Source organism: Ciconia boyciana, chromosome 28 (assembly GCF_034638445.1).
Source record: "Ciconia boyciana chromosome 28, ASM3463844v1, whole genome shotgun sequence".
Lineage (NCBI taxonomy): Eukaryota > Metazoa > Chordata > Aves > Ciconiiformes > Ciconiidae > Ciconia > Ciconia boyciana.
In genome coordinates this window covers 171,039-234,000 of record NC_132961.1, presented here as the reverse complement: position 1 = coordinate 234,000, position 62,962 = coordinate 171,039, and the positions used below count along the sequence as shown (strand labels likewise).

Genomic DNA, 62,962 nt, shown 5'->3' with positions numbered 1-62,962 from the left:
CTTCCCATGCTGCTGCAATAGTTTTTTGCTCCCCGTACCTCCTTTCTCCATCTCGCTCTGAGCAGCACCCTGTCCCCATCTTTTAGGTCCTCCCCCTCTCTGGCCTGTCGGTATTTTTGCTGTCTCTCTCTCTCTCTGTCTTCCTCCCTGTCCCTCTTGGTCAAGGTCTTCCTTCTCGGCCCTGTAGCACATCGCAAGTCTATTTCTTTCTCTGTCTCTCTTTATCCTGCTCCCTGTCTCTCATTTTGAATTCCTCCCTCTTTGTCCTGTTGCCCGTCAGTATTTTTCCTGTCTCCATCTCACTCTGTCTTATTCCCTGTCCCTGTTTTTCTAAGTCTTCCCTCTCTGCCCTGCAGCCCATCGCTATATGTTTCTTTACCTGTCTCACTTTGCCTGGCTCCTTGTCCCTCTTTCTTCATTCCTCCCTCTCTGCCACATCACCCATTGCTTCTTTCCTTTCTCCCTCCCTCTCTGTCCCCATTTTTAAACTCTCCTTCTCTGCCCAGTAGCCTGCCACAGTGTTTTTTTCTTTCTCCCTCTCTCTCTACCCAACTCCCTAATTTTTAATGCTTCCCTCTGTCTCTGGAAGCCCATCATGACTTTCCCCCTTCTCAGTCTCTCTGTCCGGCTCCCTGTCCCTACTTAGTTTTTTTAATTCCTCCCTCTCTGCCCTGTACGTGTCGCTCTTTAAATTTTCATTCCCCGTCATCTTCTCTGTAGATTGCTCCCAGTCCCGGTTTTTTAATTCCTCCCTCTCTGTCCTGTGGCCTATTGTGATTTGTCCTTTGTCTCTCCTTTTTTCAGCTCCTGGTCCCTATTTTTCAGTTTCTCCCTCTCGGCCCTGGAGCACAATGCCCTGGAGCACAATTATCTGTCTTTCCTCTTCTCTCTCTGTCCAGCTCCCTGTCCCTAGTTCTTAATTCTTCCCTCTCTGCCCTGTGGCCTGTCGCTATCTTTCCGTTCTCTGGCCCACTCCCTGTCCTGAGTCCTTCATCGCTCCCTCTCTGCCCTGTAGCTTGTTGCAGGTTTGTTGGGGTTTTTTTTCCTTTCTCCATCGCTCTCTGTCCAGCTCCCTGCCACTATTTTTTATTTCCTCCCTATCCGTCTTGTAGCCCATCGCTGTTTTTTCTCCCCCCTTTCTCCATGTCCAGCTCCCAGTCCCTGTTCTTTAATTCCTCCCTCTTCTCTGTAGCCCACTGCTATTTTTTTCCATTCTACACCGTGTTCTGTCTGGTCCCCTGGCCCTATTTATCAATTCCTCCCTCTCTGCCCTGTGGCTCGTTGCTTTTCCCCATTTTATTTCTGCCTCTCTCTCTGTCTGGCTCCCCATCCCTGTTTTTTTCATCCCTCCCTCTCTGCCCTGTAGCCTGTTGCTTTTGTGCTTTCTCCATCTCACTGTCTCTGGCTCCCCGATGACACTGTTTTAGAATTTCCCCCCTCTTCTTTCTGTATGCATTGCTATGCTTTTTGCTCTCCAGCTCTCTTTTCCATCTCCCTGTCCCTATTTCTTAATTCTTCCCTCTCTGCCCTGCAGCGGGTAGCTATGGGAGTTGTTTGGTGGTGTTCTCCCTGCCGCCCCTTCCCTCCAGCGTTCGCTGTTCTGGCTCCCTGTCCCTGTTGTTTCATTCCTCCCTCTCTGACCTGTTCTTGTTGCTTTTTTGTCTTTCTCCATCTCTCTTGGTCCGTCTTCCTGCCCCTATTCTTCTTTCCTCCCTCTCTGTCATGCTGTCCATCCCAGCTTTTTCCTGCATCTCCATCCTGCTGCCTGTCCTTCTCTATCAATCTCTGTCCTGCTCCCTCTCCCTCTTTCACAGAATCACAGAATCGTATAGGTTGGAAAAGACCTTTAAGATCATCGAGTCCAACCGTAAACCTAACACTACCAAGACCACCACTATACCATGTCCCTAAGCATTTCTGTTACCTCTCTTCCTCTCTCCCTGCTGCTTCTTTCTCCACCTCTATTGGGCTCCCTGTACCCGTCCTTCTCTCACTGTCCTGTTCCCTGCCTCATGCTTTCTCGCTACACCCCACTGTCCAGCTGGCTGCCACTTTTCTCCTCTCCTCTAGCATCCTGCGCCCTGCTCCTCGTTTTTGGGGGCCTCCACCTCTGCCCAGCAGCCCATCGCTCCAGGAGCCAGCTGACCGACCATCTGTTCCCTGCCAAACTGACGACGGTGGCTGCAGGAACAACTGCCGAGGTGCCCCAGGAGCAGGGGGAGTGTCAGGGCCCCCGAGCCCCAGAGCAGACTCGCTCCGGGGACTTGTTACGTGCGTGACTGAATAAACACTTGCTGTCTCCTTTGCCCTCCCCGCTGTGTTTGCACTCCGTTTGCACCAGGCCAGGGGCTGTGAGGGAGCCCAGGGGAGGAGGTGATGCACTGCGGGGGTCGGGTGATGGCCCCCTGTTCCTGCTGGCCTCCTGCTGTGGGTCGGGGCTGGAGGAGCCCCAGGGGCGGGAGGCGAGGCCGATGGTGACAGCCCATCCCTGTCACGGGATGGCTGCCGGTTGAGGGGCTGGTGCTGCCCTGCCCAGGTGGCCACAGAGGGGCCGGTGTGACAGAAAGGAGGGGCAGAGCGGTTGCCGAGCGTTGCCAGGCTGCGGCTGCACCAAGGGAGAAGGTGAGCGGGTCCCCGGGAAAGCCCCGAGGAGGGCAGCGGTGCCTGTGGGGGGGGGGCTGGGCCGGTGGGGTCCATGTCGGAGGCATGGAGTGGCGGTGGTGGGAGGGCGAAAGAGTGCTGTGCCAGCGGCGAGGGCTGGCAGGGGCGTGGGGGGGCCAGGCCGTGTTGGAGCTGGGTGGCGGGGGCTGCCTGGAGATGGAGCAGGGTTGGGGGGGCTCGGCAGGGATTCCAGGTGCATCAGCTTGGAGGGGGGGGTGGGCAGTGGGGAACGGTGTCCCCGCAGGGGCAGAGAGCAGGGAAGGCAGCCTGTCACGGCATGCCGGGAGCTGTAGTACTGGGGCACGGGGCTGCTGGCCGGCCATGTTGGTTCCACGGAGCATGCCGGGAGCTGTAGTCTTCTGGCCCTCGGCTGCCGGGCGGCCATGCTGTGTTTGCCAATGCATGCCAGGAGCTGTAGTTTTTGCAGACTGGGCTGTCGGGTGGCTGCATCGCTCCTGGGCGCGTGGGGCACGGCATAGTCCCTGCTGCCGCCACGGCCCCCGCAGCGCGGCACGAGGTGTAGTTTTGTTGCCAGTTCCACGTGGGTTTCTGGGGGCTTCCCGCTGCAGTAGCTCCCCAACCAGCCATGCGGTCGCACCTCAACAGCGCATGCGTGGTGGTGCACCGCCCAGCGTCCGCATAGCAGTGCTGCAGCTCGCATACTGTGTTATGCACATGAAGGGGGACCACATGGTGCTGGGCCACCACCTCCTCTCCCCCCTCCCCGCGGGAGCCCGTGCCACGGGGCACATGATGCAGGAAGGCGTGAGAGAAGACACAGCATGAGGTACAAATACAGTAATCGGCTGGCCTAACGTCAATTTCTGAGACTCTTCAATCAAAGTCGCAGTCGCCGCTGCGACTCAAACAAGCAGGCTGGCCTTTACTGACCTCATCTCATTGCTTTGAAAAATATCCCACCGGTATTTTCCAGGTCCACAGTTCTTGTGTCAAAACTCCTCATACCACTTGCTGGCGTTCATGTACGTATATTTGGAAGGGTTTCCTCAAGTTCAGGAGTCCCAAAGCAGAAGCCCCTTTGAGTTTCCTTTTAATTTCGTCAGAACTCTTCCTACATTCAGGTGTCCATTCCAGAACCCCCTCAGGTCCTTTCACAGCAGCATGCAATGGTTTGGCAATTACTCCACAATTGGGAATCCATAAGCGACACCATCCAGCCACTCCCAGAAATCCTCTTAAATGCTTCTTTGATGTAGGTACAGCAGTTCTACAAATTGCCTCTTTTCTCTCAGTACTTAATTCTCTCTCTCCTTTGGTGATTTCAAACCCCATATATTGGACCTTTTATTTCCAAATCTGAGCCTTTTTCGTTAGAAGCCCGATACCCTGCCAAGCCCAGAAAGTTAAGCAAACTGATGGTGGCCTCCAGACATACCTCCTAACTGTCAGAACCAATTAGCAAATCATCAACATATTGCCACAAGGTTACAGCATCATGATCATTTTGCCATAGTTCCCATTCTTTGGCTAGTACCTGACCAAACAAGGTAGGGCTGTTCTTGAATCCTTGCGGAAGGACAGTCCAGCAGAGCTGTGTCTTTCATCCTGTAGTTGGATTCTCCCATTCAAAGGTGAAGATGGTCTGGCTCTGCTCATCCACAGGTATACAGAAGAAGGCGTCCTTTAAATCTAATACTGTGAAATAAGTATTACTGTTAGGGATTGTAGTAGGGAGGGTATATGGGTTTGGAACCACAGGGTGGACATCTACTGTCCTTGCATTAATTTCTCCTAAGTCCTGTACCAGTCCAGATTCAGAAGAACGGGGCTTCTTTACAGGTAGGATGGGAGTATTAAATTCCAATTGACACTCCCATAACAATCCATGTTCTAAAAAGGAGCTTTTTATAGGTTCTAATCCTTTTCAGGACTCCAGCTTAATGGGGTATTGTTTCTTTCTTACCGGTTGAGCTCCTGGTTTCAGTTCAGTCTTTATCAGGGTCACATTCTTAGCTCGTCCGGATGTCTTTGATGCCCATACCAGAGGTGTGACCGCATTCAGTACTTCCTCTGGAACATTCATTTCTTCATTAGGATCTTTCTCGGTTAACAAACATATCTGGGCTTTCCAGGCAGTCTCTGGAGGAATATGCAACTGAACAGAGTCTTCAGAAAACGTTAGTTGTGCATTCAGTTTACAAAGTAAATCCAGTCCAAGCAATGGTAAGGGGCATTCTGGCATCTAAAGGAATTCATGAGTTCATGTAGTATTTCCAATGGAACATTCCATAGGTTGCAAAAACGGCCTTACAGTCTTTTTCCCTGTTGCACCAACAATGCTTCTTTTAGTTCTACTTAAGGGTCCCCTACAACTACTTACTACAGAATGTTTGGCTGCACTGCCAATTAAAAAATCTATTATTTCTTTCCCCAGCTTGACTGGAACCAGAGGATCAGCTGGGGAAACTTTATACACCTTAGATGCGATTGACAATAACTCTGAGATTGTCATTCCACCTGCACCCTCTAACTTGTGTAATTTCTTTCTTATATCTGCTGCCGCTTGACCAATAAACAGCATATTAAATAACTTGGAATTGCTATCATCTTCCGGATCCAGATCTGTCCACTTTCGCGCTACTTCACACAGTCACTCACAGAAGGCTGATGGGGTTTCCTTATCCCCCTGCCTTACTTCATAGAGTTTAGATCAATTCTTAGGCTTTTGCACTCCATGTTGAATCCCATACAAAATTAACTTTTCATATTCCTTTACCCTCTGGAATCCCTCACTTGTGTTTGGATCCCACTCTGGATCCTCTTTTGGGACGTACATATTGGTATTAGGCACCACCCCCCCACCCCCACGCCCCCGTTGCTGGATCAGTCCCTCTCTAGCCTTCTCTAAAATCAATCTATCTCCTCTCCTCAGGGGTAAAAAAATATTCTAGGAGAGCCTCTACATGTCCCCAGTTAGGATTATGAGCCATCATTACAGTTTTAACAGTACTACACATTCCTTCTGGATTGTTTCAATTCAATACAACAAGATTTTTCCTTTTTCTCTTTTAACACATATATTCCAATCTCATGTTTAGAATCCACTAAACCACATTTCTTCCACATATCCCAATCATTTCTTAACCAAAAAAACATATCCACATATTGTATTTCATCCCGTTTTGCAGTTCCCTGACAAAACAACATTAAGTGCAATCTAGTCTTGTATTTCAAGGATCCATTCTCAGGCCATTTTTCACCATCTTCCAATGGATATTGTGGCCACCATTGACTACAATATCGTTTTAGCTTACCCCCCAAATTTATTCCAATTCTTCAGGATGCATCCTAGAGCAGAGCAAAGAGGTGCCTCCTGGGAAGCAGCAGCACCCATATCGGTACTGAAAAACCCAGCATTTCTACACAAACCAGAACGAGGGGCATCTCCCTTCATTACTCAGAACAGAACAGAACAGAAGAGCGTGTAGAAATAAACAGAACTATGTTGCTGCCGCGTATCTTCCCTGATGTGTCTTATGCAGAGCCCAGAACAGAACAGATGGTGCCTGCTTCCCGAGAGATCTTGCCCTTTACCCCCCTTTTCTCATATCCCCCTCCCAAATACCTCTTTTCAGTAGCGTTGCACTGTTGTGTTGCTTAGTGCCCGACTGCAGGAGAGGAGCTGAAGGAGTCCCCGATCAAGAGGTCGGTGCGCGCTGGAGTCCACTCAGGTCTCTTCTCCCCATCGGATGGGGCAAGGCGACTGGGCAAGGCTGTCAGCTCAGTCCCATCTGGGTCGCCAAAAACTGTTATCCCACGAGTGTGAGGTCATTTACCCGGTGTGTGAGACGCCAATATACATACAGGGCAGAAGTATTTTATTTCATGTCTGCGCAGAGGTGGGTGCTAGGTGGTAGCTCCACAAAGCTAGCACAAAGTTCAGTCACGCAGGTACGGTATTTATACAGTCTAGTTATGCTTATGCATAAGTAATTACACAAAGCAGTTTTCTATTGGTCTACATTTCTCTTATTTCAACTTAAAGCTACAGTGCTGCTTTAATATTCTGTGCACGCTCAGAAGTGAAGGGTCTCTGCTTGGGCTGGGGTCTCCAGCTCGAGGGGTGTGACTTTTAGTATTATAATGAGGATAGTTTGCGTGAGGGTGCCTCTTATCACACTTGTACTAGTTGTTTCAGATGGTTCCCAAAACATCTTAATTAGCTTACATATTTCTCCAGGATGTGTTTTTCTCCCAAGGACAGTGATTCTTGTTTAGACGTTCCACTTTCCAGCCTGAATCCCCCTTATGAGCTTTACGTAAGCCTTGGCCTTCCACCAGCTCCTGTTAGACTACACTGTTAGACTACACTATCACACTCCTTTCCTTGCCAGCCGTCCAGAAAGACAGTCTGCGCAACATGTACAAGATGCTGACTTGGCCAGTGTCCTGGTTTCAGCTGGGATAGAGTTAATTTTCTTCCTAGTAGCTGGTACAGTGCTGTGTTTTGGATTTAGCATGAGAATAATGTTGATAACACACTGATTTTTTAGTTGTTGCTATGTAATATTTACACTGGTCAAGGACTTTTCAGCTTCCCATGCTCTGCCAGGTGCACAAGAAGCTGGGAGGGGGCACAGCCAAGATAGTTGACCCAAACTGGCCAAAGGGCTATTCCATACCGTATGACGTCATGCTCAGTATATAAACGGCGGGGAGTTGGCTGGGGGGCAGCAATCACTGCTCGGGGACTGGCTGGGCATCAGTCAGCAGGTGGTGAGCAGTTGCATTATATGGTTTTTTTTTCCTGGGTTTGTTCCTCTCTCTCTCTCTTTTATTGTTTTCCTTTTCATTACAATTTTTTTTGTTGTTCAATTATTAAACTGTTCTTACCTCAACCCACAAGTTTTCTTACTTTTGCCCTTCCGATTCTCTACCCCATCCCACCGGGGTGGGGACAGTGAGCGAGCGGCTGTGTGGTGCTTAATTGCCGTCTGAAGCTAAACCACGACACCACTGTTCACGTTGCTGCCCCTGTGCACTCGTACCTCTAACATATATTCTTAAGAGAAAGGCTGTATCCCTGGCTTTCAAGGGAATTATAAAGTCAGGGACAAGGAGTGACAGCTGTGTCACTGGCAAGTCACCCCTTCTGACACTAGAGGATTGACACATTAATGCTCTGGAAGCATTAATGCAAATCCTCGGAGCTCTTCCTCGCTCCCTCCATTTCTTTGTCTCTCCCTGCCTCCCCTCCCCCACCTCTTCATTCACAATCAGCCCCACATTAATAAATGAGTTTCAAGGCTGGTATGAAACTTTCTGAGCAGATCAAAATCCAAACCCACTTTTGCCCATAATATTCTACCACTCCTCCCACTTACCTAGTCCTTTCCCAGCTTCTGCTCTTTCGCTTGCTTTTCTCCAAAACAGAGGCATGTCACTTCCTAGAGAGGGGAAAAAACACACCAAACACACCTTTTCCCCCTCCTCTGTTCTTACTCAGGGTTTACACCTCAGGCTTGAATGCCCAGGTTCTGCAGCTGCTCTAAACCCTTGCGCAGATCCAACACCGCCTGAACTGCATTACTGCCCCCCAGGTCGCTAATTGCCTGCAGGCAATTTAGTGAGCATGGACTGAAACTCCCAGCCTCCAGCAGCCACCTTCAGATGGACCATCATTTAACCAGACCTCAAACACTGGAGGATCCCTGTGCTTTCACACTAGATACCAAACCTGGGAAATTCCTCTAACACGACAATAACAAACAAACACAAATCTCCTGGGCTGTGAGAGCTACAGCATGATCCCAGCATCAAGCTGCCCTTCCATATTGGCATTACAGCTTCTAGTCTGCCCAGCATCTGTACAAACGTGTGCAGCACTACCTACAGAGGTGACCATTTCAATGTAAGAGACAACTCCTGTGCACAAAGATCATGCAGGAAAAAAAAAGTTACTAGGCACCGTACAGAGGCCGAGGCAAAATGTGACTGCTAAGATTCAACCTCTGCCTAGAAGCTACATAAGAACAAACTGCTTTGGTGAACATCAGAAAACATGCATGGCTTTCTCAAACTCTTCATCGCCCCACCTGAGAGTCGAGGAACAGATCACAAGCTCCTAAAAGCTCTTTCACAGGCACAGCCCTGAAAAAAAACCAACCCTGCTTCTCCAGCACCACAAACGGACACAGGAACTCCCCACCTCCTCGCTGAGCCATCTCCTGTCTTTTTGGAAGCTGTTAGCTGACAGGTAAACGGCAGGAAGTTGCACGTCAAGTGAAAACACTTCGTAAAAAGTTGTGAAAGAGTAATGTGTTCAGTTCAAAAAGAGGACTGGACAATGCCATGTACAAAACACCACCCTATGCACAGGGAAGCTCTACAAGTCAGACGTGGTACCCAATAATGACAAACAACGGCTCTTCACATCACTTTTCTGTATGTTCAGGTTAGTTCTTTTAGTCAGACACAGAAAGCAAAGTGATCTCTTCTTCTTCTGTTGAAGTAATCAATCGTTTAAGTAGCTATTGCTAAACATTTCTGAAGCAACCCCAAAAAGTTAAAGCAGGTACTTTTATCCTTACAAGATGCTTATCATGGAAGCATTGAGCTTATCATCTCATATGAAAGTCTCTTCTCTACTCTCAAGGGACCCATTTTCTCTGCTCCCAAGGAAACCTCTAAAGCTCTTGATGACTTTTCAGAGAAAGGAACACATAGTTCAGTGCTCAGGGCTATGAATGGAGAACATTTACAAAACACTGTAAAGGCACATAAAGCAAAGAGCAAGCATTAATGGGAAAACCTGGGAGCAGAATGAGAAGCACCACACAAGTCAAACTCTCCCAAGCACTTAGGCTTCCATCACGCCCTGAGGCTGATGATGGCAGTTGGGTGGCTTTCCTCCCCCAGGTGGAAACACCTCTCGCTACACTGTGCGCAGGCCAAGGAAGGAAAAGGCAATACACCCCAACATCTAAAGGCACGCAACTCCAAGCAAAGGTCATTTTTTGTTTGTTTCTTTAGATAAACTGCCTGGCCAGTTACAACACCTGCTTATACTGACTTCACCCATCCTTACCCACATAAACTTGTGACATGCTGAGTCAGTGTGGAGAGTCAGGTGGACTTTGACGCCCACACTGCTCCCACGGGACTGGTTTTTTAACCTATTGACATTTATCCGTCACTTTGAAGCTGCCCAAGGGTCAGCATGCCCTTGCTACTGGAGGTTCTTGCTCTGTGTAGGCACTAAGGAAGACATTTCTGGTGATGTATTATTTCAAATGGGTAAAGCACAGCAGAACATACTGTTGATGAGCTGCTGAGCATCATCCCCCAGGCATATCAGGAACAAGGGCAAAGCTTGTATATTTAAGATGCGTTTGAGTTACATCACCATTAACATACACCACTACCAGACATTTCTCTAGACTGAAGGCTGACAGCAGCGTACAAGGAGAGTCCTTTCTGGACATCTCACTCCTGGGTAGAAATCCTAGAGACTTCCTTTAATGACGGAAATCGAAAGAGCTTCAATGAGCTTTTAAATTAAGCACGGCAAATAAAAAGCAAACAAACAAACAAAAAATGACAGGTAAATCCCTGAGGCACTAATGAGGAACAAAAGGTCTCCCCTTGAGTCCACTCCCCCTCACTAAACAGACAAGTGGCTTCAAAAGAGATTCCTGCAAAGAAACCACGGATGGAAGATAACCCTGGTAAGTCCAGCACAACTGACCAGCATGGAAACGGCAGTGTTGACCCTTCTCCTGCTCCTCCTATGAGCTCTTTGCCAGCCATGTGAAGGTGCAAAATCAAGGATGAACGAATCAGATCTGAGAAGTTGGCCCCCCAAAATTCAAAACGATCAAGAAGTCTATTTGAAATATGGGTTCTCATCCACTGTTGTGGATGATGAACCTCGCCCTAAGCACATGTCATGCCTCAGGATAGGAGGTAAGGACTGTATGAAGTCACCACCGCAAGCAGACATTCAAAACTCAAGCATCCACAGCAGGCAGGCAAACCTCTACCCTTTTTTCAGCGGTTTCAAGTCACACGATACTCAGTCCAGGACTGTACAAAACATCACTAAACAACAGTAGCAGCCTCTTTGCAGGTTTCTTACTCAAAAGCAAAAACCAAAAAGCCAGGTACCCTTGGGGAAACCCTGGTCCTTCTGTGTGGCTGGGGTCTTCCTATGGCTCTTCCTCAAGGCAGCAGAAATGACCATGAATTTGGGAGTCCACACAAATTCAGAAGTACACTTAGTCCTCCGGCAGTCATTACCTATGGGCCAGAAGTCCCCCGACACCCCAGAAGTGCCCGTTAGTTGTCTGGCAGTCATTCTCCACAAACTCCAAGTCCTCCACACCTAACCACCTACCTACTGACTCAGTGGAAGTGAGTTGGACTGCAACAGAAGTGACACTGCCTGGCCTGTCACACATATTAGACCACAAATGGTGGTTACAAGACAGAAAATGCAACACAAACTACCAGAAGAACAAAACAACAACCAGAAGACACATCATACAAAAACCAAAGGCCACTACCCAAACCCTAAAAAAGCAAACAAACTAAAAAAGGACTCTCCAAAAAAACCCCACCCGGAACACAAGATAAGCCAAAAATAACCTAATCCCAGGAACCCAGGGCCAACAAACCCAGATCCTGTCTGTAACAATAACATGCTTTAATCCAAACTCACTTAAACTCTGGCATCTAATAACCCTAGCATCCCATAACCCTAGCACACTGTAGCCCTAAGATATCAAAACACTGAACATAAACTCCTTGGAGATCTCTGCCAGGGCCTTCAGGTGGCCCCCCATCTCAGGCATCACAACTTTGAAATGGGAGTGGGACAGAGCCACCAGGACATCACCAGCAGCCATCCTCACATCATCCACCACACCCTGAAAAAGTGCCTGGGTTAAACACTCCCAGGGAGAAGCCTGAGGCACTCAGAACCTTGTAACTGGCCAGCCATGACCACGGGGCTTCAGCTCATCATTTCTGTGTCAGAGCCACCAGGCTGATGACCCCGTCCTCCCTGCGAGACCCCTCGGGGCAGCCGAGCCCAGCGCCGGGTGGCTGGATACTGCCTTTGCTCTATGGGGAGCCGCCTCCTGGGAGCAGGATCTCTCACGGGGGCACTGGGAAATCCTCCTCAGGCCTGGATGCCTGAGAAACACCTCTGCGCTGCTCCGTATCTCACCAAAAAACAGGGGCAGAGGAAGGCTGCTTTGGTGGCCTCCAAGAGAACCTCTTCACCTGGGCTCCTCTGTGGCCACTAGGCACCTTTGCTGTCAGGTGGGTCTCAGCACCGCTCTGCCAACAGCTGTCACCTCCCTGCAGGATGCTCTCCAGCGCATGGTACGTCTCCACTGGGTCTCCCTGGGGACAAAGATTGGAAGGGAGGGATTGGGTTTGCTTTGCCCCCATTCCCAGGGTGCCACAAGAGAGACCTGCCGCCCCCAAATCAGCTGTGTGACGTGGACACCACGTAGGAGCTGCCGACATGGGTCAGGAGGAACAGGCCAGATGTTCTGCTGTGCCCCCAGCGCTGGCAGAAAGCAGAGCTGGGGGCACAACGGGGAGAAGCCCAGGGCAGCCAACAGCCAGCGGTGGAGCCCGGCAGGGTGCAGCAGCCACAGAAATGCCTGGCTCCTTGAGCCTCAGCCCTGAGGCTGCAGCGTGGGGCCAGCACTGGCTGGGGCTCCGCTGGGAAAAACCATGTAGGGGTGACCCTGACACCCTGCACACGTACCTGGCACTGGGATTCCATAGCCTGTCCCTTTGCCCATTGCTGCCACAGGATCCAAAAAGTGCCACCAGCGCTGGCATGGTCCTGATCCATCTCTCGACAGATGACTCTTCAACCAGCAGGCCTAAAAAGAGGAAAAATTGCCCACAATTAAGCTGTGCTCAAGTGTTTGCAGGCAGCACATTTTCTGAGCTGCCTGGTGGTGCCGTTCCTGGGGAGCGCTCAAGAAACAGTGCGGCTGCCTGTACTTGCAGGCAGGCGGTGCAGTGTGTGCAGCGGGAGTGAGCGATGGTTTGTTTGTGAGGCTGTTGAATAGGTTCAGGCTTTAAATGCGCCCAAGCTGGTATGCCTGGTTCCTTCTTCCTTGCAAGTGGTATTTAGAGCTTAAATGGTATTTCTTTTAAAAGCAAAACCAACAGGCAAACAAACAAAAAACAGCTGGGCAATTTCCACCCCCCACCGCAGCTGAGCTTTTTTTCCTCAGTCCTGGCCAGTGTGCAAGGCGATGCTCGTCACCAATATTAGGCTGCAGGATTGGGCCCAGGGCAGAGGGCTTTTAGGCAGCACATTCCTCGAGGCTCCTGGTAGTGCAGTTCCTGGGGAGTGCTCAAGAACTATGGGCAGTTGCCCATAATTGCAATTTTTGGTCTCTCCCCATCACTCTCTCTCTGGCTTCCCATTTTTTAATTCCTCCCTCTCTGTCTTTAGCCCATCATTAATTTTTATTTTGTCTTTGTCCGGCTCCCGGTCTGTATTTTCTAATTCTTCTCTGTCTCTCCTATATCCCCTTGCTGTTTTTTTCTTTCTCCACAGTGCTCTCTCCTGCTCCTTGTCCTTCTGTTTTTTCTGTCACTGTGTCCTGCTTCCTGGCTTTATTTTTTCTCTCTGTCCTGCAGCCTGTCCCCTCTTTCCTGTTCCCCTCATCCCCTGCTCAGCTGGCTGTGCCTTCTCTCTTCACTCTGGGCCTCCGTCCTGCTCCCCATCCCCTTTTGCTCTTCCTCCATCTCCATCCTGGAGGCCATCGCTGTCTGTCCTTCTCCGCCTCCTTGTCCCGATCCACATCCCGCTGTTTCTCAGTCTCTCTGCATTGCTTCCCGTCCTTCTCTTGCTCTCCCACTCTCTGTCCCTGCCTCTCCCTTCCTCTCTCCCCTCCCTTTTCCCTCTCACCTTTTCCCCTCTGTCCCTCTGTCCTGCTCCCTGTCCCATTGCTCTGTCACTCCACTCTCCCGGTGCCTTTTCTGTCTCTCTGCCCCCCTGCCCCGCTCCCTCACGCTGCCTGTGTTGGTCCTCCTCTGTCCTCCTTCCTGCCCCTCTTCTTCTCCCTCTGTCCCTCTGCCCTGCTGCTTAGCACGAGTTTTCTTCCTGGCCCCCCCTGGCCTCCTTCCCCTCCATCTCTTTCCCGCACCATCCCTCTGCCCGCTCCTCACCAGTACTTTTCCTTTCTCCACTCCCTGACCAGCTCCCCCCTGCTCTCCCTGCCCCTCTGTCCTGCTCCCATCCCTCTGTCCATCTCCCATCCCTCTCCGGCCACCCCACCGCCCTGCCCTACCTCCCTCTGCTGCCCTGTCCCTCACTCCCCCTCCTCCCTGCTCCACCAGAGCTCAGGGGCCTGGGCCGGGCCAGGGCCGGGGCAGCCCCGGGCGGGTGGCCCCGGGGCCTGCGGGGGCGGGACCGGCCGTGGGATGGTGTCCCCGCAGGGGCAGACAGCAGGAAGGAGCGCCCCGTGGCATGCCGGGAGCTGTAGTCCTGGGGCAGGGGGCCTCTGCGCGGCCATGTTGGTGCTGGGAGGTGCAGCCTCTGCTCCAGCTGTGGCCCAGCTGAGGCAGCGCTGGGGCCAGCCGTGAGGCGAGGACAGGCAAGCGAGTGGAGGCAGAGAAGGGAAAGGGAGGGAAGGACAGACAGACAAAGAAGTGCCTGAGCTGAAAAATTTGCATGGCACTGCAGAGAGCAGGAGCTGCGGTGAGTCCCAGGCCCTTGGGGCCATGTCACCCCTCTTCTGCATCTCAGTCCCTCCCTGCCCCCCGTCCCTCTGTGTCATATTTTTTGCTTCCCCCTACCTCTCATCTTCTATTATTGTGTTCTGCTCCCCGTCCCTCTCTTTTCTCCAAGTCCCTCTTTTCTCTGTCGCTCTACCCGGCCCTGTGTTTTGCTTGCTGTCCCTCTCCCCTGCTCCCTGTCCCTCTTTTTTTCTTCCTCTGTCTCTGTCCTGCAGCACATTGCTGTTGTTTTCTTCTCTGTCTCTTTGTCCTGATCTGCATCCCTCTCTGTTTTTCACAGTCTCTCTGGCCTGTTCCCTGTCCTTCTTTGTCTCTCTCTGCCTGTATGTCCCGCTCCCTGTCCTTGTCTTCCCCTCTCCCTCCTGCCTTCTGCTCTCTTTGTTTCTCTCTCTATCGCCCTGTCCTGCTCACTGCCACTGTGTTTTTTCATTCTGTAATTCTCATCCCACTGTCCCTGTCCTTCTTCCTGTCCATCTCTCCTCTCTCTGTCTCTCTCTGCTGCTCCCTGACCCTTCCCCTCCCCACTCCCTCCATCTCTCTGCAGGCCTCCTGATACCTCTCTTTCTTTCTCCATCCCTCTGTGCTGCTCACTGTCCCTGTTCTTCTCTTTGTCTTTATCGTTACTCTTGTTTGTCGCTCTGTCCTGCTCCCTGCCCCTACTCTTTTTTACTCCCTCTCCATCCTGCTGCCCACCCCAAAAGTTTTTGCAATCTCTAGCCTGCCCCCAGTCCTTATTTCTCTCTCTCTCCCCTGATCCCTCTCCCTCTTTGTGCCTCTCTTCCTCTTTCCCTGTGGCATCTCTCTTCACGTCTGTCCTGCTCCCTGCCCCTTTTTTCCTCTCACTGTCCCTCTGTCCTGCTTCCTGTCCCCATCTTCTCTGTCTTTATTTCTCTGTCCCGCTGCCTGTCCCATTGTTTCTTGCTATACCCCTCTGTCCAGCTGGCTCTCCCCTTTATTTGTCCTCTCTTCCTCCTTGCCATCTTCTCAGCCCTCTTTTCCTCGGTCTCTGTCCTCCAGCCCATTGCTGGGGTTTTTTTCCCCTCTTCTTGGTCTCTTTGTCAGGATCTGACCCTCTCTTTAGTTCTCAGTCCCTTTGTTCTGCTCCCTGTCCTTCTTTTTCCTCTCTCCATCTGTATGGCCAGCGCCCTGTCCCTGTCCTCCTCTGTCCCCCCTTCCTTCTTCCTCGGCTTCCCTCCCCGTCTCTCTGTCCTGCTCTTGTCCCCGCTTTTTCTTCCTTCATCTCTCTGCAGGTCTCCTCATGCCTGTTTCTCTTGATGTGTCCCTCTCTCTAGCCTTTTCCCTGCACCTTTCTTTCTCGGCTCCTCCTTCTTCTTCCTTGTCATATTTTTCTCTTTCTAGTCCTCTGTCCTTCTCCCCATCAGCTTAAACTGAATGAGCAGTTGTCCCTGTGCTCTGGCATTTCCTTAGCATTGCCCTAGGGAAGATCTGTGTTTTGAGGGCTAGGGATCATTTAGGAGCTGGTGTCCTTATGTAGACAGTGGAGCTAGGTGGAGTTAAAGCAGAGGTTGTTCTCAGCTGGTGCTCTGTGCATCTTGTTGAAAGAGCAGGCTGTGGGCCTTATTTTGAAGGAAGGTTTCTTGTTCTGCGCTTATTGCTCCTCAGGAGGCTGTACAGGAGTGGTGCTGGGGTCTGGAGGGATGGATGGGACCTGCTGTGATTCCTAGTAAATGTGAACTTGAACTTACCTAGACTGGAATGAAACCAGCCTGACTGCATATGGTTTTCTTCCCAGCTCCAGTTCCAACCTATGTGCTCAGCGCTAATGAACAAGAGAGCCCGAGCTGCAAATTAGCTGAGAACATCACTCACTCAGGTAAGGGGGCAGGTGGTCTGTGATAAGGGATGTGGACTTGCCTGATGGTGTTTTCATGAACGGTCTCTGGTCTTGCCACTTCAAAGCGCTTCTTTTTTCCAGAAATTTTAAGATGGCATTTCTTATTCTGGGGCTCCGACTGGAGTTGGACTTAATGTTGAATGGCTGATATAATGGGCTCCGTCAAATGTGAGAGAGAACCCTGCTTTTTTGTTGCTGTTTTCTAACACTGTCTGAACTTTGGTAGGCAAAAGGAAGGGTGGTTGAAAGAGCCTGTTTTTTGAGAGTAATGTATTCCTGTATGCCTGTCTGTGCCTGTGTGCCTGTCTTTGTATGGTGAAGGTTTCCTCCCTGCAGTATGGTTTTGCTGGGCTGTGAGGGTGTGTTGGAGTAGCAAAGGTAAGAAGTGTTGTCTTTAAAGGTAATGAAGCTGTCGCAAAAGTAGCGGGAAAAGAGCTTTTGGTATTGATTGATTTCTGGGAAGCAAGGCAGCAATGAGGAAAGAAAACTGGGGCTTGTCTAAACGGCTCCTTGACCGTAGGCAGGGTTTGAGCCTTTGCGCTAGAACAAGTCTTTACTCCAGTGTACAAACACAGAGGATGAGCTCTCCGTAAGGAAAGTTTCAGTAGAAGTAAGGCTGAATTTGCTAAATTGGGTCTGTTGCCTTTAGGTTAGGGTTAGGGTAAGGCTGAAAGAATGAAGCAGCCTCTAAAGAAGTGAAAGGCTTCTCGAGGTCCATCCAAGTGTGGGGAGTGAAGGAGAAGAAGAGAGGAAGGTCAGCTCATGGGCCACGTTGAGCACTGTCTAGCCACCCCACAGCAGAGGGCATTCCCCATCTCCCAAGTTGAGGCATGCATACATGATGGAAACCTCTCCTTTGTGCAGGGGCCTTCAGCCACATTCCCAGGTGTGCTGGTTTTGGCTGGGATAGAGTTAATTTTCTTTATAGTAGCTAGTGTGGGGCTATGTTTGGCTTTGTGCTGAAAACAGTGTTGATAACACGGTGATGTTTTAGTTGTTGCTGAGTAATGTTTACACTAATCAAGGACTTTTCATCTTCCCATGCTCTGCCAGGTGCACAAGATGTTGGGAGGGGGCACAGCCAAGATAATTGATCCAAAGTGACCAAAGGGCTATTCCGTATCATATGATGTCATGCTCAGTATAGAAAGCTGGGGAAGAAGAAGGAAGGGGGGAGACATTAGGAGTGATGGTGTTTGTCTTCCCGGGTAACCGCTACCTGTGATGGAGCCCTGCTTTCCTGGAGATGGCTGAACACCTGCCTGCCAATGGGAAGTACCGAATGAATTCTTTGCTTTGCTCTGCTTGCGTGCGCGGCTTTTGCTTTCCCTGTTAAACTGTCTTTATCTCAACCCATGAGTTTTCTCACTTTTACTCTTCTAATTCTCTCTCCCATCCCACTGCGGGGGGAGCGAGCGAGCGGCTGTGTGGAGCTTAGTTGCCGTCCGGGGTTAAACCACGACACCAGGGCAGACCTACTCCTCCTCCACCCACAGACATCAACGGCTTTCCGTTTCTGGGCTCTCACATGGTTGTAAGGATTTGCTAAAGCCCTCAACCATCACCTTGCTTCTCGCCGAGTTCCCTCCGCCCTCTCTCACATCCATACACTACCTAATCACTAACAGAGAAGCTAAGAAGCTCTCAAGGTTTTCCAGCTCTTCCTCAGGGGATGACCGTGTTTCTCCAGTCACCATTCATGCACCCTAAAAACACCAGTTGAGGAAGCACATCTTGGTGAGGAGAGGACCTCCCCAAGGCACCTCTGTGCTCTTTGAGGTCTAAGCGCTTGCACAAAGCTCCAGGAGGGGTTCATTTGGTGCCCACCTTTGTATTGCAGATGGATGGTCTGCAGCGGACAGGGAATGAGACAGAACTGCTACCAGAAATGGCATGGGAGGGGAGGTCCACTGCTCAGGGAAAGAAGGATGAGGGGTGGACGTTCAGGGTTACGGTGTTTCTCTTCCCAAGTCATCATGATGCATGATGAAGCTCTGCTTTCCTGGAAATGGCCAAGCATCTGCCTGCCGATGGGAAGCACTATATAGGTCACTTTGGGAGATCTCTGTGGTGCCATCAGTTGGCACGTTCGGCTGCTAACCGAAAGACTGGTGGTTCGAGCCCACCCCGGGACAGGTTCCCCTTTCCCTGCCCATGGCAGGGGGGGTGGAACTTAATGACCTTTAAGGTCCCTTCCAAGCCAAACCGCTCTATGGGCCTATAAAAAGAGGAGGCTATTCAGTCCCCTCAGCAAAAGCAGAGGAAGGAAAGCAAACGGATATGAATTCCTTATTCTGCTTTGCTTGTGCACGCAGCTTTGCTTCACTTATTAAACTGTCTTTGTCTTGACCCATGAGTTTTTCTCACTTTGCCCTTCCAATGCTCTCCCCCATCCCACTCCAGGGGAGTGAGCGAGCAGCTGGGTGGGGGCTTAGCTGCCACTTGGAGTCAACCCACCGTGTCATTTGCCTTATTTCTACTTTCACTAAATCCAGTGACAGCAGCATGCTCTAAAATAATTTCTTCTTCTTCATGATGATGATGGTAAACTTTATTTCTTTAATGTTATTCCTTTCATTTGTTCTTCCTTGACAAGACAGTTACAATTTCTCAGTATTACATTCTGGCGTGGAGTTTTTCGAAGAATACTTCTTCTGTCCTTTCTAAACTGTTACCATTTAATGGCCACACCTCTCAGACAGTATTGCCCCTAAATCATTTCTGCTCTCTATCTTTTATTCCCATTTCCACTGTGCTTGTGTATGTGTGTGTGTGAGGAGTTGTTTATCCTGATTATCGCATCCCTGACCAGCTCTTCCTTGTTTGCCAGTACCGGATCCAGGTGAGCATCCAGGGCCCTTGTTGGCCCACTGGGCAGCTGTGTTAAGAAGTTGTCCCAAGAGCCTCCAGACTGTTTGCACCTTGTTTTGCCTGGTCTGTCAATGCCAGAGCAATTACAGTCCCCCACAGGAACTGGCTCGTTGGCCTGGACACTTCCTTGGGTTGCTGACAGAAGACTTTTCCTGCTTCCTCACCCTCACTGAGTGGTTCATAACTGCCACCACGATGTCATTGTTACTGGCTCCTCTAATCCTCAGTGAGAGAAGCTAACCCATCCTGGAAGAGCTCCAGGCATCTGAGCTGCCCCTTCATGCTGGGGGCATCCCCCATCCTCACCTTCCCTGCCACTCTCTGTGGCAGAGCCTGTATCTCTCCACTGCAGCACCCCACGTGAGCAAGCTGTCCCACCACATCTCATTTCATCCAAAACCATTGCAGTGCAGTGAGGCTCCAGCTCCTCCTGGCTGTTCTCCAGCTCCTCCTGGCTGTTCTCCAGCTCCTCCTGGCTGTGCATGTTTGGGCTGCAGCATCTCAGCCGTGGCACTGGGGCTGAGCACAGACTCGTTATGGGCAAAGATGGCAATAGGTACCTAGGACCCCATTCTGCTTCACATGCTGGAGTGTTTGACAGATGTTAATGTAACAAGGAAAGGAGGTGCCCACAGACTGCCCTGCAGTCTCCAAGGCCAGAGAAACATGGCTGGGCAATGACATCTTGTCCAGAGAGGTGTTTGGTGACTCTGCAGAAACTCTGCAGGGCTGTGGGGCTTGCAAGACAAACTCCAGGAAGGACAGGGTGCTGCAGAGAAAGTCTTTGGGGCTGGACAGCCTTTGGTCCATCCACACTGTGGACATGACCATCATCATCTTCCCTCTCCATAGCATCAGGCAGGTGAGTAGAGGTTCAGAGAGAGGAGAATGGTCAAGGGTGGAGAACACAAGTACAGGGCTGAGCACCCTGGCGTGACCCGCCTCCCAGTCCTATGGCACCACCAAGGGAGGGACCTTGCATCTGTGCCATGGTATTGGTGTTCGGGTGATGGCACAGAGGCCCCAGACCCCTTTGGGAGGCCCTGGGCTGTCTGCCCCCCACCAGCTCCAACAGGGCATGGCTTTCCCAGATGTCCTGTGTTTGCCTGCTGAGTGCTGTTGTATTTGGCACTCCAGGCACCTGGAACAGCACTGGAGGCTCTTTTTAAAGCAATTTAATACATGAAAATAAATAAGGTGTCTTCAGTGCAGGCATTAGGTGTCTTAAGCTGTCATAAGGTGTCATTAGGTGTCATTAGGTGTCATAAGGTGTCTTCAGTTCAGGGCTGCAGCCTCTCCGTGCCATCCTCTCTCCCCAGGCCAGCACAACAGCCCTGCCTCTGGGGGTCCTCAGGCTGCTCCTGCTGCCCCAGCGACAGAGCAGCCTGCCCCAAGCTGGTGCAGCTGGAAAGGGGTTTTCATTTCCCATTCAGTCCTGCTCCGCTGAGGATGGATCTTAGACAAAGATGTCGCTGCAGGTTCATTTGTTTTGCTAAAATACATAGAGACCCTGGCCCCTCACTTACACAAAGTCTCTGGATCACACAAGGCAGCTGGATACATCGGTAGGAGGGGAAGAATAATGACATTTCCTTGTAGACAGCATCATCACAAGAGGAAAAAAGATTTAAAAAAAAAAAAACACCAAAAAACCAACAAAACAAAGGAAAGACAAGCTTGGCCTGTCACGACACACACAGGGAGCCACTTGCAGAGGAAGGTTGGCAGTCTAGGGTTGCTGAAATAAATCCAACCAGTTTCCTCAGGGCATCCTTGAGCTCCTTGTTCCTCATGCCATAGAAGAGGGGGTTCACTGTCCGGAGCACCCCTGCACACAAAAGTGCCACGACCAGATTCAAGATGGTGAAGAGATTGAGAGGGGCTTCAGGTTGCAAAACATGGCAGTGCTGGGAAATAGAGATACCACGGTGAGGTGAGTCGAGGGAGGCACGTGGAAAAGGCTTTGTGCCATCCCTGCTCAGAGGGGATCCTCAGCACAGCCCTGAAGATCTGCACATAGGACAGCCCCTAATGAAAATAAAAGAGCCCCCAAATAGAAAAGCACTAAACACAAGAAGCCCAGCTTCCCTGAGATAAGAGTTGGAGCAGGAGAGCTTGAGGATCTGGGCAAGTTCACAGAAGATCTGGTCCACAGCATTGCCTTGGCAGAGTGGAAGTGAAAACGTATTGGCAGTGTGCAGCATGGCGTTGAGAAAACCACTGCCCCAGGCAGCTGCTGCCATTTTGACACAAGCTCTGTCCTCTCATTCCCTGCCCATGTCTCTGCTGCCTGGAGCTTCCCTGCCTGAGTTGTTTTGATATCCCTGGGTCTCCCCCCTGCCATCGCTCACAGACCCCATCCCACCCGCTGTGTGCTCAGCTCTGCCCTGCAGACACCTCCTGGCAGCAGGGCACTGCCCAGGGGCATCTCGGTGCATGCAAGGGTGAAGGAGCAGCTCAGACAAGCCCTAACGAGAGCTGGGGTCTCAGTGCCTTCTCCAGAAGAGAGAAAAAAATTCCCATCGCCAACTGCCCACCCAGACAAGCAAGAGGAGAAAACTCTAAGCACAGACACCTCCTCTTTCAGGTAACCCCCACCTTGACCTTCCTCTTAAAACTCCCCTCCAAAATGTCCTGGGGGCGACGCGGAGCTGTGAGCGGCCCTGAGCCACGCAGCACCCTCTCGGCAGCAGAAGGACCCTGCCCTGCTGGGGGTGGCTCCTTCCACCCACAGCTTCTCCCCACAGCGCTGTGAGGAGCTCCCCGGGCAGGCTGAGTGCTGACCCTGGCAGGCGGCAGAGTCCCTGCCCCAGCACACAGCCCCCTGGGGTGCAGGGACCCTGCTCTGAAGGACAGCCCCGGGCACGCCTGGCTGCACACGTGGCTTCACAGCCCCGCAGCCATCCCTGGACAAAGGATGGCTGTGATGCCCTGTCCCTCTGAGGGTGCAGCAGGGAACCACTGCTCACAAGTACATTCTCCTTGGAACTGGAGAAACTGAGGGTTGTTCTGACAGATGCTTTGATGTGCCATCTTTTGGAGACCCCTCCAGGATACTCACATGCACTGCCCTGCAGCCAGAGTCCTACCATATAAAGACTTGTGAAGATTGCTCCCACACTGAGAGCTCAGCCGTTGTCTACTCACTTCTCTCTGCCTTGCTCGTCTCCCCTCAGTGCCTGCAGGCAACGCCCTCAGCCCTGCTGCACTTTTCAGACGAGCTGCTCCTGGGCAGAGCTGTCTCTCTGCAGCGCTGCCCGCTTCCCACGAGCTCCCTCCATCCCAGGAGCCCAGCGCAGCTCAGCAGCAGAGGACCAGCCCAAGACATCACTTTCTCTGCCCCTTCTGGGCTCCCTGGAGATGTCCCAGGGGCTCCAGGGCTGACAGATCAGGGTCAGATCAGGCAGCACGGCCACCTCTGGGGAACATACTTTTTAGCACCCATTATTCCTCTGTAAAGAGTGGAGAGAGACTGATTTTAGAAGCATGGTTTGTCCTATCAGTGCATGGACGTCTACAAGAGGTGTAAATGTTCCCCCCTGGAAAGCACTATAGCTGTCCCAGAACAAAAAGGACACGCAGGCAGTGACAGGGAGGTGTTGGTTGACCCTGTGCCAGGCAGGGATTCAGCTGAAGCAATGCAGGCATCTCATACCCAGCTGGAAGCCCTCGGGATGAAGCGGGATTCAGCTCCCGCCATGTACCCCAGGGACCCACAGTGCTAAGGGATGCCAAGACTAGCCACCACTTCTAGTTGTTCCAGCCGAGGACCACTCCTGCTGTGCTGCTGAAGCCCAGTACAGACCAGTAACACCCAGTACAGTCCTGCCTGGCTGCTGGAGCCCAGCCTGGTGCCTGGGGATCTGGAGTCTTTGCCCAGGCTGAGGGATCCAGCTGCCACTTTCCCGCCTGCAGGTGTAACTTGTAGTGAAGCTGAGCACGCATCCCAGAGATGCGCACACACGGACACAGACACACACATGCGGAGGACCCTGATGCAGCCAGTCACACAGACTGCCACAGACGAGGTGCTGCCGGCAACAGCACCCACATGAAGGACTCACATAAAACACAGAGACAGTCACGTCTTCGGCTGGCAGAGACAGGAGGTCACTAGTGCAGGCGAACACACAACACTCTCTATGTTCACAAGCACACGCATGGTCGTGGAACCTGAGTACTGGCACAGCTTCTCTGTCCCCCTGGTACCTCTGCCTGGATCCCGGCCCTCTGACCCACCCTACAGGTCCCCTACTCACCGACTGCTCCATCTTGGTGTTCCCTGCAAATGCTTGTCCCACAGGCACCCCACACTCGCCCATCTCCCCAGGTGCCAGCATGGACCCTCTGCCCGGCTGATAGCCCAGCCCGGACCCGAGGCCCCCCTAGCCACCAGCTGGTCCAGCTTGAAGTTTGCTGGTGAACACACATGCACACCCCATGCACACCAGGTTTGGGGAAGATACAGACACTCACAGAGCCTCTCACTTGCCTCACTCATGCCCGTCCCCCCCAGTAGGTGGTCTTCAGGACACACACCGTTCCCGCCCCGGTGCCTGGTGGCCGAGACCCCACTCGCTCCAGCAGCTGCACTGAGACCCCCCACTCACTCCACCAGCTGCACTGGGACCCACGACAGTACCTGGCACCACAAGCCCAGGGCTGCCTACACCCCTCGGTTGACTCCAGCAGCTGGCACCCAGTCCACCCACATAGGCACATAGGCCTTTCAGTTCCCATACACACAGGACAGAGAGTGAGATTACGCAGAGAGATCGTTAAGAAAAGGTTTAATAAGAAGATATAAGAAGACAGGACAGACATCATGCGTCTGCTTCTACCAATCACTTGTCTCTGGAGAGACTCTGGTGTCATCAGGTCGTCTGTCGTCTGAAACTTCTTCAGCAAGATTAGAGGGGACGAATCCTCTCGTGCTATCGGTCAGCTATCCCACATACCAACCCTCTTCATCCACATCTCCAAAGATGTAAACATATTGTCCAGCAACTAGAGGAAGCTCTAGTTCAGGCCGCTCATTGGGACCATGGAAAGGATCATAGCTGTATCGAGCTATGAATGCTCGAAGCTCTGCTGGTTCTTTTCTCATAGCCTCCAGGAGGATGGACTCCTTGCCTGCTCCCAGGTTCGCCTGATGCGGCCTGGAAATGATACACTTGGGACTTTCTCTTTCCAGCCGTTCAAGTTCCTGAAATAGTTGCTGGCCTTGTTCCTTTAGCTTCTGATACCGATCATCCAGTTCAATCACCTGGGCTTGAAACAGTTGCAGGGCTTCTTTGTGTTCCCTGTGTACTTCTGTCTGAGCCCCTGCAAACACTCGCCTTCCTCTTCTTTCCTCTGGAGCGCTAACTTTGTCCCCTCATCTTCCTTCTCCAGCTGTTGACTTCATTCCGCCATTTCTCTCACGGCTTTCAGTTCGCCCTCTGCCTCTTCCAGCTGGGTTTGCAGACAGACATTTGTTTGGATGGCAGAATCTCGCTCCTCTGCCACTCGCGCTAGTGAGTCTAGTGAGCTAGACATCCCAAGCAGCAGTATCTCAGTAAACCCCCTCTGAACCCTTCCTTCCCCACCCCCTGCCTCACCTCAGCAAAGAAAGCTGTAGCTCTCACCCGCAGCTTAACTGAGCAGGAATCCAGCCATGGCAAGAGGTTCTTCACCAGACGGGGGGAGAGGAGCCCAGCGTGGCGCAGGACGCTGCGCAGGCGACACAAGCGAGGGACACACAGTTACCCAGGAAGGCCACAGGCCGGGTCTCCAAAATTCACTTGCTCCGATGCAGACACTATTCTATAGCTCAGGACGGCTTCCCAGGCATGCTGGAAGGGGCCCAGCAGCCATTTCCCTGGGCACAGCTCCGTAGGAGGTGGCCAGATGCATCCCTGGGGCTCTTACCTGCTCAGGAGATACACCCCCTCAAGGTGAGCCAGGGGGTCTTCCAGGTGAGCCCACACTGCCCGATTCACGAGCAGCCGCATCCATTTCTGCGACATGCATTTGCCTAGCACCAACTCTATAGCGGAAAGGAAAATCCTGGCAGAAGAAACAAAACACAGAATAAACAAACACAAATGAAACAAAACAAATCAAAATAAACACAACACAACACAAACCCAAAGAAATCTCAAATCACGGCAGGTTAGGGAAGACTTATCTTTAGCAGAGCTAAATACCCCTGAAATGATGCTTCATAGCCTTCAAGACTGCAGCTAGTGACACTGGCATTTTCGTCATGCTCCAAAGCCACTGAAGCAGAAGAAAACCACACCCCTAGACTGACTCCATGCCAGATACTTACCAAGGCAACACCTAATACCTCTTCCCACCAGCATTTTGCAAAGAATGACACCCGTGCCCGCGAGAGTCACTGCTCCCAGCAGGGGGTCCGTTGAGGGAGCGCAATGCTATTGGGCATGCAAGTGTATGCAGGAGGCAGATGACAGCCATCCGCAGTACGAGCTGCGTAAGACCTTCCTGCCTGGGAGCTGGAGTTTCTCCATGAAGGAACAGAAGTAAAACCAACCACAATGTCGGGTTTCCACATCTAGGAAGCGGGGCAGGCAAAGCACTCCCTCAGCCCTGCGAAGGCACATGCCTTGGCGAGGGGAACTGAAACCAGCCTCTCCATCTGCCCCCCTGGCTCCTTACCTGCATGGCTTCTCCTCGAGCACCTGGCCCTCGAGGAAGAGTTGTCTCCAGCTGCTCATGGGAGAAAGCAGCCTCTCCTTGCCCAGCGTTTCGCTGGCCCACCTCAGGAGGCTGGGAAGGAGGTGGGGAAGCAGTTGCCTGAGCTCCTCTGTGCTCCTCAGGGCAAGCACCACCTCGGAGATGGCACAGGTGATCTGCAGAGAAACATGACCAAGAACCACCTGTTCAGGCAAGGCCTTTTCCCACCAGCCTGGTTCCCCCGCCTGCCTGGGGCGGGGGGGGTTACTGTCCACAATTGTCACTTCTGCAACAGCCTCGGGAGCACAAAACTGTCCCGGCTCCCCACACTCCCTGAGGCCAGATCAGCACAGCGTCCTGGGAGTCTCCACGGGCATCCGCAAAGGGCACCTGACTCCCTCGCGCCAAAGTATGAGTTAGAGAGCAGATGCAAAGCTGCAGAAACGTGTCTGCCGTTGAACGTACCGTCAGAGTCTCCAGAGCAGTCTGACGGCTGTGCTGCTCACAAGCAGAGGAGTCAGTCCCCAGGCAGTTGTTTCCTGCTCTGTTTAGTTTCTCTACTAAGGACCTCAGGATCTGAGTCCCAAAGATGCTTCTCCCCAGGCTCCTCCATAGCTCCACCGTATCACTGCAAGGGAAGAGACGTTCACCCCTAAGTCTGTATCCTTGCAGTCCTGCAGTGCCCTCAAACCTCCTCACCTACAATGGGGCTTACAATGCCCCACTGACGGCAGAGACACAAGCACACAGTCTTGCAACACTCAAGACTGTTCAGGCAGAAAAAAAAGACCTGCCTCTCAACTGGACCGCCCCAGTACAAGCGAGCCGCAGGGTCACTGTTTGACTACAGTGGGGGAAAGTGGGTAGTGCCTGTACCTGTCCATGGGCAGACCTTTCCGGAGGAGACTGCTGATCGTGGGCTCCTGGTGAAAGTGGGCGAGAAGAAGCACCGCACGGAGCAGGAAGGGCCTGTGGGTGCTCTGCTGCATGTAGGTGTAAAGGGTGTTCAGGATTTTTGGCACCTGAATGGAAGAAGAGGAGAAAGAAGGGCTCAGTGCAACCTTTACCCCCTCCTGCAGGGCCCAGACACAGCGATTCAGCACCTGCTCCCTTGACACAGAGTCCAGACCTAGCTCGAAACCTCACCCCTTCCACCCTGCCTGACCCTGGCTCACGTCTGGAGCCGAGTCTGCTCTTGGCAACTGTGCGCTCGCACACACGCATGCACAATGCATGCATGCACGCATTCGCACGCACAGCCTCAGTCACTGCATGTGCCTGGGCACAGCCGTAGGAGCAGCTGTGTGCCCTGTGTGCACACAGAGGACCCGGACACTTTTCACACCCAACACTTGAATAACTCTCCCCATGTGTCTGTAGCGAAGGAAGAGCAAGACCAAACACGCTCTTCGAGACCCTCAAGATGCCTTGCAGGGCCTGTGCGCGTGACTCCTTCCAGAGGAACGCAGTTCTCCAGGGACACTTTTCCTTGCCTCTGCCCTCCTCTCCCAAAGCGCCAAACCCTTCCCCACACAGAGGGCCTTCCCCTGAAGGAAGGGGTGTTTCTTTGAGCCTTTCACAGCTAGAAGCCGTGGCCATGATAAGGACGAAGAGGCAGCCAGGTCCCTCATCCCATGGAAGATCCCAGCTTCTCCCACGGCTGCCCACCTCTAGCCCGTCGCGCAGACACAACCTGCCCTGCGTTTGGGGAAGCAGCAAGGGGTGACCGCGCAGCCCACAGATGTGGCGCTCCCGCTGCCCAAAGCGGCCACGGGCTCTGCAGGGACGGCACAGGGACGCCCTGCCCTGGCTGTAACAGCAGCCGCCTAACAGCTGGGTGAGCTTTAGCTCAGCTGGGCGCGATCCTGTGGGCTGCCACCCGTGGTTGCTTGTCACTGTGACCGACCTTTGTCGGTGGCAGACTGAGCGAGCTGCTGGTGGCCCTAGAGCCCAAGTGGAGTGCAGCAGAGCATGAGTGAAGGAGGAAAACAGGAGCCCTGCAAGGGCAGGCACAGCATGAAGCCAGAGGCTCCCAGGCTACAGACGGGCAGCAAACGGTGGCTAAAGGGAGGGCACCTCGCAGGCTGGGTAACACCACAGTCGGGGAAAGCAGTGTGAGCAATGAACAAGTATCCAACCTGTGGAAAACCTAGCGTGCCCAGCAAAGCTCAGAGGAGAGGGAATTGGGGACCAGTGAAGAAAGAGCAGCGTGAAGTGGGTCCCAGGGCAGGGAGGACTGACTGTGACCCCAGAGGAGGGGAGGAACGGCAAGGTTGGTGCCCCACTCACGGAAAGGACCTGGACCAACGGGAGCCTTTGGACAAGAAGTGCCCATATCCTTGGTCACCAGCTGGAGCAGATGCCAGCAGCAGGTGCTAATGCACGACTCAGACCATCAGTAGCCCCTTGGCTCGGCACACAGGCGGCGTTTCTTGAGCCCATGCCAACTGCACAGGGTGTAGTGCAACAGCCAACAGGAGAAAAGACAAAGTCAAATGGAGAAAAAAGGTCTCCTTTACCTCCTGGAGTATTTCCTTTCTGCATTCCACCAGGAAGACAAACACCCACTTCCGCACTGCTCTTGCACGTGTGGGTGTGACATGCAGCAAGCTGTGCAGGATGGCTGTCAGAAAGTCCGTAGCCTGTGCTGGAGGGATGCATTTGCAAACAGCCTAGAGAGAAGTCAGGAACAGGAGACACCGTGTCACAGCTCTGCTCCAGCAATTTGGAAAGGAAAGGAAACTTGACGGGACTGTTAGTTTGACAGCCACGGAGGGGGCAATCACTTGACCCTCCTGCTGTGCATACAGTGCTGTTTACATCTGATGCAGCTAACCGATTTGGAAGTGTCTCCCCCCATACCGTTTGCTCATATACCAAATTTTATTCTGACAAGAGCACTCACACACACACACACGCACACACACACACACACACACACACACACATATCATGGTATCTGCACCAGCATGCCTAAAGGACAGTCTTGTCTCAAAGCCTCCTGCTACTGGCTAACAGCAGCCGTCCTGGACAGCTCATTCGGGAGACAGTGAGAGATTCTGGAGGGGAGCAGGGAGATGTGCAGGAGCCCAGGAGCTGGGCCCCCACCCCGCTGTTTTGGGGCCAGTTACCTTTGCTGTTTTGGTACGGGCCTCCACCAAAGTCTTGCTGTTTGGGCTGGTCAGCTCCTCACAAAGGCGCCTGATCTCATCTGTCTGAGGCACCACCTTCATGCTCTTGACTGGAACAAACGCCAGGAGAAAAGAGGAGTCACGTCTACAGAAACCCAACCTCTGGCCCCGGATACCGATAAAGGAGAACCCAACTGGTGGCAGTGAAGGCCACAGGGAAACCCAGGGCCCTCCTGAACACGGTGCAGCTGGATTTCCTGAGCCCGATAAATGGCTGATAAATTACGGGCTGGAAAGAGCCCTCTTCCTCCTTGAACCGTTTGCTGGAGCTTCAGGGTTTCAGCAGCCTCTGCTCCCAGCAGCTGCATCCCCTATTCCCACATAGGCCACCACCGTCTCTGGGAGGCAGGAAACCTCCCCGTGACTTCCTCAGCACAGGCAGTCCCTGCTGCCTGAAGAGGAAAGGGTTCGAACATAACCCTTTGCAGCACGCCTCGAGCCTGCAGCTCAGATCCCTCCTCCCTGCCCAGTTTGCTCTGGGCAGCAAATGGGTTTCCTCTCTTGTGCTCGGCAGGAGATTTCTTCCCTGGCAGGGATGAGTTTGGAGATTGCCTGGGTAGCTGCCTGTCTCTCCAGGCTCAAGGCAGGGAGTGAGGGGGAAGGTACCCTCTGAAATGTCAGGGACCTCATCCGAGCAAGTTGTCTGACCACCACCCTCTGTCTCTCCTTGAACACAGAGGGGCATAGACATGGAGGGGGACAGTCCCCAGCATTGGCGACAACGCCCTGCTCTCAGACAGCAGTGGGGGATGGCCTTGACCACCCAACCTCACACATGCCCTGGGGAGGTGGGACTCAGCGACCCTCTCCCAGGGATCCTTCCTGAGATGGCCGGGGAGGCAGAGGGTTAACACGGTGGGGCAAAAAGCAGCTGAGCACGTTGCCTCTCACTCCCAGGGACGAGGCCTGGCCCCGCGGGACCCCGGTGGCACCAGGCCAGGAAGGGAGGGAGGGTCAGGCTGAGCAAGGCTGGGAAGCGCCCGCTCTCCTCACCCTGCATTTGGAGAAGGTAGCCAAGGCAGATCCATGCCCTCTGGCGAGACGTGGCCAGGCAGTCACTCGTCAGAGTTCCCAGCAGTCCCACCAGGGAGCCAAACTGCTTGCAAGGACGTCCTCTCTGCAGGGGAGAGCAGCAGGAAAAGGGTCGCAGGCAGCCCCAGCACCCGCTTGCCTCTACAGCCCATCCTGCTCCCTGAGCAGCGACAGGGCAGAGGGGCAGGCAGAAGGGCTGCCCCATAATCCCAGGAGCCCCAAAACCCAGCACCCAGTTGGGCAGGGTTCCTTTCTGGGGTCATGAATGGTGGGAAGGGGCACCAGGGCACGAGGGGGGTCCCCACTCACCATGAGCTCAAATCGCTCCTTGCAAGCTCCCAGCACATGGGCGCAAACCCACAGGGCTCTCTCCCGCTCCCATTCTTTGTCTGAGGTGAGCCAGCCCTTCAGGACCTGAGGCAGGGTGCATCTCTCTCGCAACAGGCATCTTTCTCTCCCTGAGATCCCCCTCCCTCTCCCTCCTTCTCTGGCCCCTTCCCAGCATGGCCCCCAGCCCCACCGAGCACTGGCACTGCAGCCTCCACCACCTTGCTCTCTCCAGCCGCCTCTGCCCTGAGCCAGGTGTTGCTTCCCTGCCTGCATCTCCCCTCTCCGGCCTTCCCCCAGGCTGCTCTTGCCCAGCTCAGGGCTGCCCCTTGGCTTTCCCTCCGGTGCTTCTCTGCCTGTCCTGAGGCTGCAGTGGCTGGGCGCTCCCATCCCCCAGCTCAGCCCCTGGCCCCGGCCAGACGCACAGCCTCAGAGCGGAGGGAGCCAAAGCCCCACTTTCGCACAGGAAAGGTGTCCACCTCCTGTCACCCTCTAAGGCCTCGATTCTCTGCCCCCATGACACTGTCCCTGTTGCCCCATGGCTACTCACATGGACCACGTCGTCAAAGCAGGCAGAGGTCTCCTCTGCCTCCAGAAGGGTTTCTATGAGATGGCCCAGATCTTCCATGCTTCTGTGCAGAAGCTGAAAGCAGGAAAGGAGAGCTGAGGTTCTGCATCACGGGGGCTGCCAGGGTGCACTGAAGTGGGATCCTGACCCAGAGGTGGGCAGGCACTGGCTGGTGGGTACCTGCATGTTCACAGCTGCCCTCACTCTCTTCCTTCCCTTCTTCATCTGCTCCTTGGAAGGATAGCGCAGGGCACTCCGGCAGCACACTGCCAGCAGGCTGCGATTTTCCTCCCTGCTCAGAGGTGGCCTCAGCTTGCTGGCCAGAGGAAAAAGGAAGAGAAAACAGAAAAGGGATTTACTAGCCCTCTCCAGGGTGGCTTAAACCACAACTGGGTTCCTCCTAATCGACGGCCCCAAATCCAACACCCCCAACCCATGCCAGCGAGCACCGCCTTCAGCTCCAGCAATTCCTGCCTCCTCCCAGGCAGCAGGCAAACCCCCGCCCCCAGGTTAAGGAGCCCCTGGGGCTCCCTTCCTTTGAGAGACACACAAAGTGGGGAACACCCTCCCACTCCACAGCCCCAGCAGCTCCCAGCCCCATGCTCAAGGCCACTGGGGCTGCCTCAGCCAGCTGGGATGGGGCACGCCGGGAGTCCCCAGAGCCTGAGGAACAGACCTCACCTCAACTCCTCCAGGGCCTGAAACACTCCATACACCAGGGAGTCCCAGGGCTCCCCCTTTATCCAGTCCTGCAAGTCCCAGAGAGAGAAGCGCAGAGTTGGCAGTGGGCAGGGACACGGGACAGCCCTCCCGCCTCTCCCGGGGACAGGCTCTGCTGACAGCCTGGGCAGACACTGCCTCGTCACCCCCACGGATCCCCAAAGGCACCACAGCAGGGACCCTGCTCCTCAGCCACAGCCACCCAGCACCAGCACCCAAGGGCCCCACCAGCTCGGAACGCAGCTCCAGGAGCTCACATGAAGCCCAGAGACCATCGTGCCTCTGGGGAAACCAGTCTGATGGCACAGCCCAAAACTCCCCGTGCGACTGCCCCGGCTACAGGCACTCACCAGCAGGGTCTGCGTCACCTCCTGCTTTAAGGAGAGCTCAAAGCTGCCGCAGTCACCCACAGCCTGGATGGCACAGCTGACCTCGGTGATGCTCTGCACCAGGGCGAGCTTGAGCTGCAAGTCCTGAGGCCAAAGAGAGCAAAACACCCCTTCAACTCTTGGAAGGGCTGAGAGGTGGCAGAGGAGCATGGGCAGGGGGAACCCACAGGGGTTTGGATCTGGATCTTGAGGACAAACCCTTCCTTGGGGGATCTTTAGAAAGAAACCAACCATCTCCATACGCCCCAGCCCCGAGGGGCTGGAGCTGGGGCAGCCAGGCATCCCTGCCCTGCGCGCCCTGTGCTCCTACCCTCTCTTTGGCTCTGGAGAGCCGCAGGATGTTGCCCATGATTTCATCATCCACACGGGTGAGCAGCTGCTCCTTGGGGGCACGCAGCGCAATGCCGCTGTAGGTGCGCATGAGAGCAGCGCAAATGACCTGGGCTCTCTCCATCTTCTGCTGCTGCTGTACCTGTGTCGACAGACACCCTGAGACGTCAGCCCTGGGACTCCCGTGGGCTCCTGCAGCAGGCCCTGCCCTGCACCCTCACCAGTTCCTTGTTTCCCTGCATGCCTCCCAGCAGCTCCCCAAGCCACTCCTCAAGCTGCGAGCTCCAGGGCCAGGAGCTGTTCCCATCCCACAGCTTGGGTTCTCGCATGGGGATGGAGCGGAGGGTGCAGCCAGCATGGCACATGCTGCTGGCTGGTTTACCACCGATTTGAGAGGTTGGGGAGCTGTCTGGAACCTTTCTGTGGAAAGGTATCTGACATAGCCTGTTATGGTCCTGCTCAGAGACGCGCAGCCTGTGTGGGTTAGCAGTGCAGGTGAGCCCAGTCTGCCCACATCCTCAGGCCAGGCTGCACCACTCTCTCTGCAGGGCCCTGCCCTGCCCAGAAAGGCTGTCCCACAGCCCGCAGGTGGGGAGCAAAGCCAGTGAGACCTCACCAGGCTCCTGCTCCCGGCCCTCAGCTTTGAGGAAGGGGCAGAGTGTCACACCGTGCCCACCCCATCTTGTCGCCAGCTCCTGCTGAAGTTAAGTCAGGGGCAAGGTGGCTGCAAGCAAGCAACTGCTGTAGCTGCCCCAGCTGGGTGGGCTCTAATCCACCAGGTGTCAAACCCTGTCCTTTCCAAAGACACCTCAGGGGCCCCAATGCCAGGACGTGCCCTCTGAGACACAGGTCTCAGGTAGCTCTTACAAGAGGGCTGATCTAAAGGCAGCTGCCACGGTTTGGCTGCTGCAGGTGTCGAAGTGGAAATAAGGCCAAACAAGGAAAGCCAAACAGCAAAACCCTGGATCCTTTACCTTCCAGCCTGTGGAAGTCTGATAGAACCAGCCTCTGGTGAAAGTGGCAGAGAACACTGTGTCCAAGACCAGGTGGAAGTGGCTCTCGGCAGCATGGGACACAACAGAAATCATTCCCTGCAACCACAGAGAAATGAGGAGTCGGCTCCAGCCCAGGCACTCAGCTGTGGCCAGCAACAACAGCCAGGCAGGACGTTGCAGCAAGGGGGAAACGGCAGCAACAGGGAAATCAAGGAGATCTGGAGCAGGGCCAGCAGCAGCCCTCCCTCTCCCTCACCTCACCTGGGACTCAGACAGCTCCATGAGGTTTGTCTCCTCGAGGAACCTCAGCACCTGCCCTTGGACGTGCCTGAGGTCCCGACAAGCTGCCAGCGCCGTCCCAAGAGCCTTGTACAGGAAAAGCTGAAAGAGAAGAGGCCGAGCCCAAGATGCGGTCACGGCCTGACCCGTCAGGACAGGGCTGGCCCCAGACGGACCTGACCGCCCCTGGGAGCAGGCAAGGCTGGCTGCAGTGCCAGGCTGTAGCCAGCCACTGGGGCAACCCTGGGGGAAGCACCTTTTGGAGGCGAGGGAAGGGGAAGCAGTGAAAACCGCCTGTGTGGGCAGAGCACTGGCACCGGCGCCAGCCCCAGCCCTGGCACGGGGCAGGACACACACCTTCTCCCAGGAGCCAGGGGCAGAGCTGCCCAGCTGCTGGCTCAGCTCCTGGCTCAGGCCCACGGTCCAGGCCTTGTCCTCGATGGGCTCCAGCGACGCTCGCAGGAACTGGGGTGAACAGGAGAGGAAGCGAGTGTTCCCCTGACCTTGGCCAGGGCCCTTTCCACACTCACGTGTCCTGGGATGCTGCTGGGGGAGAGCTGCCGGGAACAGCAGTCTCTTCCCCCGCCCCACCCAACTCCCTTTCCACCAGCCTCGCTCTTCTCCTAACACCTCATGTGAGATCCCCCCCGGCACACCAGGCATAGAGGAGGAGGCAGCGCTAAGGTGCGTGCCACAGCGTTAGAGGGCATTAGCCATCAGCCGTGGCATGTGTGCAGACAGCAGCTCCTCTGAGCGGGCAGGCATCTACTGTGGGGGGAGGTGCAGGGTGCTCAGGAGGTGCCCCCACCTCCTGGTGCCTACACAGGCAGCCCCCAGCTTCCTCTCACAACTTGGTCTGCTCCCTCTTCTCCCCCTCTATTTGTGACACCCCCACCCCAGGATGCTGTACCTTAAGCACACGGTGCTCCCACTCCGCAGACTCCAGGGAGCTCTTGGATTTTCCTAGAAAGCAAGAGGAAGCAAAAGCTCTTGCTGCTATTTAAGCACACACCAAAGATGAGTCTGGCGGTCTCCTCTGCGGTCAGACCTCCCAAAAGTCCCAGGCCATCAGGCTAGAAAGGGCCTACAAGCATCTACGTCAAAGCCCTTGCGACGTCAAAGACACAGGAGGGATCCCAGGGGCATCTGTCAGAGCCACTGATTCAAGCTGGGGAAGGATGTGTTGACCGCAGCTGATCCCCACCGCTTGACTGCAGCTCCCAGAACAACTCCGACCACTGACTCACAGCATGCACCAGCAACACACATTTTCTCCTTAACGACCCACCACCTTCTGCCCATTTGCAGACCTTCTCCCAGGCTATTGCCAAGGGCGGCTGCTGCAAACCTGGCCTGGCCTGGGGACTTGGTCCTCCAAAGCCAGGGGCTGCACCCCATCCAGGAGCACCAGTCCTGTCCCTCCCCCAAACACCGTCCTGGGCAGGACATGGGGATGCCACCAACACCTGCCACCCAAAGGCACATCAACAGCCCCGTCCATCCCCTGGGCCAAATCGATGCCAGGGGATGGCTGCCCCCAGCCTCAGTGCTGGCTCCCTGGAAGGGGAAAGGCAACAGAGCAAGTGCTGGGGAACTGGGGACAATTCTCCTTCGTCACACTGGGAAGCTGCATTTTCCTGCCCCCCTGACACCCCTCCAGCCTCTCCTTCCCCACCCACGCTTTACCTTCCAGGTACTGCAGCAGGAGGGGGATCTCAGTCGCCCACACCACCCCCAAGGCTCTGTGGATCCTGCCGTGGAGGGCCTGCAGCAGCTGCAAGGCAGCAACCGCGCGTTCGCCGCTCGCGTAAGGAGCCGCTGCCACCACCTAAGTGAGGGCAGGAGAGAAGGGTCGCTCCAGCTGCCAGAGCCACAGTTTCTCCCTGGAGGGAGGGGGGCAGGGAGGGGGGAGGGGAGCTCGGCACCGCTTGGCCAGCAGCGGGCAGCTGATGGCTTCACCCAGGGTGCTGCCAGCCCCAGGAAAGGAGTGGGATCCCCGATGGGCTCGGGGAGGCTCAGGCACGCTGCCTCCTCCTCAGGGGCTCCTGGCACTGGCCTCAACAGCATCTCTGCCCCGGGCTCTCCCACCACCTCTGGCCAGAAAACCTCTTTCCCCAGGGCCCCACTACTCACCAGCAGTCGAGCCAACAGGGCCTGGGGAGCTGGCAGCTGGGCTGCGGGGAGGAAGAAAGGCTGGGTGAGCCGACGAGCCCCCACCGTGCCTGCCCCTCACACCTCCGATGCCCTGCACAGGGCTCAGGGCTGAGAACAGCTGCACTGCCACAGCGCTGGCCCGGCGGGGCTCCACAGGGCTGCCCAGCATGAGATGAAGGCAGGTCCAGCATGGCCAGGAATGAGCCCTGCCTCACCAGGAGACTGCTGAGAGCAGGAGAGCCAGGCCTCTGCACCAGGCAAGGGGCAATGTGGGGCAGAGCCCCTCGTGCCCAGCAGCGGCCTGGCTCTGCCCTTTGGTTTTCTTGGGCTCCTGCTCAGGGCTGGTGGGGCGCAGGGAGACACGGACTGGCCCCACCCCCAGCCAAACCCAGCAGCACTCACTGGGGCTCCTACCTTGCTCCTGGGACTCCATGGCATCCAGCTCCTCCTCTTCTTCCTTGCACCCTGCTCTCTCCCGTCTCCAAACTAGGGCTTGGAGGCAGCGGGAGAGGGGGATCAGCATGCCGCTGTACTGGGCTGGCACCACGTACTGCAGCAGCCTCGGCCACAGGAGCTGCAGAGAAGAACCAGGCATTTCGCCACATTGGCATTTCCACTCAGCTCAAAGATGAAACGGACAGTCGGCGTTTCCCTCAGCCTTGTGCGCTTCAGCACACGTGAGGGGAGAGGTTCAGGGCATGGGGGAGCACAAGGAAAAAGGTCCTGAAGGCAAGAAGTGGCCACAGCAGCAGGGCAGAGGGCAACTTACTTTGGTCATCCCTCTCAGAGAGACATCCAGCGAGCCCAGGATGTCCACACACAGGGCTCGAAGAGCTCCATCCTCCTGGGTTTCCCAAGCAAAGAGGCCTCCTGCCACCTGTAAGACAGAGTTGGCAAAACCCCCGTTACTCTCGGCTCCCCACCGACGAGGCTCAGGCGCGACCCACCAGTGCTCCTGTGCCAGCCTCCCAGCAGCACTGACCTCCTGAAGGAGGACAAGGACAGCTGGACCCAGCACGAGGACCAGGTCCCAGACCCTGGGAAGGACTGGGAAACCTGGGAGCAGAAAGCACCGCTGCTTGTCTGCATGGTCCCCAGGGCCCAAATGCTGCTGTCGCACCACCAAAGCAGAGGTGAGGAACATGCCCTTCAGCAGGGCTGTGCTCGGTGCCAGACCTCGCGGCAGCACGCCCCGCCCAATGGATGCGGAGTAGCATGCGGAAGCCCTTTCCTTCACCCTGCGCCCAAAGCAGAGCCTCCCTGAGCCTCAGAGCAAAGCAATGCATACGCATCTCCCACCTAGAGGGACGCTCCGGCCAGAGGGAAGATCCTCAGCAAGTCAGCGGGAGGCTTGGCCATCCCCAGCTTTCATCTCCTGGGTGCCCAGCTGGAAATGCTCACCAAAGGGACTGCCAAACGGCCTGTACCCTTGCCAGAAGGGATGCGGGCCCCCAGACTGTTATCAGATGGGCAGGGCGTGCTTTGGAGGGCCAGAGCACGAGACCACCACAGAAAGCTCCTCTAGCCATGCCCACCTGTCTGCACTGTCTGTGTTTTGCTGATTGCCCATGAGCGTTTAAGGTTGGACGATGTCCTGTCCCTACAAGCCCCTCCATTTGCAAGGCGGCTTTGTGGAAGGCGCCTGTGGGCACAGCTCAGCCCGTGGTGTGTGCAGGCAGCCCTGCAGTCCTGGGTGGCATGTCTGGGTGCAAACCCACATCATCCACTGACATCTCCACCAACGTCAGCACAGACACCCACGAGGAACGGCCATTTGGAGGAGCTCTGGAGCTCCACGGCGTGGAGCTCTGGAGCGTGGCCCTGCTGGAGCTGATGGCCCTGCAGCATGGAGGCCAAGGATGCCTGCAGGAGCTCCCAGCACAGTCCAGGCACTGGTCAAAGCCCTGGGTGTCCTGCTCTGCCCTTACCAGTCTGCCCGAGGTCCGGCTGAACTCGATGAACATGTGCCCCACCACATCCCATGCCCAGCAGCACTGGGAGCCGGAGCTGAGCAGCTCCCTGATGAACTCCAGAACTGCCCTCCGCACCTGCCAGGGAGAGTGTGGTTATGATCCTCCTCTTCAAGACCCAAAGGGAAGCTGCCTTTGCTTGGGGGCAGCCTTTGTGGCTCGTGGAGAGATGACGAGCAGAAGCTTTCGCTCCTGGCGTCAGGGCTGGGCTTTAGCACGAGGCTGGTCGGGCATTTGCCCCACAGAGCACAGCGACCTCCCCACTCCACTCTGCCAGCTCTCCCCAGGGAGGAGCCATCAACCACCACCTGGGCAACACGCTGGTGCTTCCCCAGGCACCCCAGCTCTGCCCTGAGGGAAAGGGTTTCTCTGCCTCCCCTGGCAGCGCCATCCCTTCCCAAACCAGCTCACCTGGGCACTGGAGTCGTTGCACACCGACTGCACAGCCTCCACCACCTGGGGCAGCTTCTCTCTCGTCACAGGTGCTGGAAGAGATATGGAGAGGTGTGTGTTGAGGCAGAGCCCCAATGGCAGAGGGGATCCCTTGAAGCTTCCAAGTTTTTCGCACACCAAAGGGACAGAAAAGCGGGGCCTGACTCTAACTTTGCAGGAGGCAGCGGTGTAGCCAGGGCGACTCCGTTTCTAGAGGCACATAGAGACTGAAAGCTATGCTAATATGGTAACACAGAGGATGAGAGCAACGGCATGGGTACAAGCAGCTCCTGTGCACACCAGCCCACCCGCGCCTGCCTAGCAGCCTGCCCACGTTACTGAGCTTGGAGCATCGTCCCTGGTGTGCCGCCATTTCTAACTGCTGGGGGAGAGCTCCATTCCTGTTGCGGGTCGTCAGCTCAGCTGGGGGGCCTGCTCTTTGCAGCTCCTTTTGGGTGCAGGTGCACCACTTTCAGCTCGTTCCTGCTCTCAGCCCAGCAGCCCCAACCCCTGCCTTTTGTCTCTGGTCTGTGGCACTGACCGTCGGAGTGGGCCAGCGCTCCCAGCAGGTCCAGGGCTGCCACGCGACCGGCCTCACTCCCACCGCTCAGCTGGGAGTGTAGAAACACGACCGTCTCCTCGGGGTACATTCGTGCTGCAGGGAAGAAATTGCATTCTGCATTAGCAGGCAGCTGCCCCTGACCGCCAAGGTCCGGCAGAGAGCTGCCACGGCACGGCGGGGCATCGCCCAGTCTCCTCTCCTTACCCTGCAGCACGATGCAGCGCAACAGCACTGCCTTATGGGCCGGGCCAGGCTCCTTGGTCACATCAGAGAGCTGTGGGAACAAGGTCCGTTTTAGAGAAAGTCGCATCAGTGTTGAGAGGGACTGAAAAGAAACCGTGCTCTCTGCTCTCCTCTCCCTGGCACTCTGGGCACGGGACCCACTGCCAAAACCCAGCCCCCCTCGGTGGCCCCGGCTACACACAGAGGTTTGTAGCAGCCCAGGCTGCCCAGGAGCTGAGGCTGAGCAGCATCAAAAGGCTGCCTTTAGGGTGCTGGCACTCCAGAGTCCTCCTGCGACTTGGCAGAGAGGGAAATTGCTGTGGGAACCGGGCTGCCCCTCAGGCCCATTCCAAACAGCCAGGATCAGGCCTCCTGCAGCCTTACGGTGACACCGGCATCACAAATCCTGGTGTGCTCCTGGCCTGCAGGAAGGTCCTGGCGGAGGGATGCCATGCCCTGCTCTGCCCTGCCCTGCCAGCTGGCAGGTCTTTCCTCCATGGCTATCACGTGTGTGGGCCCCAGGCTGGCAGCAGGGCACAGGCTCCCCTTACCTGGCGGTGCACAGTGGTACTGATGGCAAGAGCCGTGCCCTGTGGGGCTGGGGTCTGAACTCCCTCCAGCATCTCCAGCACATAGCTGAGGCTCTACAAGAGAATGGGGGAGGAAGAGGAGGTTAAAGCCACCTAAAGGCACTTGGAAAAGGAGAAACCCAGCACATCTGGGATAAGGGAGTCCCTAACACCAGCTCCAAGGGAAAACCCCAAACCCTCCTGCACAGGGCTGCTTGTTTGCCCTACCCTCAGAGCAGCATCGCAAGGCTCTCTTTCCTCTGAACAAAGCCCAGCGTTGACAACTCAGTTTCCCAGCACTTCCCACTCAGCAGACCTCGCCCCTCACTGGATGGGACTGGACATGGCCCTGGGCACTAGGGCAAAGCTCTTCCCACACACAGAGCCGCAGGGACGTGCCAATGCCTCCCTTCCTGAGAAGATGAGCCCCAGGGACCCTTGCCTCCCTCCTGACCCCCTCTGCGTTGCCCTTTTCTTGCCCAAAGAGCCCAGGAAGCCTCAGGCCTCCGCTGCTCGCCCTCTTCCTTCTCTAAGGGCTTCCCAGCTCCTCCTGGCACCCCGCAGCTCCCCAGCGCCTCGTGGCACTCGCATAGACCCACCCCAGCAGCCACGCTGGGCCCTGTGCAACACCTCACCTTGGTGACCTGGGAAGTGTCTCGCACCTCCTGATATTGGTGCAGGAGCCAGAGGAGCTGCTCCCAGGCATGCTCTTGGTGCTGCTCCTCATGCAGAAGGACCCCCATCATGGCAGCCACCGCCCCGAGGACAGCCTGCTTGTCCTGAAGAGGGAAGGGAGAGGCTCTGCTTGGAGGCCTGAAGGTCTGCCTAGCACTCAGCATCCCCTGGACACCAGTCTGCCCTTCCCACTGGGAGGGGTCTCCCATTCCCTTCTGCCCTGCAGGAGAAGGGCTCACTCCAGAGGAGACAGAGCATTTCCCCATGCTGGTACCCCAGCCCTCCCTACAGAAAGGCCTCACGACTTGCCTGCTTCCCGTCAGGGAGCTCCCAGGCTCAGGCACAGTGCCAGCAGGCTCCCAGCTTGGGGTGCTTTCTCGCCCAGACCATTCCCTCCCCTCGCCCCTCTGCTCGCACCCAACGGGGCACAGACAGACCCACCAACATGGACATCCCCACTGTGGACCCAGGGGTGGAAAGCAGCACTTCGCACCTCTTCCTCCTTGCAGTCCAGCCAATTTACCACCGCATAGCGGAAGACTGGGTAAATGGCTTCACAGAACTGTGCCACCCCCTTGCGAGGGAAGGGGCATTGCTCCGGGTTGCCAAAGTACGCACGGACTCCTTTCGACCATTGCTCCAGAACTGCACCAGGAGAAAGAAAAAGGGAGCCTGTGAGAGTCTGCAGCAGGGACGGTACCTTGCACCCTCGCCCAAGCCTGCTTTAAGGACAGTCCCAGGCTTGGCAGGGCTCAGCCCAGGACCAGATCTGGATCTGAGAGCAATGTGTGTTCTTGAGGTGTCTGGATTCAAACACCTCACGGTTTCTCTCCTCCTCCCCATCACACTTTCTCCTCCTCAATGGCCAGTCCCCCTTCAGCACTTCTCACTGCAGCCCTTCCCCTTCCCTTCCCTTCCCTTCCCTTCCCTTCCCTTCCCTTCCCTTCCCTTCCCTTCCCTTCCCTTCCCTTCCCTTCCCACACACATGCCCTTTCAGAGCAGAGGGTTTAATCTCAGAGGAAAGCAGGGCAACAGAAGCCATGGGAAGGGATCTGGGAGTTCCTCCATGTAGCACCACTGCGTCCTGCCCACAGAAACCTCCTGGGCTGCCCCCACTCCTTCTACACACTCACAGCAGTTTGGGATCACCACGGCCTGACCTCGCTGCAGGCTGACACCCACCGTGTTCCCTCTGAGATCACATGGAGGCACTGAAGGCCACCCCAGCCCCTGCCCCTGGGACCCCGGCCAAGGAGCCGACACTCACCACTGCAGACGGCGCGCAGGATCCGGCCGCTCCCCACCCGGCTCAGCATGCCACGCAGGGCAAGCAGCGTCATTCCCACGAAGGGGATGCACTGCGGGGCTGCAGAGAAGCCAGGGACAGAGGGACCAAGAGGGTCAGTGAGAGACATGGGAGACTGGCGTCGATCTCTGGCAAGGCTGGGGCTGCTGGGCCATGCAGGACATGCCAGAGGGTGTGGGGAGGGCTGCTTTCCCCAAGGGGGACACAGGGAAGCCCTTTGGGGAAATGGGGAGGACAGTGCGGGGCAGGGACCCCACGGGTTTGTCTCCAGTGGGTTCCCACCCTTCAGGAACCGGGATCGGGCTGGTAAGGCAGAGCTGCCAGCCGGCCCTGGCACGGAGCAAGGAGGCACGGCAACTCCATGGCCTCCCAGTTCAACATAGAGCGTTTAGGGAGGGGGAGGATCCCTTCTCCCCGTTAGCACAGACCCCTGCCCAAAACAGGAGGCCGAAGGTGCCGTACCGTAGCTGCGGGCCATTTTGCCCAAGGTGAGGAGCACAATCTCAGCAGGGACCTTCCCCATGGCCTTCAGGTGGCTCTGGAGCTCGGACATGACAAAGTGGAAGTGGGAGCGGGCCAGAGCCACCAGGACGTCACTAGCGGCCGTCTTCACATCACCTGTCACACCCTGCAAAAGCATCACAGGTTAAACACTCCTGAGAAAAAGGCTAAAGCACTCGCACAGGCTGAATGACCCCGTCTCCTCTGCAAGACCCCTCGGGAAGTTGTTCTCGGGGCCGGGCAGCTGCCGCCTCTTGCACCCTGGAGCAGGCAAGCAGCTCCCTTGGCGAGACGAGGGAGGCTTTTGCCTGGCAAAACCCTGTGCTGCTGACCCCTCTCCCTCTTCATGGAGATGCCAGGAACAAACTGTTGCACACTCGAGACCCCTCTGAGACCTCCCCGTGGAGCTGGTGGGTACTCATGGCTCTTCCTCAAGGCAGCAGAAATAACCTTGAGCTTGAACCCAGATCTTGCTTAGTTAGGAACAGCCCTGAGTACGCTTCTCTGCACAGCTCTCTGCGTCCCTTCTCCAAATTCCCTGTAATGACAAGTCCCCAGAGCCTCTCCCTTAGGACCTCCTCTGGGTCTGAATAACCGAGGAACATCTCTGTGCCACTCTCTATTTCCCCCAAAACCAGGGGCGGAGGCAGGCTGCTCACCTGGGCTGCTCGCATGTCACTGGACGCCTCTGCTATCAGGCGGTTCACGACACCGCTCGTCAAACAGCCGTTGTCTCCCTGCAAGACACTCTCCAGCTCCCGGTATGTCTCCACTCGGTCACCCTGGGGACAGACCACAAAGGGGAGTGATGGGATTTGCTTTGCCCTCGTTCCCAGGCAGCCGCGAGAGAGACCTGCTGCCCCCAAATCATCTCTGTGACACAGGCACGAGGTACGAGCTGCAGGCATCGGTCAGGACAGCCACGGGGAACAGCAAGATCTTCTGCAGCGTCTCTGACACTAGCAGAGAGCCAGACAGGGAGATCGATGCCACCAGGGCAAAAGGCCATGCGGGAGCCGAGGAAGTCACTCCTGAGGACGGAGGACAGCGGAGGTCAGAGGGAAAGTGCCAGGCAAGGAAGGGTGTGACTGTTCACTCAACTCCTGCCTAGATTTTGGCTAACCCAGCTCACGCTAAGGCTGGGAGCAGCGCCATTAGGTCAAAGTGAGAGCACCATGTAGGCAGGACAGGCAGCCAGCAAGAGCTAAATGGCCATGATGCAGCCATTATCACCTGCAGATTGCTGTCTGCAGCAGCCATTCTCTTTCGTCTGGCACTTTCCTCAGAATCCACGAACTTCGGGAAATGGTATAGACCAAACCTCCAAGCTGGAGGATACAAAACATCAGCTTACGCAAAAGCTTTTGAAGCACATCCAACAGCAGCTGAACTGCTGAGGCTTTCCTGCTTCCCAGTGTGATACAGGGGATGCCCGTGGGAACCGATACAGGGAACCGTGATGGAGGAGGAAGGATAAACACTCTCACTGTCAGCTAGGTAACTAATTCTTTTTTTTGCTCATAGGTGCATGATATTAAGAGTTACAGGTTGTAAGTTATGAAACCTTATGTCTTAACTGGTGAAGAAGTGCATTCATGTGATAGACTAGTCTGGGCAAAAGGGGACTGAGCCCCTGTTTGTCGTCTTTGTTTATTCTATTTCTTAATGAGCTTATGAAATAAAGTTTATATCACAGAGTATGTTGTCCTGTAAATGTGAGAGGTCCAAATGGACCGTAACAAAGGGGAAGGCGTGGGAAGAACGAGACCACGCCCCGAGGAGGGGAAGCCACGAGCACCCTGCACCTTGGGGCACAGCGTTGCTCCACGCACAGGCAGGAGCCCCGGCGCTGGGACAGTTCCTGAACCAAAGCTAAGGAGGGGTCTTGGGCACTTGGGCAAAGGCACTGGAGAGACGTCAGAGGCTTTGCCTTGCCCACGAGAGTGCCGCGAGCTCCTGGGGAAAGGAGCGGGGAGCAGTGGAGCATGAGTCCAGCTGGAGCGGCAGGATCAGCGCTTGCGGACAAAGCGCCTGCAGGAGGGCAGAGGTGCCGTCAGGTGAGATGCCCCTCTGCCATGACACCCAGAGAAGCCAGGGGCATAGAGGGGAACCCTCAACACCCCCCCGCCTCACCTCATGGTCTTGCAGCCGCTTTAGCAGAGAAGTCCCGACAGCTGCAAAGGTAGCGACGGCTGCGGGGACAGTCCCCGTTGCCTTGCCTCCATCCTCAGAACGCGCAGGCCTGGACTGGGAACCCATGCATGGGCACAGAGCTGGAAGAAAAGAAAGAAAGGGTTTTGCTGGCTGCAGGGCTTCACACCAGGGAGAGCTGAGGGTCTCCCCAGCCTCCCCCAGCACTAACAGCCTGTGCTGGACTGTACTGGCAAGAGGGCAGTCAGTGGGATGAGGAGAGGGAGTCTTCCCCTCACTGCAGCACTGGGAAGACCACCTTGGGGGACTGGGCCCATTCTGGCCTCCCCAGTGACACAACGGCAGCAACGTGCTGGAGCGCGGGAGCACTGGAGCTCCAGTGCAGGGGCCCTGAGCTTGGGCAGGGGATGGACATGGGACCCTGGTAAGGAGAGGCCAGGAGGGCTGGGGCTGGGCAGCCCCAACAAGAGCCGGACGGGCCAGGTCATCTCTGAGCGGTCCCCAGCTGCCCCATGGAGGGCAGGGAGAGGAGGGAGCCAGAGCCCTCTCGGAGGTGCCTGGCAGCAGGATGAGAGGTGACGGGGACACAGCCCCCAGCACCCGGCTGGGATGGAGACTGCCTCCAGCAGGCATCAGCCCCCAACCTCCCGCCAGCCCCTCACCTCTGAGCACTCTCATCCTCCTCATGGCAGCAGGATCTCCCGCATCAACGCACTGCTCTCTCCGGCAAAAGCCATGAGAAACTGGGGCAGCACCAGCCCCAGGAGGAAGATAGAGCGCCCTGCCATTGTGATGCCCCTGCAGGGCGTGGCACCTCCCAGACGGCTGCTGTGACACGGGGACACATGCTGGGACACACCATGGGGCGAGGACTGGACACAGCACCACCCTGGGGACCCCCCCCAGACCAGAAATGCAGGATTTCCCTATTCTCCATCACTTCAATTTGCTTGTGGTCCTCAAAAAGTTTTAGCAAAGACTTTCTCCAGACAGCCCTTCCCAGCTCTGCCCCCGATCCTCGGCCCCCTCCAGGCACCCATTCCTGGAAACATTCAAGGTCAGGTGGGATGGGGCTCTGAGCAACCTGTTCTAGTTGAAGATGTCCCTGCTCATTGCCGGGGGCTTGGACTAGATGACCTTTAAAGGTTCCTTCCAACCCAAACTATTCTATGACTCTATGACCTGAGGCAATGTGGTCTCAAGGGGACTGACCTGGCCTTTGGCCTCTGCATTTTCTTGCCCTGGTTTTCTCCAAAGAGGAGGCTCCTGCCTGTGTCTGTGTGCGCCCTCCCCTATGTCTCCTCCAAGAACATTTGCTCCCATTCTCCAGCCAGGACCAAACTGGGCAGGAACTGGAGACCTCTAACCCATCAGACCCAACCGTGTCACAAAATGACAGAGGAGACTCGTATTCAAATGGAATACCCTTTTGCTCTTTGCTGGGCTGTGGATGAGCATGGGAAAGCTGACCTTCCTGGAAGGTTTCTCAGCTTAAATCCAGATGAAAGGATGACTAGAACTGCCATCTCTACCAGAGTAGGAAATGCACACATCCCCAAGCCCTTCATGCTACCAGGCAGGCATAGGATTGCATATGGGTTCAGAAAGACATTTCCATACAGTCCTCCGGTCTTTATGAAAGGGTGTATACGTGCTCATCTGTTGTTTTTTTGGGTGTGGGGCTGTGTGTGTGGGGGGGTGTTACCCCTTCAGCCAGGACGCAGGTGAACCGAGACAACTTGCTGTTATTTGAACATACTTTTCCGTGCTGGCTTGTCTCACTCTGCCTAAAGAATAAGGGAGTGGGTAAGGCTGGTGCTGAACCCTGCAAGACAGGTTGGTCTGCAGATGACAGTTTTGGAGCTTGAGAGTAACAGGAGGACAAACCGGCCCGTGATTTGATACTGCGTGGGCCACAGCTTGTCGAGTGTTCTCTGCGTTTAGACTGGCCTTTTAGGCAAGCTGTGGTTTGCCTTCTGGGCAGCACAATGCAGGTGACGCTTCTGTGCAGCGTATTCAGCTTTTTGGAGATGGCCCCAGAGGGCATGGGAAACAACTGCTTCTTTGCAGGAGTATCGGTTTAGAGTATTTTCATCAGTCTGTTTTGGTGTGCGAATCTGGGGAGGAGAGCAGTCTCTAACCGACCTTTCCCCCTGCATGGAGAAATACCACTATGCGATCAGAGCATGCCATATGTCCCAACTCCCATAGTGTGCTGCGGATCCTTGTGGTTTTGGGCATAGGCTGACCCTGATCAGGAGGGTGACCAGTTAACCAGTCACCAGATCCAAAAGGCATACAATCCTCAGACTACACAAGTGGGTTTCTTGCCTTGCTGCAGGCTGCATGGAGCACGTACAGGGCTTCTGACTGGACCCCCAGGCATCCCCAGCTCATTAACAGCCGCATCTTCTATTCCCTCCTTCACCCTTTATCTGACGCTCCGCTTTCCTGTCCTTTGTCTGGTAGTTTTTCCCTTTGTCGTCTCACTAGTTTAACACTAAGCCACCTAGTTTTCTCCTTTTGTGGTCTGCCATCTCCAAGAGTTTCTCACTTTGTCACATGGTTAGTTTAACCTCAAGCCAGGGCTGGTGAAGACAGTGGTGAATGAGAGCTTCTGTAAGCAATGAGACAACAGACACCATCAAAAAACCTCTATCCTCTCCCCTGCCCACCTTAGAAATCTCTAGAAATCTTTAAAGGCACACATAAGGAGCAGCTTAGGCACTCTTCAACTCCATCAAACCTTGGTTGGGATGCCACTGTGATCCTTATGTTTAGAGAAGACTTGTCTGAACGACACTTCAAGCTCTCTGTCTCTTAGGCTGTAGATGAGGGGAATGAAGAAAGATGTTAAGACAGTAGAGAAAACAGAGCCTATTTTGTTTGGATTTCCTACTCTGATAGCATCTGCTAAGCAACACACAATCTTAAAGTCTGTTTACAATTGTAATGTCAAACAGCAATCAGATGAGAGGAGCAGGTGTAAGCATCTTTTTCTTCCTGGTGCCGAAAGAGATGTCCAGAGTGGAGGAAAGGATGTAACTGTAAGATGCCAGAAACTGTAGAAACGTGAAGAGAGGATCTCTGGAGAACTCGGCAGTGTGGCCAGTGTAGTAGCATCACAGGATGATGATGAAGGATTACCACCAGATGACACTACAACCGGTAAATTTTGTTACCAACACAAGAAGTTAGTTAGTGACAGAAACACTCGGTTAGCTTCACATCTTTTTTCATATCCAGCTCTCAACTTAAAGCCCCGACAGGAAGAACAGAAAGATGAAAAGGAGGAGCAGGAGGGAAATGAGGAGGAGATGGAAAAGGAAGACAAAGCAAAGGAGGATGAACATGAAGATGAAGAAGGAATAGGAGCAACAAGAGCAGGAGGAGAGGAAAAGGAGGAAGAGGAATAAGAACAGAAGAACAAGAAGATAAAGAGGATGAAGGCCAGAAGGAGGAAGAGGAGGAAGAGGAGGAGGAGGAACAGCAGCAGGAGGAGGAGGAACGGAAGGAGGACAAGGGACATGAACAGGAAGAGGAAAAGGAGGAGGAGGTGAAGGCAGGGGAGGCAGATGGAGAGGAGGAGGAGGAAGAAAAGGAGGAACAGGAGGAGGACAAGAAAGAGGAGAACTTGCCTACTGGGGGCAGCAGTCAAGGGCCCAGGTGGTGTTCTCGCAGTCCTGCCAGCGAGGGGCAAGGGTGTGAGGAGAAGGGCCCTCATAGGACAAGTCAGTAATCGGCTGCGGAACCCGTGTTGGTGACAGGGTTTTAGGTTCTGTGACCCTGTTGGCAGGTCAGCCTCTGCCTGGGGAGAGAGGATACACCTCACTAAGCGGGGCAAAGCTGTTGTTGCCAACAGGATGGCTGACCCCATAAGGAGGCCTTTAAACTGAGAAGGGTGGGGAGGGAGAGAGCAACCAGCGGTCCTGTGAAGGAGTGACAGACAGGATCGCTGAGCAAAGGCCAGGGAGTCATGTGACGGGAAGGGATCACCACATCAACAACAGAGGCTAAAGCGGGGTCACCTCCAGCACCTGCATGTAAGCACAGAACTGCCTACAAGACACCACTATGAAGAAATCCCCCAAACCCTCTCTGAGAACGTAGCACGTGGGCAGGCCTCTCTAAAATGCCTGGACACGAGTGCAATCAGCATGGGGAATAAACATGAGGAGTTAGAGATCTGTAGACAATCCAATGAAGGACCACGGAGATGATGAAGGGACTGGAGCACCTTGCATATGAGGAAAGGCTGAGAGAGCTGGGACTGTTTAGCCTGGAGAAGAGAAGGTTCAGAGGGGGATCTTATTAATGTATTTAAATACCTGACAGGAGAGTGCAAAGAGGACAGAGCCAGGCTCTTTACAGTGGCACCCAGTGACAGAACCAAAGGCAACAGGCACAAACCGAAACACAGGAGGTTGCCTCTGAACATCAGGAGACACTTTTTCACTGTGAGGGCGACTAAGCACTGGCGCAAGTTACCCAGGGAAGCTGTGGGGTCTGCATCCTTAGAGATATTCAGAAGCTGTCTGGACAGGCTCTTTAGAAACCGGCTCTAGGTGTCCCTGCTTGAGCATAGAGGTGGGACGAGATGATCTCCAGAGGTCCTAGCCAACCTCAACCTTTCTGTGATTCTGAGGTAAATGAACAAGAAAATGAGGAGGAAGTGCAGGAACAATTGGAGGAAAAGGAATAGGAGGATAAAAAAACAGGATGAGGTGGAGAAAGAGAAAAAAGAAGCAGAGGAGAAAGAGGAGGATGAATATGAACACGAGGAACAAGAGGAAGAGGAGGTGGAGAGCAAGGGGGGGGGGGGAAACCAACCAATTTTTAAAAAGGAGAAGAAAGGGGACTATAAAGGATAGGAACCGGAGAAAGAGAAACAGGAAGAGGAGGAGGAGGAAAAGGACTAACAGGAGGACCACAAACAAGAGGAACAGGAGGAAGAGGAGGAGTAACCGGAAGAACTTGAGGAAAAGGGAGAAGAGGAAAAGGAGAAAGAGGAGGAACAGGAGGAACAGGAGGAGGGAGGAAAAAAAGATGGCAGAACAGGAGGAAGATGAGGAGAAGGAGGAGGAAGAACAGGAGAAACGAGGAGAAGGAGCAGAACACAGAAGAACAAGATGAAGAAGAGGAGAAGAAGGAGCAGGAGAAGGACGACTTGGACGATCACAAACAGCAACAGCAGGCGGATAAGATAAACAAGGGGAACAGGAGGAAGTGGAGAAGGAATAGGAACAACAGCAGGAAGAACAGGAGGAGGACCTGGAGGAAAGAAGGAGGAACAAGACAAAGACATGTACAAAAATGGAAGAGGAACAGTAGGAGAACAAAAAGGGAGAAGGAACTGGAGGTGGAAGAGGAGGGAGGAAAAAAGAAAGGAAAAGGACGAGCAAGAGAATGGGGACGAGGAGGAACAGGTTGAAGAGGAGGGAGGAGGCAAAAAAAGAAGGAAGAGGAGGAAGAGCAAGAGGAGGAAAAGGGCAAGAGAAGGAATATGAACAAGAAGAGGAGGAGGAGGTGGAGCAATATGTTGAGGCAAAGAAAATATGGAAGAAAAGCAGGTAGAGGAAGAGGAGAAAGAGGAGGAAGAAGAGAAGGAAGAGGACAATGATGAGGACAAGGAGGAATGGGCAGAGAAACAGAAGGAAGAAGCATGAGGAGGAGGACTAAGAAAAGGAGGAAAAAGAGAAGGAGAAAGAAGGCAGGGGCGAGAGCAGGAACTGGTAGAATCAGAGGAAATACGGCAAAAGGAGGAAGAGGAGGAACAGGAAGAAGATGAACAGGAGGAAAGGGAGGAACAGGAGGAGGAAGAAGAGGAGGAACAGAAGGAGCAGGATGGAACAGGAGAAAGAAAAAAGGAACAGGAAGAGAAAGAGTTAGATAAAAAGAAAGAGGAGGAGGAGAAAAAAGAGAGGAGAATGAGGAAAAGGGAGAGGAGGAAGAGGAGGAGGAAAAGGAGGAAAAGAAGCAGGAGGAGGAGGAGGAGGAAGAAGAACAGAAGGAACAGTGGCAGGAACAGAAAGAACAGGGGAGGAAGAGAAAGAACAGGGGAGGAGTTGGAAATAATAGCAGAGGAAAAGAAGGAGGGGAAGGAGAAAGAAAAGGAGGACAATGAGCAGGAGAAGGATGCAGAATAGGAGAAAGAACCAGAGGAGGACAATGATGAACAGGCAGAACAGGAAGAGGAGGAGAATAAACAAAAGTACGAGGAGGAAGGACAGGAGGAAGTGAAAGAGGAGGAGGACGGGGAAGTACAGGAGGAAGAAGAAAAAGATGACAGAGGAGGAGGAGGAGAAGGATGAAAAGGAGGACGAGGAAGAGGAACAGGAGGGTGAAGAGGAAACTGAGGAAAAGGATGAGGAGGAGCAGCTAGAAAAGGAGGAACACTAGGACAAAAAGGAACCAGATTAGGAGGAGGAGGAAGAACAGCAGGAAGAGGAACAGCAGGAGCATGAGAAGAAAGAAAAGGAGAAGGGTAGGGAGGAGGAGGAGAAGGAGGAGGAGGAACAGGAGGAAGGCAATAAGGAGGAGGAGGAACAGAAGGAGATAGAGGAGCAAAAAGAGGAAGAGGAGGAACAGGAGGAGGAACAGGAGAACAGGAGAAACAGGGAGAGGAACAAGAGGCACAGGAAGACAAAGAGTTGGAGGAACTGGTTGAGGAGGAGAAGTAGGAAGAGGAACAGGTCGAGGAGGAGAAGGAGGAAGAGGAAGAGAAGGAATAGGAGGTGCAGAAAGATGAAGAACAAGAGGAGGAGGAGATGCAGGAGGAACAAATGTTGAAAGAAGAGGAGAAGGATAAAGAAGAGAAGGAGGAGGAAGAGGAGAATAAAGATGAGGAAGAAGAACATGATGAATAAGAAAACCAGAAGGAACAGGAGGAGGACTAAGAACAGGAGGAAGAACACAAAAAGGAGGAGGAAGAACAGGAAGAAGGACAGGAGGAGGAACAGAAGGAGGAGGAACTGGAAGGAGAACAGGAGGAAGAGGACCAAGAGGACCCAGAGGAAGAAGACTGGAAGAAAAGGAGGACAAGGAGGAGAAGGAAGAGGGTGAGAAGGAAAAGGAAGAACAGGAGGACCAGGAGGTGAAGAAGGAGGAGGAACAAGAGGAGAAGAAGGAGGAACAGGAGGAGGAGGAAATGGAGGAGGAGGAGGTTTGAGAAGAAGAGTAAAACGAAAATAAGGAGTAGGAGCAAGAAGAACAGGAGGAGGGACAAGAGGAACAGGAAGAACAGACAGAGGAGGAGCAAGAACAGGAGGAGGAGGAAGATAAAGAGGAGAAGGAGGAGACAAGAGGAGGAGGAAGAGGAATAAAAGGAGCAGTAACTTGAAGAAGCAGTGCAAAACCAAGAAAAACTGGGATGAACAGAAGGAGGAAAAGGAGGCAGAAGAACAAAAGGAACAGGAGGAACAGGAGACAAAAGGAAGAGGAGCTGGAGGCAGAAAAAGGAGGAGGAGGAATAAAGAGACAAGGAGGAGGAGGAGGAAAAGTTAAGAGCATGAGGAGGGAAAGGAGGTGGAGAATGAGGAAAAGCAGGAGGAAGAGGAGGAAGAAAAGGAAGAACAGGAGCCACGGGACGAGGAGAAGGAGGAGCAGAAGGAAGAGGAAAAGAAAGAAATAGAGCAGAAAGAGGAGGGGAGGAGGAAGAACAGGGAGAACAGGAGGAGGAGGAAGAACAGGAGGAGGAGAAGGAAAAGAAGGAGGAACATGGGGAGAAGGAGAAAATTGAGGAGCAAGAGGAGGAAGAAGAACAGCAGGAGGAGGTGGAAGAACAGGATGAAGTACCAGAGAAGGAAGAACAGGACGAAGAAAATGAGGAGGTGGAAAAGGAAAAACAGGAGGAGGAAGAGGAGGAAGAAGACAGCAATAGAGAATTAATAGAGTCATAGAATCGTAGAATCAGAATCATTTAGCTTGGCCAAGACCCTGAAGATCATCGAGTCCAACTGTTAACCTAAAACTACCCAGTCCACCACTAAACCAGGTCTCTAAGTGCCACGTCTACGTTTCTTTTAAATACCTCCAGGTCTGGTGACTCAACCACTTTCCCTGGGCAGCCTGTTCCAGGGCTTGATAACCCTTTTGGTGAAGACATTTTTCCTAATATCCAATCCAGACCTTCCCTGGCACAACTTGAGGCTGTTTCCTCTCATCCTATCACTTGTAACCTGGGAAAAGAGACCGACACCCACCTCGCTACAACCTCCTTTCACGTAGTTGTAGAGAGTGAGAAGGTCTCCCCTCAGCCTCCTTTCCTCCAGACTAAACAACGCCGGTTCCCTCAGACGCTCCTCACAGGACTTGTGCTCTAGACCCTTCACCAGCTTCTTTGCTCTTCTTTGGATGTGCTCCAGCACCTCAATGTCTTTCTTGTAGTGAGGGGCCCAAAACTGAACACAGTATTTGAGGTGCGGCCTCACCAGCGCCAAGTACAGGGGGACGATCACTTCCCTACTCCTGCTGGGGATTCACTAAATCCAAGCCTACCGGTGAAGCCATTACTCACAGGAGCCGTTCCACATCGTGGCCATCACTCCTCTCGGGAACAGGCGGGAAAGCTCTCGATGACAAGGCCTGTCAGGATGCGCTCCAGAAACAGAAGATCAGTGCAAGAAGATCCCCATCACCTAATCGCATAGAAGTAATTCTAGCTCAATGAAAGGATTCTTGAAAATTAAACACACAGAACAGCACCCGCCATCAAAATTCTTTCAGTGGTAGTTGTAACTGCTGCAGAGCTGCAGGCTGACGACCTTACCATCACTCTCACAGGACCCCAAAAGAAATAATAACTGGCAAACAGTAACTCTACCCATAGCCCGTATCTATCTAGCCTTCAAAGGTAGAATAGCTCAGCCTACCGCTCTGGAGGCATAGACCAGCCTATACTTATACCCTGTGTCTACCTACTCGATGATCTGTCCAGAAAGTCAAACCAGAATTACCTTTGAAACAGGATGGAACTAGGCGGGGGAGGGGGGAGAAAGAAAGAAATTGCTGGAAGAAAAGGGAAAGTATAGGCACACAATTAAAAAAGAAAGGAGCCAAGTTATCCCGAAGGCCAGCTCAGCCCAACTCACTTTCGCTGGTGAAAAGTTGTACAGCTTGGAGGAAAAAAACCTGACTTTGGTGCTGGGATGCACACAGATGTCTGAGTTCAGATCTGAAACAGCAGAAAAACCCGGACACGGCTCCTTTTCACTTTCCTCATACCTGTGTGCATGCCGTGACTTCCTCGTTTCCCTGAAGTCCTCCCAGACTAACAGGGAAGTGGCTTCTGTCCAGCCCATGTGCCATGAAGGGAAACAGTTTTGACCACTAAGGGAGTAGCAAACAACTACATCTGCAGAACCAAAGGGGAAGCCACACCTCGGCTTTGGAGATGCCCAAAGCTGCCCTGAGCCCCAGGAGCCCCTGCCGCCCCAGCATTTGCTTGGCCCTGAACCTCTGTGGGGCCTGCTAGCACTGGGGAGCCCCAGGGACAGAAGCAAAGGACAGTGCTCAGCCCCCGTGGGGAGAGTGGTGGGGAATACGTCCTTCCCTCTGGCCACAGGAGGATGCCCTAGGCCACGCCAGGACAGGGCATCTCTCCTCCTGACCGCCCGGGGAAAGGCGAGGCCTGAGGAAGGCCTCGCAAGCTGCTGGGCTCAGCATGGGCAGTGTGACCAGGGGCAGAGCCCTGTCTCCTGACACCTGCTGGCACGGCTGATGCGAGCGGCTCCTGTCACGCAGCTCCTCCTGCCCAGGGCTGTGGCTGCAGCACAGACAGATCTGCACTTTCAGAAAGACTTGCCAATCCAGAGCAAATCCAGGGAAGCTCCCCTCCTGGCAGCTCCCCTCCTGTCCTGTCCTGTCCTGTCCCCTCCCCTGCCCTCCCCTGCCCTCCCCTCCACCCTTCCTCTCCCTCCCTCCCTGAGCAGGCCCAGACCCCAGGAGCAGACCGAGGCACGGCACAGCTGTGCACACACCTTGCGCTGCTGAGAGAACCGCTCCTGGTGCAATGGCCCCACTTGAAGGCTGTCTCTCCGCAGGCCCAGTGTCCCGGCTGGCTGAGGAGCGGCTGTGGTGTCCGGGGGGGAGCGGGTACAAGGCGGCTCTGTGAGGAGAAGCCCGGGCTGCCTGTGCCCGCCCGGCCAACGGCTGCGCCCTTGGCCACGGCTGAGCCAATCAGCGGAGCCAGAGGTGGCCTGTCAGTCACAGCCAGGCTGGGGCGGGGCCAGAGGGGGCAGAGACTGAGCAGCCTGAGGAGAAATGGGTGAGAGGGGCGGGGGGCAGCTGGGGCGAGGGGGGGCCAGGGCCAGGGCCAGGGCCAGGGCCAGGGCCAGGACCAGGGGTGCTGCAGGAGCAGGAGCAGGTATCTCGCAGTGTGGGTGGGCCTGGGAGGAGGGACCTGGAGACCTCATCTCCCACGGGCCCCACCATGGCCCAGTTCACCAGCCCTGGTCCGAGTGCTCAGCCCCAGGGACGACCCCACAACCAGGGTCAGAGCAGCTTCTGCTGCTGCCCCAAAGGTCACCAGCCCGAGGCCTGGCAGCTGGAGGTCAGTGTTTCATGTCCGCAGGCCAGGGGAAGGTAGAGCGGCCTCCTCTCCAAGAGGTGGCTCCAAGCTTTGGAGCAGGCATGCTCTGGTGGGGTCAGAGCAGGTGCCTGTGCTGTCCCCAGGCCTTCAAGTGGGTCTCGTGCTCATGAACAACCCCATCTCTGTCGACAGCCTTTCATAAATGGGGATTTGCAGACATGGAAGTTGTTTCTCCCTCCGGGTAAGAGCATGCACCGGGGCTTTGTTGTCAGAGAAGCAAATGGGGAGTGCTCCTGGTTGGCTGCAGCTCCCTTGGCGGATGCTTGTGGCCCTCTCTTGGCCCCAAGGTCTGATACGTGCCTTTCCCCCCACCCAAGCTGTGCTGCCAGCTTTTGGGAAATGGGGGTACAGAGGGTGGATGGTTTTACCACAGCCAGGAAGTTCCAGTCAACCTGTCAGGGATTTTTTTCTTCCTGGTTCTTGCAGTAACAAGTTTTTGGGTTTTTTTTTAAAATGTATTTTTTTCCAAGGAAACTTCACCAGGGAAAGTGCAGCATTTAGCTCTGATTGTTCCTTGTGTGGATTGTATCTGTCCTCAGCCAGGCACACAGAAGCTTTCAGACGAGGAACGGGACTGTTCCAGGGTGTAGCGAGCAATCGGGATCCCAAGCCTGTTTTGTTGAAGGCAGTCAAGTGAAAATGTGCGGTTAGAGCTGTCTGCGTTGCTTCCCCTTTTGATTGCAGTGCTCCCCTCTAGTTCTGTGTAATACTCACTTCTACTAGTCACCTTCATCAGGTTTAAATTTCTGTAAATTGATGCTACGCTTTGCAACTGTTTCCACTTGATTCTTCACAGATTTGAAAACTCCCTGTTGAGGTCTCTCTACTTTCTTCTCCCCCCTGTCCCGCAGACCGTATTTGACTGCAGGGGCTGCAGAGTCTGTGTTTCCTCCCTGTGGTGAGGAAAATATGGACATGAAAAAGAAATGGGTAGTGATTCTGAAAAGAGCCCTTTCTTTGTGCTCATTTTCACATTCAGTTGCCTGTTGTGGGTTCTGAAATGATGTGAGTTAGTTGGAGTGTTTGCAATCCCTTGTTGGCATCCCTGTGCTCAGGAGGTGCATCAGAAACTCTGGGCATTGCTTAGACAGACAAGTAACCGCAGCCCCTTCTGAAAAATAGCTCGTGGGTGAGTTAGTTCCTAGGCCATAACAGAAGGGTTTCTGTTTGCATCTGCAAGAACTCAGGAGCAAAGCCTGCTGACGGGAAGCCTCAGAAGAAAGGGAAGACTAGAGAGAGAAGAGGAGATCAGTAGAGTTCCTCTGCTTTACCCCAGGTGGTGTCACACCTCCTGGCACGGTGACTCTGGGTGGGGGTGCTCTCAGGGTTTTTTCTAACCTTTTCCAGTGCTCACCACCAGAGAGCTGACGGCCCTGGGGGAAGGACGGCACCCCTCTTCTTTGTGCACCCCAGGATCTTGTCACGCTGCCTAACCTCCTGCACAAACAGAAGTGGCCGATAGCGGACTCTTTCAAGGAGGCTGGTGTGGGCACGAGGAAGATCCCGGGAGCAGACTTCATTCAGGTCATCAAAGGGGTATGTAGGGAGCAGAATGGGAGTGGACTGCTGCCACTGCCGTATGTCCTTGCATGCAGACGCGGGGTGGTTCCAGTGGAGGAATTGGTGGCGGTTTAGCAAGGGGCCCTTTGTCTTGTCTTACCCTCAGGGGACGACTCCCACAGTCTGGAAAGCTGGAGGGGAAAGGGAGGGCACGGAGTTGAGAAGTGGGATGTCACGTAGAGCAGGTTGTGGGAGTGAGGGTATCCCTGTATCTCTGTATCCTCGTTGACGGGAGATGCCAGAGTGGATCCAGAATATGGTTCCCTGCGACCCTATAGCAGCCTATAGCAGAGTGGCCAGGAGGAGAGTTCTGGGGAGGAGCTTGGAAGCCGGGGGATGAGTGCAATGCTGCGGTCAGCCCAGTGGCAGGAGAGAGGTTATTCCGGCCTTCGGGTTGGGCTCAACATGTGAAGCCTGAGGTGTAACGTCCTGTACTAGATTTTGGTAGTTAGCATTGATCGTCCAGCCGATCAAAACCAGACCCTTTCTGCAGCTGTTGGCAGCAGCTGGAAAACAGAGGTTCCGAAGACCTTGCTTTTGAAAAGCTAACCTAGAGCAGAAGGCTTGTCATGGTACCTGCGTTGTCTTTAACTGCAGTTTTCACATCTTTGAGAGAAGAGGCATTTGGCTGCCCGTTTGTAGCCCTGACTGTTTTGCAGATTAAACACAGTTTGTAAGCATGGAAGAGAACTGGACATGGGCAAGCAAATGCTTCGGGCAACTGCAAAGTAGAGATGGGGGTAGTAGAAATATCACAGAGATGAATGTTCTACTCTATCAGTAGAGTAGAAATATCACAGAGATGTGATATTTCTGTCAGGATCAAAAGCTAAAGGATGTTTCCATTCAATGAGCTGAGTCTGCTGGGAGCTCCAGTCTCCAAAATTCCAAACCCCATGTGTTGATCAGTGGTCAGCCCTGTTTCTTTCTGCTACTCTCCAAGAGAGTTTCTCTGGGCTTTTTCTTTGGTTGGTGTTTAATCTCTGGTAGGTGTACAAGCTCAGTTCCATCAACCCACTTGCAAACCTGCCACTCGCCCACCTTCTGCTGGGGGCCAAACCAAAGGGATGAAGCCTCGTGCTCGTACCAAGCCCGAAGCAAAGTTAAAGCCCTGAGAAGTTCCCCCAGTCAGGCCTGAGCCAGAGTGCAGTTATCTAAGCTGCGATGAGACGGAAGAGCCTGGAAAGCAATTCATCGGCAGGAGGCGATGGAAGAAGGTAGAGTGTATGTGGCACCCGGGATTAAGTGATGCGCGCACTTTCGTGTCTGGCTCAGTAGTGTGCTTGCACGTTGACTAAGCCCCAGTTGAGAGCAGCAATTGTTGTTACTAATCGTGGGTGCCAGAGTGCCGTTCCTCCCCGGTGCATTAATTAGTCTTTTGTGTATGTGCAGGGCCTTGATAATGCTACTGTGTGGGCACCATGTATGTGAATGGCAGGTTTTCTGCGTATTTGTGACTGATCTTTCTTGTTTCTTTTAAACAGGAAAATCTTGTTATGTACTCTCGAGGAAGTAAAGAAATGCAAAGAACCGATGAAGAAAGAGGTGCCAATCAAGGAGGGAGTGTAGGTTAGTTCTGGTTTTAAATGTTCTTGACTGTGTTGTGGCCAAAAGCCGTGTCTTAAGCAATTGAAATGAGCTGAACTACTGAGTATTTTTTGTCCCAGCTACAATTCTGTATCGCTACGACTTTACCAGCCATAGTCATGGACTCTGAGCCTGTCCTGTAGTGAGGTCAAAGCAGGTATTAAAAAAAGAAAAGTGTGCTTTTCCAAAATGCTGACGAGACTGAAAAGAGCAGATGGCTGTGGGCAGGTGGGAATGCACAGAAATGGGCAGCGTCCCTCAGAATGAGGAACAGTGATGTGGGTAGAGCCGTAGCACGACCGTTTGTCATGTCCTTGAGCAGCGCAGCAAGGATTTTGAGGCAGCAAGGCCAGGTGCCGGGGGTGTTTGAACAGCTCCTCCCGAGCACGGAGATGGGCATGGGAGAAGACAGTGCTGTTCCTGTTGGTGTGTAGCAGGTGGCAGTCAGTGGAAGCTGCTCTCAGGACACGTACTTAGGAGCTGTCATCGTGGTGCTTGGTGGGAAATAACATGAGGGAGGAGGCAAAGTCATGAAAGGCTGTATTAACTCTATGTGCAAAGTGACGGAAACAACTCCCGGGTGTTAAGGAGGCTGTTGGTTGTGATTAAGGCAGTGAGTGAGATGATCCTTGTAGGAGCTTTCTGAGTGGGTCAGAAGGGGGCGAGACTGGACGTAAGGCCAGAAAAAGCTGTGGCAGTAGTTGAGCCGATCAGAACTCAAGTCGGAGATGATTTGGGCAATATCTGGCGAAGTCAGCGTCTTGTACATGTTGCGCAGACTGCGTAAGGCCTGACTGCTGGTGAGGAAAGGAGTGTGAAAGGAGTGGGGATAGACGTGATCACAGAGGGATTTCTCAGTTTTCCATGGGCTGTCTGTATACCCCATGTAACTCATCTTGCATTCAGAAAGAAGTGCCACGCTGTTGGTGAAAAGCGGGGGGAGGGGGATGGAGGAGAAAAGGTAATCTGTGGCAGAGCTAGAACTTGGCGTGAGATTACCATGCTTAGTTTTACCATTCTAGAGTATGAAAAGCATTTCGTTGAAACACTTCCCCAAAATAACAAGGCATGACTTTCTGAAATAGCTGTTTTCCTCGGAGCTGCATCTGGGGTAAGCCAGATGAGAGAGTCTTGCCTGCTGTTAGTCACTGAGGCTGATGACAGGTCATGCAGCAGTTTTGGCAAGGTACATACAGCAAGATAGATACATATGCTTCTCTGCGCCGATTGTAGTTTCTGGAACGTGTCTTGCATAAGTTGGTCTTCAGGTTTTGCAGGTTGTAGGTTTGGCAGGATCTATCGTGTCATTAACGTGATGGTAATAACAAAACCCAGTGGGATGGGGTTGAAAAAGAAGAAAAAAAACCAACAGAGAGAGGAAAATAAAACCCAGGAAAAATAAGCGATGCAAATGAAAACCATTGCTCAGCACCAACCGACCGATGCTCAGCCAGTCCCTGAGCAGTGGCTCCCCTGCCACCCTCCCCTCAGTTTTGTAGCTGAGCATGACATCACATGGTATGGAATGTCCCTTTGGTCACTTGGGGTCAGCTGTCCCAACTGTGTCCCCTCCCAACTTTCTGTGCACCTCCAACCTACTCGCTGGCGGGGCAGCGTGAGGAGCAGAAAAGGCCTTGACGCTGTGTAAGCGCTGCTCAGCAGTAACCAAACCATCAGTGTGTTATCAACACTATTATCAGCACAAATCCAAGACAAAACCAGCCGGGGAGGGGACACAACGGTGTCCCCGCAGGGTGAGACAGCAGGGCAGGAGCGCCCCGTGGCATGCTAGGAGCTGTAGTCCTGGGGCATGGGGTGCCAGGTGGCCATATCAGTCTTGGGAATGGCAGGGATCAAGGGAGATGAAACGCCATGGGACAGCTCTGCCAGTGTTGCGAATGAGTGATTTAGATCGCTTCAAAAATCACTGCCAGAGGTATTAGCAAAAGTGGTTTTGATGTGATTTATAACAGTGCGACTTAACAAAGTTCGATGGCAAGGTGCACTCCATTAATTACTGCATGGAAGAAACATACACAGGAAAATTGGCTTACACTCGAGTTAAAGTGATTCACAGAGAGACCGAGGATACAAAAGGTTACGGAGGACCTTCCCATTGAGTCACAGGGTTCAGAATAGACGCCCTTGCTTTCTAAACTCCTGATGGAGCTTAGGTGTGGCTGGGTCCAGTTTTAGTCAAGGGGAGATCACCGCCATGCAGCCACGCTGCCTAGCAGGGAGAGCTCAGAGAAGGCTCACTTTGGCTGTCATATTTATAGACAAAGTGGTTGGCTGGTAGTCAAATTACATGCGATAGGCAAGCTATGCATGAGGCTCCTTGCACCCACAACTTTCTTTGTTCCTTGATAAATGAGTCTTGGAAAAGCCACTCGCTATTCATGTGTCAGTTGCATGATCGGTGTCCCAAGCTCATATGCATCGATGCTCACTGTGCCACTCTGCTTCTTTGTGGGTTCTCAGAGAACAGATCGGGTCCAGAGGAGTTGTCGTCCCGGCCATGGCTCAGGCCTGTACGTCCTTTGGAGCCTGTACCAAACTACTGCTAGTTTGGTTAAGAGGTGGAGTGCCTCCGTCACAGCCAGGGATGCTGAGATTCCCTGAGTGCTGCAGGGAGATTTCTGATTTGCAGCAGCAAATCTAATCGCTAAAAGAGACCAGTCCTCCCCGGGTGGCATCTTTGCTGGCTCTCCATCACCCTGTCTGGCTTTCTGGGGCCCTGTCTGGTGGGACCCATAGGGCACGTTATGAAAATTCCCTTCCCTAACTATTTAATCAACCAGTCTTTATAGTATGAAAATGCATTAACTTTGTTTCTAGGTCTATGTATGGTGAGTTCAGATGATACACTGCAATACGAGGAGGTAGTGTAATTTTCCTGGAGACTTTGGTATTGTTCATGCTGAATTAAAAGAAGCAAAAGGACAGCCCGGCCCTGGAAAGAAGGACTTTGCTTCTGGGAAGCTTAGAGCTGCCCATGAAGGATAAAGGATACCCCGGCTCAACCAAGATAACACCAGCAACCTAGCCCCTCTGACACATCCTTGAAACTCTCCCAGCATTGTTTGGCGTCACAGATCAGTAATTCTAGCAAGACTGACTCCAGGGACCAATAGACAAGCAGCAAGAATGCTGCAAAACTAGAGTTGCTTTGCAGAGTTTGACTATGATTAGTAACCGTGGGTGCTCATGATTAGTCAAGACATCGTGTACCTGAACGACTGGAGGGTATAAGACCCCTGTGTAAAAGCACATTCGGGGTGCCCCAATTGGGCTGTGACGTGGCACGCGCATGAAAAAATCCTTGCCCCTGTGATTCTACACTTTGCGTCCTAGCCTCTCACCGCGGTCGGCACGAGCCGGTTGCGAATCCTTCGTGACAGTGGCTCGGGGCTCACCTGTGGGCAGGGGGTTTTGCTGGATGGGGTCCAGGCAGTGCCAGACGAGACCATAGAGGGGGCCGAGCAAGCTGGGCAGCCGGTGCAGTGCCAGCTCCGGGATCTCGGAGTGCAAGCCCTGGCCCACCGTGCCCGCTTGCCAGCCAGGTGCGAGCTGAGTTTTCCGCACTCAGCCAGTCACCCCTTCCCAGGGCTGGATCCAGCTCACCGGCAGTGATGCTGGTGCTGGGGCAGTGATGGTGATGCCGATCCTGGGGTGGTGATGGAGGTCTCCGTCCTCCTGATGTTGATGTGGTTTGTGGTTTCTCCCACAGGTGCCTGCCACCTGGAGTGATGCCCCATCTACCCATCCTCTTGGTGGCCATCCCCAGCCCAGCTGAGCCACCCGCAGGGTGGGCAGGGGCTGTGTTAACCCCCCAGCTCCCCTCCTGCTGAGAAAATGACCATAGGCAGAGAGAGGCGCTGCAAAGCCAACGCTCAGCTCTTTTCATGAATTAAGCAAGAAACGTGGATCTGGGAGAGGGCTGGGGCTGGAGCAGGTGGGTGCAGGTCTCTGCCTCTGGATCTTCTCTGCGCCTGGGTGCTACGGGGGAGGGTGCTGGAGCAATGGTTTATGGGTAGCTGTATTCATTGGCTATCTGCATTTGATCTCGTTCTGCACAAAACACTGCAGCTGGCCCAGTGCCATGTGCAGGGCCGCTCGCTCCCACTCCCCCTGGGCCAGTTTCTTCATGTGCTCCCACTCAGGCCACTGCTCGGGTGTGATGGGCACCGACTCCTCCTGCTCCTCCAGCGGGGTGGGCGCAGCCGTGAGGCACCCCCAGGACCCAAGGGATAGCAGGGAGTTGGCGGGAGGGCGCGGCAGCTGCAGCAGCATGCGCAGCTGCTGCGGCAGCCCCTCCCATGGGGTTTGGCCCCCCGTCGGCAACAGGCGCAGCCAGCTCGGCTGCTTGGGTTTGTCAGCCATCCCAGTGCGTGCCTTTCTGCTCAATGCCGCCACCAGTGCCGTCTCCTTCTTGCCATCAGCAGGGGGCTTGGAGGCAGCTGGCCCCGTGCTGGGTCTCGGAGCCACCAGCAGGGGGCTGGGGACCCTGCAGTGCACGCTGGGGCCAGCCTGGTGCTCCGGGTGGTGGGGCAGTTGGCACACCAGCCTCACCACCTTCACTCTTTGCCCCAGCGGGTGGAAACTGCGAATAGATATCAGCAAGTGCGCCCTGAGGTCGGTGCGGGGCGTCCTCATCCCCGGGGCGGGGATGCAGTTCCTGGAGACGCCAGTTCCAGGTGGAGGTGGGGATGCCAGTGGTGGGGCTGTCAGCAGCAGGATGGGGTAGAGATGGTGGTACCAGGCGGTACCAGGCTGGGGTGGGGATGCTGGTTCCAGGCAGTGGTTCCTTTTAGGAACCACAAAGTGGTACCGGGACTGCAGCCACTGCTGGGCAGGGGGCGTGGCCTCCTCTCTGGGGGCGGGGCCAGTGGGCGCACAGCGTCAAGGTGTCGGAAGCGGAAGTGGCAGTCAGGGGCCCCAGGGCCTGTGCCATCATGGTGGGCGGAGGGGTCTCCCATGTACCGGAGCGATGATTGCGTCTGCCCCGCCTTGCCCCTGTCCGCACTGATCTGCGGCTCATGCGGCAGCC

General features: G+C 54.4%; 1 protein-coding gene across 1 annotated transcript; it reads right to left on the bottom strand.

The window, feature by feature from the left end:
- Positions 1 to 24,068: 24,068 nt before the first annotated feature.
- On the bottom strand, positions 24,069 to 44,285 carry LOC140644621 (maestro heat-like repeat-containing protein family member 2B). The gene is made up of 32 exons (XM_072847640.1): positions 44,160 to 44,285; positions 42,686 to 42,808; positions 41,988 to 42,153; positions 41,487 to 41,585; positions 40,713 to 40,864; positions 40,180 to 40,323; positions 39,527 to 39,619; positions 38,958 to 39,027; positions 38,733 to 38,846; positions 38,171 to 38,244; positions 37,718 to 37,837; positions 36,559 to 36,666; positions 36,204 to 36,363; positions 35,769 to 35,809; positions 35,322 to 35,463; positions 34,546 to 34,598; positions 33,993 to 34,100; positions 33,618 to 33,737; positions 33,336 to 33,452; positions 32,355 to 32,503; positions 31,993 to 32,134; positions 31,604 to 31,671; positions 31,103 to 31,238; positions 30,905 to 30,997; positions 29,989 to 30,112; positions 28,936 to 29,045; positions 26,681 to 26,826; positions 26,270 to 26,432; positions 25,787 to 25,980; positions 25,034 to 25,171; positions 24,724 to 24,835; positions 24,069 to 24,389 (listed from the first exon to the last, which is right to left on the bottom strand). The coding sequence occupies exons 1-32, from the start codon at positions 44,283 to 44,285 to the stop codon at positions 24,069 to 24,071; spliced, it is 4,026 nt and encodes a 1,341-aa protein (XP_072703741.1).
- Between the last annotated feature and the right edge of the window lie 18,677 nt (positions 44,286 to 62,962).

What these genes read in the sequence shown, in the direction of transcription:
- LOC140644621 (XM_072847640.1), bottom strand. Translation starts at nt 44,285, where the DNA reads ATGGGTTCCCAGTCCAGGCCTGCGCGTTCTGAGGATGGAGGCAAGGCA. An exon ending in CAAAATGGCCCGCAGCTACG is followed by an intron (nt 41,586 to 41,987) that starts GTACGGCACCTT and finishes GCTTCTCTGCAG; the next exon opens with CCCCGCAGTGCATCCCCTTC. An exon ending in CCTGCGCGCCGTCTGCAGTG is followed by an intron (nt 40,865 to 41,486) that starts GTGAGTGTCGGC and finishes CTCCTGGTGCAG; the next exon opens with TTCTGGAGCAATGGTCGAAA.